General features: G+C 37.9%; 1 protein-coding gene and 2 pseudogenes across 1 annotated transcript; 2 read left to right on the top strand and 1 right to left on the bottom strand.

The window, feature by feature from the left end:
- Positions 1–7,777: 7,777 nt before the first annotated feature.
- LOC116146377 (8-hydroxygeraniol dehydrogenase-like) lies at positions 7,778–9,823 on the bottom strand. Its single transcript, XM_031431780.1, has 5 exons — positions 9,525–9,823; positions 9,279–9,392; positions 8,477–8,990; positions 8,202–8,355; positions 7,778–8,109 (listed from the first exon to the last, which is right to left on the bottom strand). Exons 1-5 carry the CDS (start codon positions 9,620–9,622, stop codon positions 7,901–7,903), a joined length of 1,089 nt encoding a protein of 362 aa, XP_031287640.1. The 5' UTR covers positions 9,623–9,823; the 3' UTR covers positions 7,778–7,900.
- On the top strand, positions 9,715–26,561 carry LOC116146364 (annotated as a pseudogene).
- A 23,489-nt stretch (positions 26,562–50,050) lies between these two features.
- Positions 50,051–51,559, top strand: LOC116146355 (annotated as a pseudogene).
- Positions 51,560–68,048: the final 16,489 nt, after the last annotated feature.

The raw sequence follows: 68,048 nt of genomic DNA, 5'->3' as shown, positions 1-68,048 counted from the left end.
TATGGGCTAGCCTTGAATTGGCTCTTAGCTCTTTGACATGATTCACACCTTCTAATGAGAGCTTGAATGTCCCCTAACATCTTGGGCCAATAGAAATATTCTTTGATGGTTTCTAAAGTCTTGGTAACCCCAAAGTGACCTGCCAACCCACAACTGTGTGCTTTCCTCATGATTAATTCTCTAGAACTACCCCTAGGGACACATAATTTTCTACCCTTGAACAAATACTCATCATGCATAATATAATCTTCAAAACCAGGTTTCCCACATTCAGTTATTCATGTTTTCATCTCCAAATCTACCTCATAACACAACTTCATTAATTCAAAGCCTAAAACTCTAGAATCAAGTAAAGAAAGTAAGGCATATCTTCTAGAAAGTGCATCGGCTACAACATTATGTGCTCCTTAGTTTTAATTCAGCACAAATGAGAAAGATTGGATGAACTCAACCCATTTAGCATGTCTTGTATTGAGTTTGTGCTGCCCATTGATGAACCTTAAAGCTTGGTGGTTCGAATAGAGGAAAAATTGTCTTAGCCGAAGGTAGCGACTCCAATGGTCAAGTGCTTTCACTATAACATAAAACTCCTTATCATATGTGCTATATTTCCTCCTTGAATCACTAAGCTTCTCACTAAAGTATGCTATTGACCTTTTTGATTGATTCAAAATTGCCCAATGCCAACACCACTCGCATCACACTTTATTTCAAACACTTGGTTGAAATCCGGCAAGACAAGGATGAAAGCTTCACACAATTCTTCTTAATCTAGTCAAAGGCCTCATTTGTTGCCTTAGTCCACTCAAAAGATCCATTCTTCAAACATTCAGTTATGGGAGCCATGATGGAACTAAAATTAGGTACAAACCTTTGGTAGAAAGAGGCTAAACCATGAAAACTCCTAACTTCCGTAATTGAACTAGGTTTAGGCCAACTAAGAATAGATTCTACCTTAGATTGATCTACCTTAATGCCTTCTCCCGAAACCACATAACTTAAAAACACCAATTGCTTCATAAATAATTCACATTTTTCAAGCTTAACATACAACTTTTTCTGCCTCAACAATTCAAGCACTAAGCTAAGGTGTTCTACATGGCTTTCCTCACATGTACTATATATCAATATGTCATCAAACTATACAACCACAAATTTTCTAATAAAAGGCTTGAGTACCTCCTTCATTAACCTCATGAAGGTGTTTGGTGCCTTAGAAAGGCCGAAAGGCATCACCATCCATTCATACCATCCTCCCTTAGTCTTGAATGCCGTTTTCCACTCATCTCATTCTTTCATTCTAATATGATGGTAACCACTTCTTAGATCAATCTTTGAGAAGATGGTTGCACCATGAAGCTCATCTAATATGTCATTCAATCGGGGTATGTGATACCTATATTTGATAGTTATTTGGTTGATGGCCCGACTATCAATACACATTCGGTAAGTGCCATCCTTCTTGGGCACAAGCAAGGCTGGAACCAAACAAGGACTCATGCTCTCTCTCACAAATCCCATGGAAATCAACTCCTCAACTTGTCTTTGAAGCTCTCTTGATTCTTTGGGATTATACCTATATGCTGACCTATTGGGAAGAGAAGCACTGAGATCCAAATCAATGTGGTGCTTTATCCATTTAAGTGGTGGCAAACCCCTTGGTAACTCTTGAGGAAAAACCTCAGCAAATTCATCCAAAAGATGGTAAACTTTCAGGTGAAATTCATGTTATTTTCTCTCTTGGTTTGTCTTGAATATAAGGAGTGCAATGATAGACTTGTGTTTTTGGAAGACTTTCTCTAATTGGGTGCTATTTAGGAAAAAGTTTTTTTGGATTGGTTCCTTGGATGGTGTTTGGGAAGTTGTTTGTGTGGGGCTTGGACAATAGCTTGGGTGGGGGCTAATAGTGCATGGGTAATGGTTTTCTTGTTGAGCTTGAATGAGGTGTTCTTGCGGCCATTATGTATCACCTCTCGGTCATATTGTCATGGTCTTCCAAGTAAAAGATTATAAGCATCCATGAGGATGATGTCACAAAGCACTTCATCTGAATAGTTCTTGCCAATGGAGAATTGTACTACTACTTGCTTGACTACTTGGATGGTGTCTCCATTGCTCAACCATTGTAGCTTGTATGGATGAGAATGATTTACAATCGGCAACCCCAATTTCTCCACAACTGTGATAGAGGCAACATTGGTATAACTCCTACTATCTATGATCATTGAACAAACTTTCCTCTTGATGGTGCACTTTGTATGAAACAAGTTCTCCCTTTGGTTACCTTGAGAGTTTACTTGAGTATGCAACAATCTCTTGAGCATAAGCATCTCTCCACTATCAGCTTCCTCAATTACCTCATTCTCACTCTCATCTACTTCATTTTCTTCACTAGAATTCCTCTGACATGCATAATCAATCTCATTAATCTCTCTAAGGTCATAATCCTTCGGTTTGGGCAATTGGCTTAGAAGTGTCCATAACCTTGACACTTGAAACACTTCTTGTTCTTCAAATCTGGTCGTGGAGTATCATTCTTCACAAAACCTGTTTTCTCCTTTTGTGCTTCATTGGCTTTGTTCTTATCATAAGCTGTAGGTGCCATATATGGTTTGGTGTAGGAAGGTGAACCCCTTTGGTTGTTATTTTCCTTAAAGAGCGTTTTGGGGGCCAAGGATTTCATGCTCTTCAATTGCTTCTCAATCTTTGTGGATAGCTCGCAAACATTTTCAAAAGAATGGTAAGTTTGCAACTCAATCTTATATGCAATGTCTTTACTCAAACCGTCAATGAATCTTGCAATTGTATGCTCTTTCTCTTCGGGAATATCACTTCTCAACATTAACACTTCAAACTCTCGAATATACTCTTTAACTTTTCTATCTCCTTACTTCAAATTATGGATCTTAAGATAAAGGTCTTGCTTGTGATTGTCGGGCAAGAACCTTTTCTTCAACACTCTCTTCAACTTCTCCCATGATCTATCCTAGTCTTCCCTTCCCTTTCTCTCTTCTTCTTTGTATTTTCCCACCACAAGGAGGTATACTCCTTGAACTTCAATATGGCTACTTTACACCTCTTCTCATCATTGTAATTCTTAAACTCAAATACCCGTTCAATCTCATGCAACCATCAATGAAGTCATTTGGGTCAAGACTTCCATTGAATTCGGGTAAGTCTATCTTAATACCCCTATCATCATCAAAGTTTCTTCTTCTCCTCCTAGGTGCCTCAGTTTCACTAGAGGAAACACTACTATCTTTTATCTCTTCCACCCATGGTGGTGTTTTTATGGTGGTTCTTTGATGATAGTGTGGTTGTCCTTCTCGGTGGGGTTAGTGTGGGGTTTCTACATGGACGGGTTTGGTTAGGATAAGTTGACTATGTTCTTAGACATGTTAACCATCATGACCATCATTGTATTAATTTTTTGCTCAATCTAATCAATTTCACCTTGTAACTTTAGGTTAGCAAACTCCCATGGGGATGGAGGTGAAGGTGGGAAGGTTGGGGTTTTGTTTCCCATGAACTTTGGTGAGTTTTAGGTGAATTTTTGGTTCTGTAAACAGTAGCCTCAAATGAACAGTAACTTTTTTGAATATGGGAAAAGTGAAAAATGGGAGGGAAAGGTCAAGTGTATAAGTTTTGGCGATTTTGGTTGAAGTGAATAATAATCTATGAATACTGTTTATGAATAGTAAGGATTAGTCTAATTAATTGTGTTTAGGGTTCGGTTAAGGGTTAAAGTTGGTTTGGTTGGGAAGGAATGAGTTTAGTTGAATTTGGAGGGAATTGGTTAGGACTGGGTGATGTGGCAATAGACTTGGTTAGAAGGGAACAAGATGTAAGGGAGTTGGTTAGGGTAACAGTGTTTGAGGAAAGAGAAAAAGTTCAATGATATGCAAATGAGAGGGAAAAACAACTCAAGCCAAAAAACACTTCCAAATCCGGCAACTCCAACTCAATTTTCGGCCAAACTACACAAATTCAACCCTAAAACAATTCTACTCCAATTCACAACCTATGCTCTGACACCAAATGATCTATTTCCAACCAATACAACACAATAACATACCGCAAATCCAAGCAAATTCGGCCAACACAAATATTAGAGTTCAAAACACTTGTAATTTTCGGACTAAGAGAAGTAATAACATTTCAAGTATAAAGGATTGTTTCACCAACTTGACTTAATTCACCAGCAAATCCCTTACCAAGACTTGGATAAAGAATTCACACTCAAGAATACAAAAATTCTCCCAAATGGATAAACCACTTTCATATATTTTAAAAGCTAATTGTTACAATGAAATAGTTGCCCTTATATAGGCAAATACAAGGATAAACAAGCAATTGACAAAGACAATAAAATGAAATAAATTTAACTAATATTACAAGCCATTTATTCGAAAAGCAAGGCCATGCCTATTTAATGTAAAAAGACATAATTTCCTGATTCTAGGATCTATGTCTTTAACCACCCCATTAGTTGAAATAAACTTACTTCCATTAGATCAAAACTTGATCAATGATCCTAATTAAGTCTACTAATAAGAGTGTAAGAATTTGGGCCTTGAGAATCATACAAATGGATCCAATAAGGGTTCATGTGGATCTTCCCCTTTGGAATGAGACTTGGGCCGGATTGGATCTTTTCAACACTTGGACTTCTTTCTTGGTGGGCTTGAGCTTCCCTTGTTGAGCTTGGACTTGGAGTGGCTTGGGCCGAAATGTTTGAACTCTCTCCTTCCTTGGAACTTGCTTGGGCCGAATATCCCCCATTGCTTTCGACATTCCACAATCCAAGTGTTTTAGGACTTAGAGTGAAATTCTTCAATTCAACCGAATTAGCAAGTGTTTTTAGGACTTGCAGTTCCTTGTCTACTCATGTTTACAAGTGTTTTAGGACTTGTAAATGTATCACAAGAGAAATTATATTCTGTTTCAGATAAGGAATGTATCTAACATTAGTGAGTGTTTGATTAGACCATTATGCAAACTTAGTCTAACATTGCCGATACCCTTTATCTGACAAACAACATTGTTTCTCATCAAAACCTTACCACCATCTAGAGGCTAAAAAGAACAAAACCACTCTCTATTTGGTGTCATGTGATAGGTGCACCCTGTGTCAAGTATCCACTCCTCACTCAATTTACCCTAAAAAATAACCAAAACTTCTGAACTATCATAACCCTCTATGGCTACATCTACACTCCCTCCCTCACTCTTCTTATCTAATTTCTTCTTCTTTTTCCTCTCAAGACAATCTCTTTTAAAGTGTCATTCCTTATGACAATATAAACACTTTCGAGAACAAGATTTAGATTTAGACCTATTTCTACCCGATTATGACCTCCCTTTTTCCACTTTTTCTTTTATGATCTTCCCCTAACACTAAGACCTTTTCCTATGCCTATCCTTCATTCTGTTTTCACTATCCTTAGCCGAAATTGCTTCTATTACCTCTTCTAACTTTAGTGTTTGCCTCCCATATTTCAAAGTCTCCACAAAGTTAGAATAAGATTTAGGATTTATCTTTCAACGCCAAAACCAAGCCTTCTTTCACCAGTACAACCTCCATCTTCATTTTCCAAAGCCCAAAATCGTTGGTACCTATAAATTTCCTCAACTCAAATTTGGTAGACATGTTTAATAATGCAACCAGGCTTTGATACCAATTTGTTAGAGTTTTTTTTTTTTTTTTTTTTTTAATCAAATATAATAAAACTATGCTCTCAGATGAACAATCCCAACAAGATTAAAAAACAATCGACCATAGGACAATCAATAGGCATCAAGATATAAAGAGAAAAAACAAGAAAAAATAAAGGAGACAGTCGATTATAGTGGGTCAGCACTCAAGGCCTACATCCACTCTCCAAGGTAAGAGAGTATTTCATTGAATCAACAACATTCTTAGATTTACAGATCATATTAACCTCTAAACCCAATAACAAGAAAGAATCACACCTGATTAATTGATAAACGCTAGCCCCCTTTGAATCCAATTAACTCTCTCTCACTCTCTATTAACCAAGGGTGAGTTTTTAAATAATCATAGGGTTTCAGCATCAGCTTCCACCTGGAATCAAGATTCCTTCCAGTCGTAGGATGAAGATCAAGAAGAATCTTAACTGAATGGTGCGACATTGCAAGAGAGAGAGCAACTAAATTTGTTTTTGCTGTATGTGAATTAATGCCACGAAGACTAGAGCTAAAAGTGGTATTCTATTCTCCAAAACGGCAGCATTTCAACAAGCTAGAATATTTGACTTTTCAAACATTAAAAACAAATTGCTGACTTGGCTAGTGACATGGCAAAGAAGTGCTAAACTTGTCACATTTACCAATTTTTTGTTTTTTGTTTTAATTTATTTGGGAAAGTCTATTTTGCCCTATTTCAGTTACCTATTTTAACCTTTTCATTATTTACTAATTCTCTTTTTAAAGAAATTCATATTCTCTTTCATCTTCTTTCCTTCTATCTCATTTTTGTCTTCTGTTTTCTACGGAAAATTCTCACCCTTCATAATTTTACACTGAAGATTTGCAGCAAAACAGGATGCAAAGGTTCCATGGGAGTGGACCATCCATATCGTGATAATTCTTAAACACCCAGCACCAACTATCCAAACACCTAACACATTTTATCCAAAAAAAAAATTTCTTAAACCCGGTAGCTAACAGTCTTGAATCAATTGGAACAAAACCACTAAGCGACACCACCATTCCAACACTTTTCTTCGACAAATTTACCGCCACAATATTCAGTAATCACTCTCAACGAAAATCAAACTTTCAAATTTATCCAACCTTCCACTCAAAAAGGAAATAATAATAATAATAATAAAAACCACAAGCAGCTGACGACAGTGAGGTTGATGGATTCAACAACTGCAAATTTTACCATTTTGCAAAAAAATAATGATAGGTTGATAAACATTTCTCACAAACTTCTTTCACTAAAACTGACATGATAGCTTACAATTGGTTAGCTCACATTTTGTCAGATGGGACCTATTGCGACTTGACCAATTACGAGCTGACACGTCGTGTTTGTGAGAAAAAATTAGCGAAAAGAGTTTGTGAATATAGTATTACTGAGACTGCCAAGGTTGAATTGAATAGAGAGATGGAAGAGAGGAAAACTTTTTGTTTTTTTTTAATTTTGCAAGCAGACCAAAGTGCCCATTGATTTAGGGCATTTGACATTTGCTTTGGTAAATGACTAAATTACCATTGTTTTATCTGACTTCAATTGACTTTTTTAAACGTTGTTTTAATGTCAAGGGGTTATTTAATCCTTCGATAAAATTATACTTATAATTTTTTCATACAACTTTTTTATACAATTTTGAGGTGTTAACTCTCGATTTTTCAATTTGTATTTTGGCAGACAATACCTACTGCTAATTGATTAATTTCAATCTGTCATATCATTGTTGTATTAAAGAGTTGTAAGTGTATTTTTGCTCTCAATCATTTTCCAAACCTTGGGTGTGCTGATCTCTTAGGGGTGGTGGATAATACAAACCCTCAGAACAGTTAATTACGTTAGAACATTAGTGTATTCTTCACTTAATTAGAGTTTGTAAATTATATGGAGGAAAATCTATTGACATGTTTGATATAGAACTTAAATATAATTTTTTGTTCGTGAAAATGTGTGTGATACAAATGAGTGGATTTTATAACATTGTGTTAAAGTGACTGAACAAAGAATAAAAAACATCTGTTATTGTTTTATACTTTTATTGGCAACTTAGAATATGTTGTAATACATGATGCCATGTAGTGATATTCTATAACATAAATTTTTGCGGAAACTTGGTGCATTTTAGCACTCAAAAAAATTCAAAGCAATGTGAAAAAACTTAGAAATACGCCAATCTAGTCATCAAGGCTTGGTAGCTGCCAAGGTGTTCCCAATATCAATGACAAATCGGTATCTAACATCAGCCTTACCAAGTCTCTCCATAGCAGTGTTCACATAATCCATTGAAATAACTTCAATATCAGCTGTTATGTTGTGTTTTGCTGCAAAATCAACCATCTCTTGCGTCTCTTTCATTCCTCCAATTATACTCCCAGCCACGGTCTTCCTTCCTGTCGTCACATTAGTTATTAATCAACTCTGCAGTGCAGTTTCAGATAATATAACCTAAAAGATTGTGCTATACTCTTAATCTTAAACTTACCCATAAGTAAAGGAAAGATAGGCAACTCTAGTGGTTTTTCTGGGGCACCAACCATAATAAGCTTTCCATTGGACTTCAATAGACTGAGCAATGGCAAAAGTGGATGGACTGCAGACACCGTATCGATAAGACCATCCAATGTACCCATGGCAGCCTACAATTTTTTTATTTATTTATTTAAAAAAAATACTAAAAATCTAAAATTTAATTTGTTTCAAGTACGGGAATGTACCCATGTGAACCAATCATTTCGCATCTTTAAAGTACCTAATTACCTGCATTTGTTCAGGCACACGGCTAGCCAAAAATGAATCAGCACCAAGATGTTCAAAAGCTTCTTTCATCTTACTTGGGGAGGTACTAATTACTGTCACTTTAGCTCCAAAAGCCTTGGCAAATTTAACAGCCACATGACCAAGCCCACCAAGGCCGACCACGCCAATGTGCTTTCCTGCTTTGGCTAATCCATAATATTTCAAGGGGCTATAAACTGTAATCCCGGCACAGAGAAGAGGAGCACCAGCATCAAGTGGCATGTTATCAGGGAACCGAACAATGTAGCGTTGATTGGCGACCATATGATCGGAATAGCCTCCATATGTGATTGTTCCATCAGTGTTAATGGAGTTGTAAGTGAGTGTCCATTTGGGACAGTAATTTTCAAGATCATTTACACAGTTATCACAGGAGTGGCATGCACCAACCAAGCATCCAACACCAACTTTATCTCCAACTTTAACCTTCGTTACTTTGCCACCCACTTCTGTCACTTCTCCTACGATTTCATGCCTGCAAATCATGTTTTTTATGGTTAGGGTTAAGTTGAATTAGGAATCCAATTTAACGTGTATGGAATGGATTGAACTAGGGAATACATTAAAAAGGATCAAGATAAGAGACAACCAATGAAGTTAATCTTTTGATGGCCACATATGTAACAAGCATCTTTCGACTAGAAATAAAGTGGCTCTTTTCTTGTCCTAAGCCATAATAGTATTTCACCAATTGCTCGTTTTGTGCAAAAATAGAAGAAGATCATATTAAATGTTAGGAAAAATGAGAAAGGAGGATACATACCCAGGAACCATAGGGTAGATAGAGTTGCCCCATTCATTTTTGATACTGTGAAGATCAGAGTGGCACATCCCGCAATATAACACCTTAAATCTCACGTCCTCATCACCTGTTTCCCTGCAAATTTATTTATTGTTATGATGTTTTTCCTTTTAGAGCTTTGTGATCTGATTAACGCTAAAAAGTTGCTGAAACTCAATGCAATATTAAAAACAAAAATACATATAGTGTTGTTTAATTATTGATTACCTCCTGGAGAATTTGAAGGGGGAGAGATGACCAGAAGGGTCAGTGGCTGCCCACCCAAAAGCCTTTACAGGGTGTTGTTCTTCCGGTGACTTGGCCATTTTTTGGGAGGAAAAAATGTGGTAGCCTAGTGCTTAAAATGAAGAATTATAAGAGAGAAGGTAGTGAAATGTAGTCACAAGCTTTAGGATTGATGGTGAGGTAATTTGTGAGTGAGAAATATTTATAGTAGTGTTGGTGAGGTAATATATTACGGTGGGGTGACATACTTGGTGACCGAATGAGCTAATATAGTTAAGTCAATGGCATTTAATTTTCTTCATTGACCAAGCTAAGCGGACATTATACACGTGGTTATTTTCTCTGAGGTTTAAAGAAAAAGTCATTTAGACTTAACACCTTTAAAAAATTATCATGAAGGAAAATATATTTATACTAAGGGGTTATAGAACTTTTCCCGTAACAGATACCTCACGTCACCTCACTCCTATTATTATTGATATTCGCCTCCCTATATAAATTACCTTAAGACTACTTCACTATTTCACTTCCTTCTCTCTTATTATTGTTACTTTTCAGCACTACACCGCCACATTTTTTCCTCCTGCTATCAAATGGCGTAGTCACCGAAGATCAACACCCTGTAAAGGCTTTTGGGTGGGCAGCCACTGACTCTTCAGGTCATCTCTCTCCCTTCAAATTCTCCAGGAGGTAATTCAATTTCAATATTACATTTGAGTTTCACAAACTTTTAGCAAAAGAAAAGACATCATAACAATTAATTAACATATGCAGGGAAACACGTGACGTGAGGTTTAAGGTGTTATATTGTGGGATATGCCACTCTGTAGGCATGGCAATGGGGAGGGGCGAGGCGGGGATCTCATTCACCATAGCTATCCCTGCCCTCAAAATCACTCCCCACCCCCGCTCCATCCCCTTTACGGGGATGACCAGAATTCCCCTTCCCCGTCCTAAAGGGGAATGTTGGAGGCCCGTCCCCGTCTCGTTAATTTTATATAAACATAAATTAATTTGAATATTACTAAACATAATAGTTAATTCTCGTCCACATGACAAACACTTAAATTAATCGTTTAAACATAATTAATTATACATAAATATGGGTCAAGGTTTGTTCTTGTTCAATTGTTTAGGGTGAGGGAAATTGGGAAAATATGGGTTTATATAGGTAGGATAAATGTGTAATTAGGTGAAATATAGGAGTATTAGTGAAAAGTATATATATATATATATATTTTTTAATTTTATATATTATATACGGGGCGAGGCAGGGGAAAGGCATCACCCACCCCCGCCCCATCCCCGAGGATGGGGATTAAAACACCCCCACCCCTGCCCCTATCCCCAAAAATACAGGGGCTTCCCCGCCCCATATGGAGCGGGATGAGACGGGTCCCCGAAATCCCGGGGAACATTGCCATGCCTACCACTCTGATCTTCACAGTATAAAAAATGAATGGGGCTTCTCTACCTACCCTTTGCTTCTTGGGTATGTATTAGAGCCGGTCAAGGACCAGTACCAAGCGGGCCCGTTTGGGACCAGTCGCTCATGGCCCAGGGACTGGTCCTAGGCCCATGAGCAATTTCAGGATCCGGACCGATCTTATGGGCCTACAAAATTTTATTTTCCCCCTATCTTTTTTTTTTTATATTTTAGGGGCAAAATGAAATTTTGTTGGTAGGTTTAGTAATTTTTAGGGGTAAATTAGTAATTTTTTAAAAGTTTAATTAATTTAAAAAAATAAAAAATAAATTAATGGTTAATTTCAACATAAATGTAATATTCACACAATCACACATTCACGCTTCACAAATAAACAATTAAATAATTTTTTTATATTAAATTATTCATCTTCATCGTCAACAATATTTAAATCATTAAAATCTGTGTTCCTAAAGAGTTCGAGTAGTTCAGGATCTTTAGGGTGCTGTTGTAGTCTTCTCTCTGCATGAGTCCAATCCCGTAAACACGTTATCACTTCAATCATCTCATCAGTTAAAGAGCATCTTCTATCTTCAACAATCCGACTATTTGTTGAAAATGCTGACTTGGATGCAATTGTAGAAACTGGCACAGATAAAATATCACGTGCCATTTGGGCTACAATGGGGAATTGGCTTTGATGTTGGTTCCACCATTGAAGCAAATCCATCTCACGCTTCTCCTTCTTCATCATGTAGGACAGGTCCATTTGTAGGTAGCGATTCAGCTCATTTGGTCCATGTATATACGAGTTGGAGCTACTACTTTCGCCATGTTCCATATATGTCCACATGCTCGATCCTTGATGGAGGTTTTCATCAGGGTGCTGATCGTCTCTTCTGGACGTTCCACTCCCACTTCTATTGTACCTGTTCTGATATAAAGAAAAAAGACTTTCCAATTTTTGCTTAAACTCAGTCAAATAAGACGTATAATCATGTCCTAAATGCTGGCCTATCTCAGTAATTATACAGTTAACTACGTGTAATTTAAACCTAGGATCTACAACAAGGCCTAATCCATATAAGAATGGAATATCTAACCAATATTTCTCATATTTTTCTTCCATCTTTAAAACAATTTCTATTAAAACGTCATTATATCTATATTTAGTAAAAGTTTTAGAAATTTGAAGTAAAGTATCTAACGCTAAATTAGTAGTCGGATAATATATACCACTTAATGTATTAGTGGAATCATAATTTTTTTTAAGAAATGAATAAAAAAGTTCACAAACCGCCCAATCATCATAGTTGACAACTTCCTCTGGATGGTTCTTTTGATTGACGAAATCTGTAATTTGTCTTGTGATTGGCAAAGCTTTTTCGAACATCAAGTAGGTGGAGTTTCAACGGATAGACATGTTCGTAAATAACCTCAAAAGTCGAACTGGTGGGTCCTCTTGCCTACAATATTTGACGTACTCTTGCCATCTTTTATTGCTTTCGTCGACGACAAATCCAATAGCCACGCGCACCCTCTCCATCTTCGAATGTATAGCATCTAAACCTACTTTAACAATCAAATTGATCATGTGGCAAGCACATCTCTGGTGAAAAAATTTGCCTTCACCACGCGGATCCAATCTCTTTTCAAATAAAGAGATTGTCGCGGTGTTAGTAGCTGCATTATCAAGCGTCAGCGCTACAACTCTATCAGTTAATACATAGTCTTGCAAAACTTCAAGAATTGTACAATAAATAGTGTCAGCACTATGTTTTTCATATAATGGTTTAAAACCCATCAATTTTTAATGTAAACCGCAACTATGATCTAAGAAATGTATTGTGATAGTTAAAAAATCTGTTTTTGATCTACAAGTCCATATGTCTGATGTAAGTGCAATAAATATATTCCCAAAATTTTGAAATTCATTTTTAAGTTTATTATTTATTTTGTTATAAAGTTTTAGTATATCTCTTCTACTTGTACTTCTACTAACAGGGGTATATGCTGGACAAAATGCAGTTTTAATCATGTGAATAAAATAAGAATTTTCAAATAAGGAGAGTCTGTAACAACTATGAATCTTGCTATTTCCTCTTGTGCAACATGTGCATTGTATTGCTATGTTGAGAGAGTTGAGGATTGCAGATTAAAATTAAGTTGAGTTTGAATTTGCCTACCTGATCCGATTGAAGATGTATCAGACAACTGCATTATTTGAGGGTGCTTCTTCTCCAAGTGTCGTCGTGTAAAACCCCTCCCTAGCGGTGTATTTCTCAAGTATTCCTAGGTCATTGAGAACCTAGAAAACGCACGTCTAGGAAAGAAGTTTATTTTAAAATCCTATTTAAAGAATAAACTTGTAGTTTAAAAACATTTTTTCTTTTTAATTTCTAAACTATAATAAGTTTATTGTACAAGTCAAATAATATAGTTTCCTTTCTTGGAGTAAATTATGAAATCCATAGTAATAATTACTAGAACATACACACTTTTACAAAATTTACTAGCAATTTGTTTTCCTTTATTAACACAAACATATTTACTCCATTATAGAATGTGGATATATTTATTGCATTATGAAATATGAACATAATTACTACACTAAATACTAGCAAAACCATTCAATAGTCATCATTAAAACATCTCTTCATGCTCATAGCGTCCCTCGAAATCCTCTCCCAACTTCATGCCTTAATCCTTACATGCAAAACATTTTAAAACATTTCGTGGGGTGAGTGGTAATCGCTCAGTAAGGGAATATGGCCATTTATAAACTATTCAAATTCATTATACAAGTATATTACTTAGGACCTTACCTACCTCCAAGACATGGCTGTCATTCATTGACATTAACAAGTTTATAAAACATATCATACACTTTGGACTTTTCTCATAAACATAAGTCATAACATAACCATACATAAACATAAGTCATAACATAACCATGCATAATATAACATAGAACATATATGACTTTGCAATATTCATAAACATGGCTTGCCTATTTCTTTTGTCTTTGTGCTTGATGTTTTCATTAGTTTTTATTATCCGATCAGATTCATTTGAACCATTACCTTGTTCTTGGTCGTCACCTCAAAGGACTCATGGTTCCCACAAAGATTCCATTCCTCTAATCTTGGTTTATACCTCAAGAGACTCATGGAATTCATTCTTTAACATTTCATAAATGTTTTCATAAGTCAACTAAATAAGCTATATGCATTACCATTATGAATGCAAACATATGGGATAACATCTCCCATGCGCAATCATACTATTCATTCATTTAACATTGAACCTTGACCAATTGCACAACTCATCAATCAATTTAACAAAACTCCATGACATGAATATTCTCCTACTAAATTCATTAATTCAAGTCATTCAATTTCTCATACTACATAAGGAATTTAAACAGTAAGATTACTCAGTGGATTATTAGAATTTATAAAAAAAGTTGGGAATTTTATTTAGGAGGTGGATGCCATACAGTTCATCACTATTCAATCAATTTTTTCCTCATCTTCCAATTCGAATTAATTTTTGGCTAAAACACAAAAGTTTTAGGTCTATTTCTTAAATTTTTAATACTTTAATAATCAACTCAATCAGACTTTTATAACTTCAGTTATGATTGATTCAGTGAAGCACGTACAATATAAGTCTTAAAAAGCCAAATCCAAATTTAATTCATTTTTAACCATGTCACCTTCATTTGCACATTCATAGTATTTGCCATATCATTATAAGTATAAAAGGCCATAAAAACCTCCCTTTTTACAGAAGCAAAAAGTGCCAAAATATCGTCCAACTACAAATCTCTTAATTGGCATAATCATCCTCCATATGCACACATACATCAATCAACACACCCATTTACACAATCCATAACCAAAACATGACATCACACTCAAATTAACATAAATAAATGTAAGTTTCATCGATCCTAGGTGTTATAAATTGTAGTCATAAGGGAGATTTTTTCCTTACCTTAGTATTCAAAGCATAAAGACATTCCTCCTAAGCTCCAAAGGTTCACCCTTTCGACCTTACACACATAACCCTTATGAATTTCTCTTTTAGCTAAAAATCAGAACAACTAGGGTTTTGAAGCTCACCTTAAACCCTGAAATTGAAGTTCTTAAAGTGTAGATGGTAATCTCCTTTGAAATTTAATTTGAAATCCTATGAAAATTTGAGAAGAAAATGCTTGGATTTGTGGTTTTTATGGTGAATTTGAGAGATGAAGAAGAAGATGATGCATTTGGGGTGTACAAGGCTGACTTCTCTTTCTTAAAACCTTGTAGATATTTATTTCATTACTACTCTATTATGATTGGTCAATAAAAGTTAGATATAAGGGTCATTTGGCATAAATTTTTCATATAAGGGCATTTTGGTCATTTCCACCACAACATAATAATTAGCACTCATTTAACGCCATTTGACTTCTTTTAAACACGTGGTAATTAACCAATCTCATTAGGTAAATGACTAATTTACCCTTGGTGCACTTTTATGGATACTTAATTCTTATGGATTTGTAGGAAAAGACCATTATACCCTTGGTTACCGTTTACGCCATTTAACCATATCAATCAACTTTATGACCATTCTACCCTCATTTCTCTTAAATGAAATCATCCCTTACACTTTATAATGGCCACATCTCAAAATGCATGCAAATTGACCATTTTACCCTTCCATTCAAAAAAAAAAAAAATTACATGAAAAGGTAAAATTATACCTTAGGTTATCAGAATAATAACACAGGGTTTACATGTCACCTCGTCGAATTCCCTTCTCAACGCCAATAATGGTTCCACAGAAATTACATACCCTACACGATTCTTCCCCCTCCCCATTTGTCTTTGGCCATTTTGATTTGGTGCAGTGTCGCTATACATCGTACTATTAGACCGATCGTCACGGTTTAAAAATTAAACCTAAATACCGTAGTAGCGGTAGCAGGATCGAATCCACAGGGAGCAAGACTAACAACCTAATGTATTTTAAGCAGCGGAAATGAAATTGGCAATGGATTAATGAAACTAAATAGACTAAATGCAAATAATGAAATAGTGAAATTAAAACAAATAAAGACTTTATAATAAAAATGTTGCCGTTACGGTTTTGGTTCGACACGAGACCGACTCACACAATTCTCCTCCACCCTCTACGATCCCCTAAACCTACAAGGCAAGGTAAATCAATGAAATGGCTTCCCGACACTCTGGGTATAATCTATCCTGTGTCACCCGATCACTCAAGTTCGATTGGTTAAAGACTATCATTGAATGTCGATAAACGCTACAAGACAATACCACTAGTTGGTACGTGATTAACAAATACAATTTGTCAACAGTAATATCCAATCAACTAACTTCACAATAAACGCAACAATAGTAGAAATTAAATTAAATCCGAACACAACTCAATTACAATTGATGCGAAGTAATGAAAAGCAATGTTCATCATTTAATTATTCCAAACCAACGTTTATCATTCAGCAAGTTCTATGAAAACATTAAATCATAATGGACACAACATTCATCACAAATTATGCTCAAATCATATTAAAGTATCGAAATCAATCATGAAACGAAAACAAATATAATCCGAAGCACAATACTACCAAATGTCCTATAATCGGGCTCATCCAACTAGTCGAGAGCTGATGAGGAGAGTCGTGGAGTCAATCCCGATCTTGCCTATGCCGTAACAGACAACCGGGAGCTTAACCACTCATGGTGGTGATGATGGAGGCCGAAACGTGGAAACGGAGCTGACCATGGCGGAGAGGAGGTAACCGACAGCGATATGATGTTAAGAAGGGGCGAAAACGACTAACGGACAGCCCGGAATACGAACAGCCGCACTTCGCTGGAAAACGTTAATTTTTCGATGGGTCTTCCGGAAAACGGTGGCAGAAATGGGATCCGAAGGTACCGATGGAAAGCTTTGGTGATGGGGAGTTCAGATCAGGTCCTGGGGAGGTGAGAAGTCGCCGGAAATGAGCAGGATCTGGCCTAGAAGATGAAAAGGTGCAGCGGCAAAATCGCGGATTTCGACGATTTTTGCAGTGGCTGAAGCTAGAGAAGTGTAGATCTGGCCGTGGGGAAGGGAGATCGACCCTTGGGGAGCTGAGACGTCACCGGAAAATGGCAAAATCTGGCTGGGAAGATGAAACGTCGCAGTGGTTGGAAGACAAAACGTCGTGACAGCCCTTGGTTCGCGGTGGTGGCTTGCAGTGGAGGCTCGCCAGCGGAAGGTGAAGGGTCGCCGGCCTGGAAGATGAAACGTCGCCGGCCGGCGACCAAATTCCGATGGGAGGCTAGGGTTTTTGGGTTTGGGTTTGCACGCCTCTTTTCATGATGGTCACCTGGAAATTTATACCCATTGCGGCAAATATTCATTTGGTCCCTGCATATTAAAGCATAACAAAATCAGCCCCTTGAAACATGGCATTTTACCCCCTAAACAACATGAATGAGACAAAATCACCCTTAATCCATACACCACAACCTAATATCAACTCATATACTTTCCAAAATCATTTCAAACACGTTAAATTCATAAGAAAAATATTAGGAAGCGATTTTCGTGAATAAATTCATAAATTCTTTAATTGTCTCAATATACTTCAATTTAATCACACATGGGGTATTTTTATCACCAAAATAGAGTCACTTTCATGACTCTAACACGGACACGACCCTTTTTGATGGTCGGGGGGTTGGGCCATGCTCGTGCCTATTGAGTCGCAACTCGCTTGTGTTTGACTGCACCTCGTCCCGGCCGAATGTGGTTGTTGAATTGCAGTTGCTGTCTCTAGAGGAAAGGGTGAAAATGGATTGAACCCTTCCATTTCTTCGGTGGATGGAATGTAAAACTCATTTGGGGATGATCCTTCGAATGCATCATTTCGGGAATTCATTATGAATTTATGATAAAATAATAAATAATTAAAATGAAATAAATAAATAAATAATAATATGAATAAGAGATGATATTTAAAAATAGAAAAAATTGAATAATATAAATAAATAAATAATAATATGAATAAATTATAAATATAAAAATGAGGGCATTATGGTAATTGACTAAGGGGCATAGATGAAATTTTAAAGAAAGTGCAAGGGCAAAATGGGAAACTATATAAATATTTTATTTATATCAAAGATTGAAGAGTGAAACCCTAGCCACTCTTCAACCCATTTTCACGCCACTTCTCCTCCAAATCCTCTCAATTTCTTCACTTCGTTTTCAAAAGAAAGTCATAGATTTTGGGTATTTTTGAGTGGATTTTCAATCCCAAGCAACTTTGGTAAGATCTTTGCACTAAGAAGTGATTTTTTATTTTTAAAGTGTTGAATTTTGATGGTTTGTGCTCATAGGATTTAAGAAGAAGAGAGTTTGATCAAAGAAGATTCTAAAAGGGGTTGGATTGCTCATATCAAAGGTAAGTAAATCCCACCCAAGTTATGATTTGAGAAATCAAGAGTGTAGAGATTTTACATACATGTATATGCTTATGATTTGAAAATTGTTGATAAAATTGATGAATGATTGATGAGTTTGATGATTATTGATGAGTAGAATTTAGCCATGAGAAGTGGTTTTGGTTGTATGATGATTAATTGAAGTTTGGTTGAAGTGAGAAACAGTTGAGTAGAATTTTTGGGAGTGTGTTGTTTTGGACAGGTTTAGTAATTGTTTATGGGGGTTTTACTCCAAATATTAGTGGCTTGAGAAAGAGATAGAATTGTAGTCAAATTAGAGTTTGATTATGCATGCAATATGTTTGATGAAATGTCTAAGAGAAGTGTATGCATGAGTTTTATTCATTTATGAATTGATATGAGTTTGTAGATGGTAGAGAGAAACTTTTTTTTTTATGCTAAATGGCATCCTTGCATTTAAACATTTGCATACATGCATACATCTTCATAAGAGCATGAAAAAACACTAAAATATGTTAAAGAGAAAATAGAAAGAAATGGGAATATTAAAGATATTCAAATATGAAATTTTAGTTAAAGAAGTGTAAAAAGATAAAAAGAAGAGAATGTTGTTGCGATGGGGAGCCCGTGTCTGACAGAGTCTCACATGCACGCCGCCTTTAGTGAGCGGCCTCAGAATTCAGAAAGAAGAATTGTACAGTCCGTTAGAAGTGCGTGTGGATGAGGACTGTACCCAGAATTAGAGAATTCACTCACACGGCCAAAGCTCCAAATCCATGCCTCAACCGAGTCCGATCGGTAAGAAAAGAAAGAATAGAAAGAAAGAAAGAAAGAAAAGAAAAGAAAGAAAGAAAGAAAAGAAAGAATAGAAAGAAAGACTAGAAAAGAAAATGCATAATCTATGCATTTGTGCATTTGCATCATAAATATGCACAATACCATGCTCATTATCGTGAGTAGTGAAAAAATTAGAAAATTGAGAGAAAAACAGTGAGCAAACAGAGAAAGGATGAGAAAGAATAGAGAAAGAGCAGAGAAAGAACATAGAGAAGAACAGAGAAAGAATAAAGAATACTTGGGAAATGAGTTGTAAGGAAAGAAAATTCAGGATTTAATCAACGGAGAGAGAAGGGTAGCATAGCGGGTTTACTTACTGAGCAATTAGTGCTCACTCCGTTGTTTTAAATGTTTTTGCAGGTAATAGGTGAGTTGCAGTCACTCGGAATGTCACGCAGTGGAAGGGATTGGGCTACATTGTCAAGTTGCTATTTTGAGTATATTTTGAGTATATTTGTATATAAAGAAAAATTAAATATTGGCCCATACTTTATTACTCGTTTATATGTGTACTTTCTTATATATATTTTTAATGAGTTTTTTGATTATTTTACAAGTATCCTAGCTAGAAAGAAAGTATTACATTTTTGGTATCAAAGCAAATGTTTTGGGATTTGACAGTGTGCCTCTCCTGCCACATTGATGTTCCGTAGCCGACCGTTGTAAGTTATTTCTTTTCTTACTTGTAGTAGATGAGTTGATTGAGTTGACTAAAAGTGTTGGTTTATGTACGTAGAACCCAAGGAAGCAGTAGGAAGGCAATGAGCACGGGTGAACCTACTAACCCTCCAGAATCTACTCCCCCTATCCTCGATGAAGCGAGGATTCGTAATATTATGTAGCAAGTCTTGGCAGAAAATCAGGGAGGCTCCATACCGGAGAGAATTGAGACCCCGGTTATTGTACCGACCCCTAGAGAAGAGAGAGAGAGGCTGGTACCCCCAGTAGTGCAGAATCATATTGAGCCGATATATGGGTTGCCTAGTCAACACCAACCATTAGAATTTAGGGGTACTGTTGACCCAATAGTGGCAGATGAGTGGTTTAGATCAGTGGAGTGTACGACGACACTTTTCCCTATGATAGACTTGGTGAAGATTCAGTATGCCAGTTTCTTATTTAGGGGTGATGCCCGTATATGGTGGGAATTGATGGAGGATACTCATGATACAACTTTGATGACCTAAGGAGACTTCAGAAGATTGTTTGAGGTAGAATATAGAATAGTTGATCGAGTCCATGAGAAGATTCATGAGTTTATTAGTTTGCAACAGGGGGCTAATTCAGTGAAAGAATATTAAGTGAAATACAATTCCCTTGCGCTAGGTGTAGTGAGTACACTAGAATTGAGGAGAGATAAGTTCGTGCATGGGCTGAAACCAGAAATAGCCCGAGATGTAATGGCCGGTGCCTATCCCCCTCAAACATATAGTGAAGCTTTGGAATGAGCTTTACGGGCAGAAATATTTGTGAATAAGCTAACTCCGGCAACTCCATCAGTAGTAGCCTCCAATGTTCCATCTTCTGCTCCACAAAGAGATAGAGTTGATGCCCCCACTAATAAAGAGGTGAGAAATAAGAAAAAGTTTCAACCCAAGAAGAACAGGAGGGATTGGCAGAATAAAAAGCCGAGAACCAGTGAAGTTCCCCAGTGCTAGAAGTGTGGAAGAAATCATTATAGGGAGTGTCTTAGAGATTTGGGCGAAATGTATGCTGTAGATGCCGGCAGCTAAGGCATATGATGAAAGATTGTAAAGCCCCTCCTACACCTGCAGCGGAGATATCTAGAGGTACCAATGCTCGAGTGTTTACAGTAGCCCAGAGTGAAGCTGAATCTAGCCCATCCGCAGTTACTGGTCAGTTATTATTTCATTCAGTTCCTCTCTATGCATTAATTGATTTTGGTGCTACACACTCATTTATTGCAAATGGGATTTTAGAGAGATTAGGTTTAAAACCTATTAGAGTGGATTGTCCCATTAAGATAGAGTTACCAGATGGTGTTAGTGTAGTAACTCAAGAGATGCTTCCAGGGGAGTCCGTAGTGATCCATGGAAGGGAGTTGCCAGTGGATTTGATAGTGTTTGATATGCCTGATTTTGATGTTATTTTAGGCATGGATTTCCTGGGGAGGTTTGGAGTAGAGATTGATTGTCGAAAAAAGAAAGCAAGATTTAATCTTGATGATGGAGATAAGTTTAATTTTGGTGAGGGTCACTAGCTTAGTATGTTAATCAGTAGTGTAAATGCTAGAAAGATGTTAAGAAAAGGGTGCTCGGGGTATATTGCTCATGTAGTGCACAGTAGCAATGTCCCACAACCAGAGATTCAGAATGTGCCAGTAGTTCGGGAGTTTTTAGATATATTTCTGGAAGAGTTGCCAGGTTTACCTCCGGAAAGAGAAGTAGAATTTAGTATTGAACTGGCACCAGGGATTACACCAATTTCTAAAGCCCCTTATCGGATGGCCCCAACCGAGCTTCAGGAATTGAAAAAAGCAGCTTCAGGAACTCTTAGACAAGGGTTTTATTCGACCTAGCCATTCTCCCTGAGGTGCTCCAATTTCGTTCGTGAAAAAGCAAGATGAATCTCTACGGTTGTGTATAGATTATAGGGATTTAAATAAAGTGACAGTGAAGAATAAATACCCGTTACCTCGCATAGATGATTTGTTTGATCAATTGAAAGGAGCATTAGTGTTTTCAAAGATTGAATTGAGGTCGGGTTATCACCAAGTAAGGGTTGTAGAGTAGGATATTGACAATACTGCTTTTTGGACCAGATATGGACATTATGAATTTGTGGTGATGCCTTTTGGATTAACCAATGCCCCATCAATCTTTATGGATTTAATGAACAGGGTGTTTCAGGATTGTCTTGATCGATTCATAGTGGTGTTTATTGATGATATCTTGATTTATTCTAAGACAGAAAAGGAACATGAACAACACCTAAGATTTGTGCTACAGCGATTGCGAGATAAAAAGCTGTTCGCCAAATTTTCTAAGTGTGAGTTTTGGCTAGATCAAGTTATCTTTCTGGGCCATACCGTCTCAAAGGAAGGTGTATTAGTGGATCCAAGTAAGGTAAAAGCAATTCTGGAATGGCAACAGTCGAAGACAGTAAAGGAAGTTAGAAGTTTCTTTGGGCTAGTAGGCTATTATAGGCGGTTTGTAGCAGGGTTTGCTTAGTTGGCTAAACCGCTTACAGCTATCACTAAACAGAGAACTCTTTTCATTTGGTCGAATGACTATGAAGAAAGTTTTCAAGAGTTAAAAAGAAGATTGACCACAACTCCTATTCTCGTGTTACCATATGAGGGTGTAGATTATGACATTTATACAGATGCCTCATTTCAGGAACTTGGTGCAGTATTGATGCAGTTGGGTAGAGTAATAGCCTATGCTTCTCGTAAGTTAAAAGAGTATGAGATGAGATAACCTACACATGATCTAGAGTTGGCTGCTGTAGTTTTTGCACTGAAAATATGGAGGCATTATTTGTATGGAGCAAAGAGTAACATTTATATAGATCATAAAAGCTTGAAGTATTTCTTCACCCAAAAAGAGTTGAATATGAGACAGAGGAGATGGTTAGAGCTGGTTAAAGATTATGACTGTGAAATTAAGTATCAGTCGGGGAAAGCCAATGTAGTAGCCGATGCCTTGAGTAGAAAAGCTTACTTGTCTCGACTCACAAGGCAGAAAGAATTAATAGAAGAATTGTGTAAAGAACAGATTGAGGTCATAGCAAGAAGGATTGCCCTGTTAGAGGTTCAGTCTACTTTACTGGAAGAAATAAGAGAAAAGCAAGCTGCCGATGAGTGGTGTCAGAAAATAAGTCAACAAGTGCTTGAGGGTAAGATACTAGAGTTCCATCTGTTAGATGGCGTCTTCCGTTTCAGGAGTCGTTTGTGCATTCCTCAAGATGATGAGTTAAAGAAGAGAATTCTTACGGAGGCTCATGACACACCATACACTGTTCATCCTGGAGCAACCAAGATGTATCAAGACTTAAAGAAAGGCTATTGGTGGCCAAGTATGAAGAAGGATATTGGAGATTTTGTAGCTAAGTGCCTGGTTTACAAGTGAAAGCAGAACACAAATGTCTTCAGGGTTGCTTCAGCCGCTTAGTATTCCTGAATGGAAATGGGAGAGTATTTCGATGGATTTTATTACAAGTCTCCCTAGAGTGCAGAAAGGGTTTAATGCTATATGGGTGATAATAGACAGATTGACCAAGTCAACCCATTTTCTTCCAGTAAAGAAGAACACTACCTCAGATCAGTTGGCCCAGATCTATGTCAAGGAGATAGTTAGACTCCATGGTGTACCCAAGACAATGTATCAGATAGAGATTCTAGATGTCTCAGCTTTCTGGACTAGTTTACAGGGGAACTTGAGTACCAGATTGACTTTTAGTCTACCATCCTCGAATAGATGGCCAGACAGAGAGAACAAATCAGATACTTGAGGCTATGTTGAGGACTTGTTGCATGGATTACAGAATGTCCTGGCATGAGATGTTACCCTTGGTCGAGTTTGCTTATAATAATAGCTATCAGTCTACAATTAAGATGGCTCTTTACGAGGCCTTGTATGGTAGATGTTATAGATCTCCACTACATTGGGATGAGATAGGTGAGAAAGATGAGTTGAATACAGCTCTTGGGCCAAAACTAACTTAGAAAATGATAGAAGATGTCAAGTTAATCAAAAGTAGAATGAAATAAGCCCAAGACAGGCAGAAAAGCTATACAGATTTGAAGAGGAAAGATGTTGAATTCAAAGTGGGTGATAAAGTGTTTCTACGAGTTGCCCCCTACAAACGGGTGATGCGTTTCGGTAGCAAGGGAAAGTTAGCACCGAGATACATTGGTCTATTTGAAGTATTACAGCGAGTGGGAAAGGTAGCCTATAGGTTGGCTCTACCACCCAGCATGGACAGAGTACACAATGTATTTCATGTCTCAATGCTTTGGAAAGTGACCCCTCCCATATATTAAGTATAGAAGATGTGGACTTAGAAGAAAACCTTGTGTATGAGGAGCGTCTAGTTCAAATATTGGACAAAAAGATTAAAGAGCTCCGAAACAAGAGTATCCCTTTAGTGAAAGTCTTCTGGAGAAATCATAAAGTTGAAGAAGCTACATGGGAGGTGGAGCAAGATATGCAGAACCGTTACCTGGAGTTGTTTGTTTGAATTTCGGGAGGGGGAGAATTGTAACACCCACATGGAGGTACGTAATTTAATTTATGCACTTATACCTTTAGTTGATTTTTGCTTAAGTTATTTTGAGAAAATGTGAAGAAAATGCCTTAAACTTGCATTAAGGGTAAAATGGTCTTTTCACTCAAAATTAGTTGAAAAAGTGGGGAGTGAAAAGAGATAGAATTTCATGGAGAATGCAATAAAAATGAGGGCATTATGGTAATTGACTAAGGGACATAGATGGAATTTTAAAGAAAGTGCAAGGGCAAAATGAGAAACTACATATATTTTTATGTTATATCAAGGATTGAAGAGTGAAACCCTAGCCACTCTTCAACCCATTTTCACGCCACTTCTCCTCCAAATCCTCTCAATTTCTTCACTTCGTTTTCAAAAGAAAGTCATAGATTTTGGTATTTTTGAGTGGATTTTCAGTCCCAAGCAACTTTAGGTAAGATCCTTGCACTAAGAAGTGATTTTTCATTTTTAAAGTGTTGAATTTTGATGGTTTGTGCTCATAGGATTTAAGAAGAAGAGAGTTTGATCAAAGAAGATTCTAAAAGGGGTTGGATTGCTCATATCAAAGGTAAGTAAATCTCACCCAAGTTATGATTTGAGAAATCAAGTGTATAGAGATTTTACATACATGTATATGCGATTTGAGAATTGTTGATAAAATTGATGAGTGATTGATGAGTTTGATGATTATTGATGAGTAGAAATTAGCCATGAGATGTGGTTTTGGTTGTATGCTGATTAATTGAAGTTTGGTTGAAGTTAGAAGGAGTTGAGTAGTATTTTTATTAATTTTTTTTATTTTGTAAAATTTTATTTTAACCCCTACAATTTCCATTTATTTTATAATTTATAAGGGGTTTTATATAATTGTTCAAGGGCTAAAATAAATAAACCAAAATGGTTTGGACCCAGGCCTGGGACCGGGCTTTGGAGGAGGGCCTAGTGGAGGGACCAAGCCCCCCTCCTTAGGCTTGATCCGGTTTTGGGACCAAACCTACTAGGACTGGTCCTAGGACTGGGTTTTTGGATGGGGTTTTCGGACCCGATCTCAAATGCCTAGCTCTAGTATGTACTATAATCCTTCTTCTATTTTTCGAAGACATACTATTATGGCTTTGGACTACGAAAGAACCACTTTATTTCTAGTTAAAAGCTGCTTGTTATATATGTGGCCATCAAAAGATTAACTTTGTTGGTCATGTCTTATCTTGATCCATTTAATGTATTTGTGTTCCCCAGCTTTATCCATTCCTAATTCAACTTCAACGTTATTATCCTAACTATCTAAAACGTACTGCAGGCATGAAATCGTGGGAGAAGTGACAGAAGTAAGTGGCAAAGTAACGAAGGTTAAAGTGGGAGATAAAGTTGGTGTTGGAGGCTTAGTTGGTTCATGTCACTCCTGCGATAATTGTTTAAATGATCTGGAAAATTACTGTCCCAAAATTGATACTCACGTACAACTCCATTGACATCGATGGAACAATCACATATTGGGGCTATTATGATCGTATGGTCGCCAATCAACGCTACATTGTCTGGTTCCCTGATAACTTGCCACTTGATGCTGGTGCTCATCTACTTTGTGCTGGAATTACAGTTTAGAGCCCCTTGAAATATTTTGGATTAGCTGAAGCTGGGAAGCACATAGGCGTTGTTGGCCTTGGTGGGCTTGATCATGTGGCTGTTAAATTTGCCAAGGCTTTTGGAGCTAAAGTGACAGTAATCAGTAAAAATGCAGGTATTTAGGTTACTTTAAAGATGCGAAATGATTTGTTCTCATGGGTACATTCCCGTACTTGAAACAAATTAAATTTTAGATTTTTAGTACTTAAAAAAAAAAAATTGTAGGCTGCTCTGTGTACGTTGGATGGTATTATCGATATGGTGTCTGCAGTCCATCCCCTTTTGCCATTGCTCAGTCTATTGAAGTCCAATGGAAAGCTTATTATTGTTGGTGTCCCAGCAAAACCACTAGAGTTGTCTATCTTTCCTTTACTTATGGGTAAGTTTAAGATTAAGAGAATAGCACAATCTTTTAGGTTATATATCTGAACTGAAGAGTTGATTAATAACTAATTACTGTCACTTTAGCTCCAAAAGCCTTGGCAAATTTAACAGCCACATGACCAAGCCCAACAAGGCTGACCACGCCAATGTGCTTTCCTACTTCGGTTAACCCATAATATTTCAAGGGGCTAAAAATTGTAATCCCAGCACAAAGTAGGTGAGCACCAGCATCAAGTGGCAAGTTATCAGGGAACCAGACAATGTAGCGTTGATTGGCGACCATATGATCATAATAGCCCCCATATGTGATTGTTCCATCAATGTCAATGGAGTTGTACGTGAGTATCAATTTGGGGACAGTAATTTTCAAGATCATTTAAACAATTATCGCAGGAGTGACGTGAACCAACTAAGCCTCCAACACCAACTTTATCTCCCACTTTTAACCTTCGTGACTTTGCCACTTACTTCTGTCACTTCTCCCACGATTTCATGCCTGCAGTACGTTTTAGATAGTTAGGATAATGACGTTGAAGTTGAATTAGGAATGGATAAAACTGGGGAACACAAATACATTAAATGGATCAAGATAAGACATGACCAACAAAGTTAATCTTTTGATGGCCACATATATAACAAGCAGCTTTTAACTAGAAATTGACCCATAATATTTCAAGGAGCAAAGTTAATCTTTTGCTTTCCCACTTCGGCTAACCCATAATATTTCAAGGGGCTAAAAATTGTAATCCCGGCACAGAGGAGAGGAGAACCGGCATCAAGTAGCATGTTATCAGGGAACAGAACAATGTAGAGTTGATTGGTGACCATATGATCGGAGTAGCCTCCATGTGTGATAGTTCCATCAGTGTTAATGGACTTGATTAGTGATAAAAGGAAAAGATTCCTGAAAATGCTTTGGCCACGACCACTGCCTAGCTTTTACGATATCACTAACCTTTGCCTCTCAACTCAGACCCGAACAAACAAACATTATTGAGGGCACTTGAAAAGCCAAAGGACCAAGGGGGTGCCAATTGTCATGCCACAAAGAGGTAGAATCGCCATCCCTAATATTAATCACAATATGTCTTCTTACCTTATCTCTTATCATGAGCAACTTTCGCCAACACCAATTGGCATCTGAAGGTATATGGACATCCCAAAAGCACGACCTCGGAGGCGATAGGTATGAATCCATCTGACCCATAGAAAATCTGTCCCAGAAACAATTTTCCAAATGTGATAAACCATTGGAGACATATTAAGGGGGCGAATACCCAAACCCCTATTCTCCTTAGGGTCGCAAATGTCCTTCCAGGCAATTAACCTTTACTTTTCCTCGAACCATGCCACTCCCAACCCAAAGGAAGGATCTCATTAGTTTTTCCATAGCTTTAAGGACTGATGTGGGAAGCATGACGACGAAAGCCTAATAAATCTGTAAGGAAGATAGGACTGAAACCACTAATTGAAGTCAAGCCGCATAGGATAGACGACGATTTTTCCAAGAGGACAATTTGCTCTCCATCTTATCAATCAGCGGGAGGTAGTCTTCATGGCTGAGGCGAGTGGAAACTAGGGGAACTCCCAAGTAACGGACCTGAAGTTGAAATTTTTAATATTATTTTTTTAATTGTTTTTTAAACCCTTATATTTGAAATTTTGCTAAAACGCCACAATCATATAAAACTTTAATTTATAACAAAATCACCCCCACCTCCCAAGCCACTGCCGGCAGCTAGACACCACCGTCGACACTGTCAGCAGTCGTCAAAATAGTGCACGACTAGTCAGATCTCGTTTCATGGCCACAGATGTAGCCGTGAAAAGAATAGATCTTTGGCCGTGATCTGGCTATTTCTGGCCAGATCGAAGGCTGGAAACAGCCAGATCGTTGTGGAACTAGTCGGAAACAACCAGATCTATTCTAGCCATTTTTGGCCTTCAATTGTTGGAAACAGCCAGATCGGCGCACGACCGGCTAGATCCTATCAGTTGTGTGCTGGTATGGTGACTGTCGTTGACGGCCGACGGTGGTGGCCGATAGTGGTCTTGGGTGGTTGCATATTTTGTTAAAATTTCAACTTGTTTTTTTTTTTTTGTTTTTTTTTTTTTTTTGTGGTTGGAATGTTTTAGCTAAATTTTCAAATGTAGCAGGTCTGGGTAATGGTTATTTGATAAACACTTGAGGGCAATTGTCTTCGAAATGGTATTTAATTAAAGGCAAAATAGGTATAAAAATAAGATTACCTCGATAATCTTTTAATAACACCCCTTGACAAGGTAATCTAATTACGTCATATATTACCAAAAGTAAACACTATTTGCAATAAAAGATTACTGTAATATTTTATTACTTGCAAACCAAACAAAAGAATCTTAAAAATTAAACAAAGATTACCGGAGTAATCGACCCCGAACCAGACGCACCCATATATTGTTGTTTAATTATTGATTACCTCCAGGAGAATTTGAAGGAGAGATGACCAGAAGGGTCAGTAGCTGCCCACCCAAAAGCCTTTGACACGGTGTTGTTCGTCTGGTGACTTGGCCAATTTTTGGAAGTAAAAAATGTGGTAGCGTAGTGCTAAATATGAATAATTATAACAGAGACGGTAGTGAAATGTAGTCACCGTTTTTGTTGACACCCCTCAATTTTAAAATAGCTTCCTCACCTCCCCTCAGATTTCAATAATTCTCTCAAACCTTCCTCCTCTACCATTTGCTAACATAATCTGTTAGGTTTACTATATTTTTCTTTAAAAAATTACTCTAAACCCCTCTACATATATCTATATTAAAAAGGCCCCTTAGATATTTGAAATTATTCTCAACCCCATGTTAACAAAAAAACAAGTTGCTCTCAACTCCAAAACCAATTAAATACCTTATTTACCCCTAATTCCACTAAAATAAAAAAATTAACAAATACAATTATACTCTAAGGGGTTTTTTGAAATATATATACTCAGGGGGTATAGAGTATTTTTCCTTTAGCAGATTTTGTTAGCAAACAGTAGATAAGGAAGGTTTGAGAGAATTATTGAAATCTGAGGAAAGATGAGGAAGCTATTTTAAACTTGAGGAGTGTCAAGGAGGAAAAATGCAAACCTTAGGGAAGGTGAGAGATAATAACCCAAAAATTTATCTGAGAAGGGCTAATATGTATCATTTTATAAGGTTTGATATTTAGATAAAAAAAATAAGAGTTGTGTTGTTGGCACCCAAATTTTATTTTTCTAAACCCTAATTCTAATAACCTGTTAAAATTTTTAAGCATATAAAAATGTCTATACAAACACCATCTACTTCTACAAATACCATTTAGTTATATTTTTCACTCTCTACATACTTCCCATCCATATTTTTTGTATACTCTTTACCTTTTATTCAATCACTAAAAGAGATTTTTAGTCACCTTGCACCATAATTAATCAATTGATCCACAAATCTTATAAAAATGTGTGTGATACAAATGAGTGGATTGTTTTTGAAAACAATTATTTAATATAATCCTAATAATTAATGCAAAATTAGAAACAATTAACAGTTGTTTTCATATTTTTCTATAATATTTAACTTAAAAATTAGGTTGTCAAGATTCAAATTAAAAATTCATTTCGTATTTTAGTTTTTTTAAATTCCCAAATCAATTAGATGCTTATTTTTCTTTTACAAGGTTTGAATTGATAATAAACTATAAAGTTTTCGTATTGAATAGAAACACCACCTGTTAGATTATGGCATGAAGTCTGAAAGTTGCTCTTAATAATTTAAAAATACGCTGATTCTTCTCTTCTGAACTTATCCAATTATATTTTCTGAGGGAATCTAATCCAACTATTTGCATGGAACCTGTGCCTGTGCCATTTGCGTATACTAAGTAATGGCAGTTTGGATAAGTACTACAATTTAGTGATGGCAATGGGCCGGGCCAGGACCGGGTAACCCTCAGCCCAGGCCCAAGCCTGACCTCATGACACAGGCCCAAGTCCGACCCGAGCCCGCCACGGGTATGATAGGCAAAGCCCAGGCCCGACTCGATGGGCTTTTTATACCCGCAGGCCCGACCCAAGCCCGTATTTTTTTATAATGTCAATTTTTAAAATATTAATAAATTTCAAATTATTTTTATATTTTAAATTTTACAAATAGTTTTTAAATATTAATTTTTTTTTTTTTGAATACTTACCAAATATATAAATAACATTCAACAAAGTGCATTCATCCATTTTTAGAGTATAACATAATTATAAGAGCAACAACCAAATTGAGACAGTAAAATCTGAACAAATACAAAACATTAAACTCTATCACAAATTTCTAAGTTTGTTGTCTCTTTAAGTTTTGCAAGCCCAGTCGGGTAAGTCCACATCTCTGCAATTAAAAATACATTAGAAGCATTAACACATGAAATACAAATATCTAACCATTCCATACCTATTCTTTGTCATCATAATTCCTGTTCTTCTCATCAGTGTCATCAAAAAATGTCGAGCATGATTGTTGACCTAATAAGAATGCAAAATACATTAAAGATAATAAGACAATACGTTAAAGAATAAAAAATATATATAAGACAATTAGACTATGTTGAAGAAATAAAATTTTGATATAATCACCTTTTATGTCCGCCCATAACCAATTTTGAACACACATCAAGCTTCAATGTATCTGAATGAAGTTTGTTGCGATGTGGCTTACTACCTTCCCACCCGTGCTAAAATAGACTCAGAAGCGACGTGGAGACAGGAATAGCAAGGATGTCTCGGACAATAGAAGAGAGGATTGGAATTTAGGCCCAGTTGCCTTCCACCAAACCAATATATCAAAGTTAGGAGTCCCAGGCAACAGTTTCTCCTCTAAATAAAAATCCAGTTATGACTTTCCTTCAACAACATTTGATTCTTGGGCAATGTATATCTCAAAGTCACTAACGGACCCATCGTCCTCACTACAAGAATATTAGTCTGAAAAGAAGGTGCTGCATTGGGAGGAGGCTGACTACTTCCTTGCTTATTGGTACTGATTAAATAAATCTGATAATAATCCATGAATTCTCATAATAGTATTTTACCTCAACTCCATAGATCCGAGGAAAAAAATCTAACATTTCATATTGTATCTGATCTAAAAGACTCACTACCCCCAAGATACCGTGAATCATATCCCAATACTTGCTAAATTTTTCAAGCATTTTTGTTGCCATATTCCTTATCAAATCATTCCCACATCTAAGTGTTTAGACCGATCGTCACAGTCTAAAAATTAAACCTAAATACCGTATAGCGGTAAGCAGGATCGAATTGTAACGCCCTACTTGAGTACGTAGTTATTGTTTCCTCTTTCGCCCTCATTTGAGTTGTTTTTGGTAATATTGTTTGATAGTTATTAGTATGATGTTGTGTGGATTAATTGCCTTGAAATGGGTTAAAAATAGAAGAAGTGAATATGTCGAGCTTCGCCGGGGCGAAGAATCTTCGCCGCGGCGAAGATGTGTTGAAACCACCGGAAACTCTCGGACGGTTTCGCCGCGGCGACAGAAGTTTCTTCGCCGCGGCGACAGGCCGATTAAAATTTTGCTCAAGTTTTAGATATTTTTTCCCTAAGGAAATTTGACCATTCTACCCCTAATTAGCAGAAAAGTGGGGGATTAATGTAAGGATTTTTCATGGGAATAGGTTGATATGGGGTGAGTTTGTAATGAATCAAAGGATATGGATGGAATTTCCAAGAAGAGTAAGGGCAAAATGGGAATGATTGTGTATATATTTCATTAAAAGGAATTAGAATCAGAAAACCCCTCATTCTCTTCTTCCAAAAACGCAACTCACCATCTTTACTCCTCTCAACTTCTCTTTTCTTTTGATCAAGGATTTCCAAGGGGTTTTTGAAGTGATTTGGGGTAGAAAAAGCAACCTAAGGCTTCCTAAGGTAGGGATTTCTTTAAGTTGAGTGTTTGGAGTTTTAACCCATATTGAAGTTTGAGAGTTTTTATTCTTTTGGTTAAAGTAGAGAAAATCAAGCAAACCAAGTGAAGAAGATTTGGTGAAGTCTCTCTATAACAAGGTAAGTAAAACCCAACCCAAGTTGGATTTATGAATTTTCTTGATTAGGGTTTTGATAGAAGATGTGTGTATGTGATATGCCATGAATGAGGCTTAAATAGAGAATTTGATGCCTTGTGATTGCTATTTCTTGCATAAGAGAAATGAGTTGTTGGGTTGGCAAGGTATTTGAGATGGAATTGAAGGGGTGTTATGGAACCCTATTTGGAAGTGCTTTCTTTGACAGGTTTTATGACTTTGTGAAGGGTTTTTTCCCATTTTGGATGGTGAGAAAAATTTTTAGAATCATTGCTATAATAGAGTTTTATAGTGCACATGAGTTGTTTGATGAAATGCCTAACAGAGGTTTGAGTGTGAGTGTAAACCTTAATTCTTGCAACATTGCATGTTGGCATTTCATAAGTGCATTGGTAGATGAACCATCCATAGCACTATGTGCATTGAAAAGTGACCTAAGAAAGTGAAGAAAATTGTGTATGCAATTACCCTAGAGTAGAGAGCTTGGTGGTATAACTACTCTAAGGGTAGAGCATTGAAAAATGCTACAATAGATGAATTAGAAGAGTAGTATAGTTGGGATGATGCTTTGTGATCATCACCCGACCGTTATGGGAATCGGATTGATGCTTTGTGATCATCACCCGAATAGCCCTTAGAGATGGGTTGATGCTTTGTGATCGTCACCCAATGAGTAATAGAAATGGGTAATGCTTTGTGATCACTACCCGATTAGTTATTAGATAAGTGGTTTGATGTTTTGTGATCATCATCCAATAGTTAGTAGAAGCGGGTTGTGCTTTGTGATCATCCCCCGACAGTGACTAGAGCGGTTAATGCTTGGTGATCATTACCCAAAAGTCATGAGAAACGGGTAGGTGCTAAGTGGTCTCCACCCGATAGTTAGGAAAACCGAGTACGTGCTTTGTGATCCCCACTTGGTAGTCCCTAAGAATGGGTGGTACTATGTGAGTTCCACCCGATAGTCATGGAGAGTGAGATGGTGCTGTGTGAACGCCATCCGGCCGTACCTCCGTTAAGATGAGGCCATGGTATTTAGTGAAACAGAAACAGAACAAAACAGAATTAGAAAAGGAAAGAATTAAGAGTTATATACGGGGACAGACAGTTAGAGGGTTTACTTACGAGAATTATTTTGTGCTCACCCGTTATTTTCCTTTGTGGATGCAGGTCTAGTTGATGAAGCAGTCGGAGGGGCGTCGGCAAGCGAGAGAAATAGCTACCACTGTTTCCCCTGTTTTGTCTTTTAAAATACATTTTGTAAACAGCACTCTTATGTAAAAGACACATGAATTATAATGAAAAGAAAACTTTGGGCCCAATTTTACATTGTTATTATGCATGCATTGTACTAGTTTTCAGTAGATGTTACACGAATCCAGGGAGCAACTAACAACCTAATGTATTAAGTAGCGGAAATGAAATTGGCAATGGATTAATGAAACTAAATAGACTAAATGCAAATAATGAAATAGTGCAATTAAAACTAATAAAAACTTTATAATAAAAATGTTGCCGTACGGTTTTGGTTCCACGAAACTGACTCACACAATTCTCCTCCCCCCTCTACGTCCCCTAAACCACAAGGCAAGGTAAATCATGAAATTGTCCCGACACTCTAGGTATAACTATCTTGTCTCCACCGATCACTCAAGTTCGATTGGTTAAAGACTATCATTGACGTCGATAAACGCTACAAGGCAATACCACTAGTTGGTACCAATTAACAAATACAATTTGTCAACACGAATATCCAATCAACCAACTTCACAATAAACTAACAATAGTAGAAATTAAATTAAATCCGAACACAACTCAATTACAATCGATGTGAAGTAATGAAAAGCAATATCATCATTTAATTATTCCAAACCAACGTTTACATTCAGCAAGTTCTATGAAAACATTAAATCATAATGGACACAACATTCATCACAAATTATGCTCAAATCATATAAAGTATCGAAATCAATCATGAAACGAAAACAAATACAATCCGAAGCACATACTACCAAATGTCCTATAATCGGGCTCACCAACTAGTCGAAGCTGATGAGAGAGTCGTGGAGTCAATCCCATCTCGTATGCCGTAACAGACAACCAGGAGCTTAGCCGCTCATGGTGTGATGACGAGGCCGAAACGTGGAAACAGAACTGACCATGGCGAAGGAGGTAACCGACAGCGATATGTGCGAAAAGGACGAAAACGACCAACGGATACCGATACGAACAGCTGCGGTTCGCCGGAACAGTTATTTTCCGGCGGGTCTCCGGAAAACGATGGCGGAAATGGGATCCGAAGTACCAATGGAAAGCTCTGGTTATGGGGAGTTCAGATTAGGTCCTGGGGATGAGAAGTCGTCGAAATGAGCAGGATCTGCCTGGAATGAAGAGTCGCGGCGGCAAATCACGGATTCCGCGGTTTTCGCGCGGCTGAAGCTAGGAAGTGTAGATCCGGCCGTGGGGAAGTGAGATCTACCCTGGAGCTGGAACTCGCCGGAAAAGCGCCAAAATTGGCCGGGAAGACGAAACGACCGATGAAGATGAAACGCCGCGGTGGTGCTTGGTTCACGGTGGTGATGGAGGGATGATGGTGACCGGAGCAAGGGGGAGGTGAATCGTCGCCGGAAAAGGAGACCACTTGTCGCCGGAGCTTGATAGGAGAAGGTGAAGGGTCGCCGAAAATGAAGATGAACAGCCCCCTGGCGCGATTTGCATTTTTTCTTTTATAGCATATATTGCAAAATTTCAGTTTAGTCCCTGCGCAATTAAAAGTGACAAAATCAGCCCCTTAAAACATGACATTTTACCCCCTAAACAGCATAAATGAGACAAAACACCCTTAATCCATAAACCACAACCTAATATCAACTCTATATTTTCCAAAATCATTCCAAACACGTTAAATTCATAGAAAAATATTAGAAGCGATTTTCATGAATAAATTCAAATTCTTAATTGTCTCAATAACTTCAATTTAATCACAAATGGTATTTTTATCACCAAATAGAGTCACTTTCATGACTCTAACACACTCCCCAACTTACTCTTTGCTCGTCCTCGAGATAAGTTAAAGGAACTCTTTCAACATTCTCACAAAACATACACAACCATATTCATCAACAACCAAGACATTCATCAAAAGGTAAAGTGAAAATTGAACATACAAGTAAATAACACAATCCTAAATAAGAACTAAAGTTTCTGTCAAGATTTGCCTATCTCCATTCAAGCTTCTCAAACACCATTTCATATTCATCACAATGTTAAAATGTCATGCAAAACTCCCCAACTTATACACGCAACACAATGCTCATTTTCCACACAAGATTTTGACATATTTTCTTTTTCATTCATCACCTTTTTTTTTTTTTTTTTTTTTTCTTGTCTTAACTTCTTAAGCTTTCTAGAAGTCCGTGTGACGGGCTTTAGGTCAATGATTCCCAAACCAGATGCTAGGGCACTAAGTGGATACTCCTCGAACTTACTCACCCCAACCAACTAGGCTACAAGTCAAGACTTTATTTCTTTATTTCTTATAAAGCTCATGATTTATATAGACTTATGAAGCATTAAAGCTTTCAAGAGACCCATGTACGAGCTTTAGGCCAACCGCTCCCAAGCTAGATAGCTTTAGGGGATTAGGTTAGAACACCCCTCGGGCGTACTCACTCGGTCAACTAGGCTAACAATCAAAACCACATCATAGCAACATTTAGCCTTTAACACACGCAAGATATAAATGAAAATTTGCTCCTGGGCATGTAAAGTATTGGGAGACTTGCATAAACACTAAAACACATGACATTACACAAAGTGTCTAACCACAATTATGGACAAACCTAGCACAAAACAACCAATAGTTCAATGTTTAAAACCATGTTCACAAAATTTTTACAAAACCTCACAAAACCTTTCAACTAGCACTTTAATTGCTTCTAAAATGGTAATTATGCATGAATTCATGAATAATTTAAAAAACTCACTTTAGTTCACTTTAACCACTTTTGGACTTACAAGAATAAATTCAACATATTTTCAACAAAAACATCATCTGCCACAAAAATTTAAGACCACTGTTCAAACCACAATCTCCACAAAAGCATCATCAACAATACTTCACAAAAAATATCACAATCTCCACAAAAGCCATCAACAACACTTCCTAAATATGTATCACACATACTCCCAAAAATAAAAATCAATCAACACTCCCCAACTTAAATGTCATTGTCCTCAATGACCCACAACTACAAACATCCTCCCCAACTTAGCATCAAATGATCTCAAATGGCAATATGATTAAAAACATTAAATCGTCCAACAGATTTAGAAACAAGAAATCTAACAATAATAGTATGTAAGTGAGAGATACAACCGAGGAACAATGGTGGGGCTCATCAATAGAGTTTGTGGAGCATGCATAGGCTAGCCTGGACTAGTTAATGATTTCCAAACATGACAATCCTGCAAGACAAAAACACACAAACATAACAATAAAAACATAGTTACAAAGGTGGGTTGCCTCCCACAAGCGCTAAGTTTAAATCTTCAGCCAGACTCAGTGCACTGACATGGCTAATGTGGTTCTAATAAAGAACACTCCTCAATCACCTCTCCATCATTAATGCCACGACATAAGGTTTAAGTCTTTGGCCATTCACCTTAAAACTGTCCCGTTTTTGGTTTCGGATTTCAACAGCTTCGTGAGGGAAAACATTAAACAATAAAAGGGCCATCCCATCGTGACCGAAGCTTCCCGAAAGAGACGAAGCTTAGAGTTAAAGAGCCACACTTTTGATTAGGAGAGAATGACTTCCTAACAATGTGTTTATCGTGAAAAGCTTTAGTTTCTCTTTAGAGATGCGAGAGTTCTCAAACTTCGTGTCTTAGCTCATCTAACCCGAAAGTTGGAGTTTCCTATGGTCACCGCCGTGGTCATATCAAAATTGAATTTCCTTGTGCCCAATATGCTCTATGTTCAGTTCTCGGGTAAATGGCATGCTTTCCCAAAACTAACCGATAAGGGGACATGCCAATAGGGGTCGTATGCGTTTTCGATAAGCCCAAGGTGCATCATTCAGACGCATTGACCAATCCTTACGATCGGGCCGTACCATTTTCTCTAAGATAGTCTTAATTTCCCTATTAGCACGTTCCACTTGTCCACTAGTTTGAGGTGATAAGGTGTGGCAACTCGATGGGTGATTGAGTACTTTTTCAATAATGAGCCAATGTCTATTGGTGAAATGTGAGCCACATCACTGATGATGGCGCGCGGATGACCGAAATGGCTAAAGATGTGCGATTGAACAAATGTGACGACCACCTTATGATCATCGGTCCTAGTGGCAATGGCTTCTACCACATTTAGACACATAATCAACTGCAAGCAAGATATATTCAAAGCCAAAAGATGAGGGAAATGGACCCATGAAATCAATACCCCACACATCAAACACTTCCACAATCAAATAGGATTCAGGGCATCATATCTCGTCTACCAAATTCCCTACTTTTTGACATGAAGTACAAGCACGACAATAAAAGAATGCATCACGAAAAAGAGAGGGCCAAGAAACCAACTGGAGGACCTTAAAGCGGTCCTCTTCCACTATAATGACCACCACAAGCATAAGAATGACAAAATGCAAGTACACTACTAAACTCATGGTCGGGAACACATCTCCTAACTATCTAGTTCTACACACACCCTGAAAAGGTCCGGGTCTTCCAAAATAATGCTTGATGGTTGCAAAGAATGATCTTTCTGAGTTTTGGTCCACCCTAATGGTAATTGTCCTACGGCAAGTAATTGACTATATGGGCATAACAAGGTGCTTTGATTGGGATATCGCAAACAATTGCTCATCCGGGAAAGATCATTCAAACATTGACCAGGGACAAACTCTGTAAAGAGTCTAGACAAGTGTCGGCGACCACATTATCACTACCCTTTTTATCTTTGATTTCTAGATCGAACTCTTGCAACAACAAAATCCATCGAATTAGTCTAGGCTTAGTGTCTTTCTTGGCTAACAAATACCTAACTGCACTTGGTCTGTTAAAGACACCTACCTAGACCCAAGAAGATAAGACCGGAACTTATCAAGAAAACACTACTGCAAGCAACTCTTTCTCCGTGGTGTTGTATTACATTGAGCATCGGAGAGGGTCTTGCTTGCATAGTAATCACACGGGCTTTTTATTCCCCCGTTTGCCAAGGACTGCACCAATGGCATAGTCCACGCGTCACACATCACTTCAAAGGTAGGTTCCAATCAGGAGGTTGCATAATAGTGGCTGTGGTCAACGCTTCCTTCAAAATGGTAAAGGCAATCATACAAGAGTCATCAAAAACAAATGGCACATCTTTAGCAAGCAAATCACACAAAGGCTTGGAGATCTTACTAAAATTCTGGATGAAACGCCTATAAAATCCTGCATGGCCTAGGAAAGATCTATTTGTTTGACCGACGAAGGCGGGGTGAGTTAGAAATCAACCTCTACCTTTGCCTTATCCACGATATCCCCTCCTTGGAAACTACATGACCTAAGACAATTCCCTCTTGAACCAAATGAATGGCTTTTTTCCCAACTAAGAACAAGATTTGTCTATTTGCAACGTTTTAACACAAACTCAAGTTTTTCGAGACAACTCATCAAAGAGTTTACCAACACAGAAAAAATCATCCATGAGACTTCAAGGAATTGACCCACCTGTCAGAAAATATCGATAACATGCACCTTTGAAACGTTGCCGGTGCATTACACAACCCGAAGGGCATGCGATGAAGGCAAACGTGCCAAAGACATGTAAACGTGGTCTTTTCCTGGTCTTCGGGGCCAACTGGTACTTGGTATATCCGAATAGCCATCCAGAAAACATAGAAAGCTTGCCCTGCGAGTTTTTCTAGGATTTGGTCAATAAATGGGAGCGGGAAATGATCTTTCCTAGTGGCTAGGTTGACTTCCTATAGTCAATGCAACTCTCCATCCTGTGGGAGTACGGTAGGATTCGCTCACTTTTTTTCATTTTCAACAACAATGAGCCACTCTTCTAGGTACAACATGGGTTGGACTCACCCATTGGCTGTCGATATAGGGTAAATGATACCCGCATCAAGCCATTTGATCACCTCTTTCTTCCACTACCCCCTCATGTTCGGGTTTAACCTTCTTTGAGCTTCATGCACTGGTTTAGCATTCTCCTCACAAATATGCGATCATGCACAAAAGAAGGCTAATCCCTCGCAAATCGGCTACCGACCAACCGATTCTTCCTTATGTGCTATCAAGACCCCACTACTCTCCTCTTGCTCACTATCTAAGTTGCGCAATGATCACGGGTAAGGTCTTGTTTGGGTCCTAGGAAAACATACTTTAGAGTATCAAGCAAGGCTTTCAACTCTAACTGGTAGACTCAATGGATCTCGGTTGTGTCGTCTTAGACAAAGGTGGTAAGGTTTCATACTGTGTGTTCCAGGTCACGCTCTAAAGTGGCGACCTAGCTATATACGCACTAACCTCCTAATCTCAGACACGACACTCAGCTAGATATCTCTCAATAATGGATTCATAAGAGTGTAAATTGCATCATCACATAACATCTGTGGGGCATGAGCCTCCACTAGACTGTCAATAGCATCAACCTGAAACACTCGTTATCGTCCTCACGCATTGGTCCTAACCCAGCATTAAACACATTAAGTCCCAATTTCCTATTCCCAAAAGACACTTCCATCTCTCCAGATCTACAGTTAATGCAAGCATTTGCCGTAGCTAGAAAAGGTCTCCCAAAATAATCGGTGGCATACTTCCACTGCTCGTATACTCCATGTCTAAGACAAGAAAATCCACCGGAAAATATAGTTCCTCAACCTTAACTAACACGTCCTCAATTAGGCCCCTAGGCATTTTGACCGATCGGTCGCTAACTGTAGTATGACTTCAGTCGACTTGAGCTCACCTAAGTTAAACTGTCATACACGGAAGTGGGTATAAGTTCACGCTCGCCCCTAAGTCTAAGATGCTCTATCAATCGTGACATTACCTATCACACAAGAAATAATAGGAGCTCCTGGATCCTTAACTTCGGGGGAATGCGGTTTGAGACAACCGCACTTACATTTTTGGTAAATGTACAGTCTTAGGTGTGTGAGATTTCATTTTCCTCTTTGCTTGCACAAGTCTTTGAGGAATTTGGCATAAGCTCTTGCTTAATGGCATTAAGAGTGGAATATTATCTGCACCTGCTTAAACACTCAATCATTCATCCATCCTAGCGCTTTTCCTAGTAGTGGGAACATTTGGGGGCTCTAAGCACGAGGAAAGGGTGCTCTTGGTATGTACGATGCGGGGATGGTTCATTCTCCCAAACTTTTCCTTACCCGGTCTTTGAACACTTACTCAACAAGAGGCTCACTCTCACTCTCTTTGGCTTGGTCTCTACCAAGACTTTCCTCTTCTCTACCCTGGACTTTTCCTTCCCTCTCAGGCCTAATTAGCTCTCGGCCGCTCCGAAGAGTCATCACGGCCTTAGCTTGTTCGGAAAACCCTCTCTGCTGAGAAGAACCACTAGGGTTACCTATGACTTGACTAGGCAATTGGCCTTGTTCCCCTATTGACTGCTTCGGCTATTGACCAATCTGGGTCTCTAGCTTACTATGGATTGGAATGGGAATGTAGAAGTTGGTATTCTGCTCTAATCCTGGAACCTAGCATTCATGTCGGCTTTCTGTTCCTGCATGGTTTGAAGCATTTGAGCATCATGATTCTAGTGAACTAGACACTGGAGTAGGCTGCTGAACGGGAGGTGAAACCTAGGTTGGATGGGTGTGGATTGAAGGTTGCCCTATAATTGCCTTGCGATTGGAAGGATTGTTCCTGTATGGCATGTTATTAGGGACTTCTGAGTGTGTTGTGGCTTCCATGAAAATTAGGGTGGTTACGCCACCTAGGATTGTATGTGTCGAGTACGGATCGCTCCGTCTCTGGAAGCCTGTGCAACTTGCACTTGCTCCTCAAAAGGTCAGGGCAGGTTCCTCAACCGGATGGTCAAGAGTGGAGTGCATGGCAAAAACATCATGGTTCGCCTTCTGAGATGATTGTGTAGAGGGTTCCCTTGTATAGATACACAACTGGTCAAATCGGTGGGCCAACACCTCTAACTTGGAACTAATGTCATCTAACCGTGACACCTCATACACGCCACCCTTCTTGGATGGCTGCCCTGATAGTGCATTCTAGACGCAGAAATGTGGTGCATTGAATTTTCACTTAGGTCTCGAAGAGTTGCCATAACTCATTCTCGTCCTTGTGCATAATGTTCCTCCACAAAGGCGTCTACCATATTCCTATGCCTCTCGGTTAGTCCGTCATAGAAACTACGAACTAATTGCCACCTAGGGACTGCAGTATGGGGCACTTCCTAGCATTTCCTTCAAACGTTCCCAACTCTCATAATTTCTCGCCATCAAGTTGAGCGAAACTAGTAATGGCTCGTCGTATGCTGTTGGTTTTACCAATGGGATAATACTTTTTTAGGAATCTTCTTGCTTTGGTACCAAGAGATAATGGACCCTGCTGCCAAAGAATTGAGCCACGTTTGGCTCGATCCTTAAGTGAAAATGGGAACAAAATTAAGCGCACGACATCTTCATTCACATGTTGAAGTCTAACTGTGGAGCAAACCTCTAAAAATTCATCTAAGTGTTTGTATGGCTCCTCATTTAAATTCCCATAATAATTTGGCAAAATTGGATGACACTAGTTTTGATCTCATAGTGCTGTGTCTGGACATTGGGGATAGGATACACGAGGCTGAAGTGTAGGTGGTGGTGCAAAATGTTGGCTAAGGGCGCATGTGCGGGTTCATCCTGGTCAGCCATCCTACGTGCTTGTTTTCTATCTTCTTACAAGTGCGTTCAATTTCAAGATTCAAAGGTAATACTCTTCGTTAAAAGACCTTCTAGTTTGCATTCACCAACCAACACACAAAAGGCTCAACAAGCAATGCAGCAACAATGTCAAGCAAAGAAAATTACTAAATGCAAAACCTAAGAAACAAATTATACTAAGCACACAAACAAAACTAAACAAATCTAAAATCTAACGAAACTATACTCAATGAATTTCACAACACAAATGTTTATCAAAATTAATTTATCAATGCAACCTAAAAGAATTTAATACTAAGGACAAAAATCAAAGGTTAAGAGAATTTCACAATCGGGACGTGCAGGATCTTCAATGCTCACGACATGCTGAAGCGTTTTCCCAATTGCAATTTTCCTGCAAAACAAAAACAACACAAATGAAACTATTCCAATGAAAATAATGAGACAAATGAAATGAAATTACGCAAACAACCTAAAAAGAAAATAATTAACTAAAAATGCAAAGAGACAAACTAAACGGGACACAAATATTAAACAATTCACCCAAACAAATAACACAAGAAAGAAAAACACAAACAAAACAACGAAACCACAAAGACTAAAATACCTAGAATAAAAACTAATAACCACCCAAACATACAAAGTCAAAAGCACGTTGTTCCCGGCAACGGCGCTAAAATTTTGTTAGACTGATCGTCACAGTCTAAAAATTAAACCTAAATACCGTAGTAGCGGTAAGCAGGATCGAATCCCAGGGAGCAGACTAAACAACCTAATGTATTTTAAGTAGTGGAAATGAAATTGGCAATGGATTAATGAAACTAAATAGACTAAATGCAAATAATGAAATAGTGCAATTAAAACTAATAAAACTTTATAATAAAAATGTTGCCGTTACGGTTTTGGTTCGACCACGAGACCGACTCACAACTTCTCCTCCACCCCTACGATCCCGTAAACCTACAAGGCAAGGTAAATCAATGAAATGGGTTCCCGACACTCTAGGTATAATCTATCCTGTCTCACCCGATCACTCAAGTTCGATTGGTTAAAGACTATCATTGAACGTCAATAAACGCTACAAGGCAATACCACTAGTTGGTACGCAATTAACAAATACAATTTGTCAACACGTAATATCCAATCAACCAACTTCACAATAAACGTAACAATAGTAGAAATTAAATTAAATCTGAACACAACTCAATTACAATCGATGTGAAGTAATGAAAGCAATATCATCATTTAATTATTCCAAACCAACGTTATCATTCAGCAAGTTCTATGAAAACATTAAATCATAATGGACACAACATTCATCACAAATATGCTCAAATCATATTAAAGTATCGAAATCAATCATGAAACGAAAACAAATATAATCCGAAGCACAATACTACCAAATGTCCTTAATCGGGCTCATCCAACTAGTCGAGAGCTGATGAGGAGAGTCGTGGAGTCAATCCCGATCTCGCCTATGCCGTAACAGACAACTGGGAGCTTAGCCGCTCATGTGGTGATGACGGAGGCCGAAACGGTGGAAACGGAACTGACCATGGCGGGAGGGAGGTAACCGACAGCGATATGGTGCAAAAAAGGGGCGAAAACGACCAACGGACAGCCCGGAATACGAACAGCCGCGGTTCACCAGAAAACGTTAATTTTCCGCGAGTCTCCAAAACGGTGGCGGAAATGGGATCCAAAGGTACCAATGGAAAGCTCTGGTTATGGGGAGTTCAGATCAGGTCCTAGGGAGGTGAGAAGTCGCCGGAAATGAGCAGGATCTGGCCTGGAAGATGAAGAGTCACGGCGGCTAAATCACGATTCCGGCGTTTTTCGCGCGGCTGAAGCTAGGGAAGTGTAGTATCCCTCCGCCGTGGGGAAGTGAGATCTACCCTTGGGGAGCTGGAACGTCGCCGAAAAACGGCCAAAATTGGCCGGGCAGACGAAACGACGCGATGGAAGATGAAACGCCGCGGTGGTGCTTGGTTCACGTTGGTGATGGAGGGATGATGGTGACCGGAGCAAGGGGGAGGTGAATCGTCGCCGGAAAAGGAGACCACTCGTCACCGGAGCTTGATAGGAGAAGGTGAAGGGTCGCCGGAAAAATGAAGATGAACAGCCCCCCTGGCGCGATCTGCATTTTTTCTTTTATAGCACATATTGCAAAATTTAGTTTAGTCCCTGCACAATTAAAAAGTGACAAAATCAGCCCCTTAAAACATGACATTTTACCCCCTAAACAGCATAAATGAGACAAAATCACCCTTAATCCATAAACCGCAACCTAATATCAACTCATATATTTTCCAAAATCATTCCAAACATGTTAAATTCATAAGAAAAATATTAGGAAGCGATTTTCATGAATAAATTCATAAATTCTTTAATTGTCTCAATATACTTCAATTTAATCACAAATGGGGTATTTTTATCACCAAAATAGAGTCACTTTATGACTCTAACACTCAGCCAGTTAGACAATGCAATTCTAATTTCACAAATTTTTGGGAAATAAATATTAGATGTCGGATATTTTGCTCCAGAGAACAAGTTTGTGGCAACATAAGATATTTTCAACTTTGAACAAACTTGTTCTGCCAACTCCCATTCCTCCTCAGTTGGCAAACATCTATATTGTGGCTCACGAAGCTTTAAACCAAAAAACACATCTTTGTAAATGAAAGCAATTTCAAGCATTTAATAAGTTGAGTTCCAGCGAGTCTTACAGTCAAGAGCCAACTTCTTTGTACTTTCAATGCCTTCTTGACGTGTTGCTTCAACAAATTTTTGCTCTCTTTTAGGAGATGCTGACCAATAAGCAACACTCTCACGGATTCTTGCAATTGCTTGTCCAATCACCGCTAATCCATCTTGAACAATTAGATTCAGAATATGCGCACAACAACGCATATGAAACAATGAACCACGTAGCATAAGTGAGGCACTTGGAAGTTCATTCAAGATATCTTCAACAACTGCATCATTGGTGGAGCAGTTATCAAGCGTCAATGTCGACAACTTTCTATCAATATTCCACTCATAAAAGCAGTCCATCAATGCCGCAGCAAGCACATCTCTAGTATGTGGGCAAGGCACATATACAAATCTGCAACATTAATTATACATAAAAAATATTATTAATATAGCTACAAAAATTGTATTAAAAAATAAGAATGATAAAACCTTAAAAGATAATAGCTTATGAGTCGACTTTGTAAGACCTAGTTGTTGTCGATAAAGTGCGTTGTGATTGTCATATATCCTTTGTTTTGATTGCTGACAGTCCACAAATCTGAAGTGATAGCAATCCTACTCCGGTTTTTGTTTAACAATTTCATTGTCTTCTCTTTTTCTACATCATACATCTTGAATATGTCTTTCTTAATAGTTTTTCTACTCACAACCTTAAACAACGGTTGCATGTTGTTACAAAATTTTCTAAACCCGTAATGATCAACCATGCTCAAAGGATATTCATGTAGAACAATCATCATTGCTAGGTCCTTCCTCACCGACTCTTAATCAAGCTGATGCGAAGTTAAGGTCATTTGTGACTTTGAACTTGAATCCTCTCCCGGGGTCATCGACAGAATCTTCTGTGATACATCTCCATACTTTCGCCTTGGACAAATTTTAATATGTGCATGCAAGTGCCTTGTCCCGTTTTTGGAACCACCAGCAAGTTGTTTATAACAATAGTTACACTCTGCTTTATCCTTGCCATCAACTTTAACTTTCTTGAAATGTTGCCATACAACTGATTTTGTCCTTACAGTATTGCTGCAACTGTCAACATCATTAAGGGGGGCATTTTCTTCATGTGTTTCTTCCTTAGTATCAGCAATTGGGGATTGACTTTGATTACTTCCAATCAGATCCGGAGTCGACAATTTTTTCGATGAGTCAGAAGGTAGATTCATCTCCTCCTCTAAGCTTTTTCATTTACTAAGTAAAAAAGTTTGAATTGACATGTTGAAACCTAAAAAAATGAACAAAAAGTATGAATATCAAATAACATTACAAAATAAAATTAAAAGAGGTGATATGTCATATTAATTTGTTAAAAAATAATATTTATCAGTAAAGTGGTTAGCTTTAGACTTTAACGAATTGCATGGCCTACAATGTCCCAATTGTCAATTATTTAAAGTATGGACAATTTTAATAATCAAATAACATTGGAATTTATATAAGTCAGATAATATGTTTAGCCAACAACGCATATGAAATTGCACCAAAATTTCTCCCCATTAAGGAAGTTTTCTAATAAACTTTATAGCTAGAGAAAGATCATGACAACTTTTCAATATTAAAATACAATCAAAGGCCGATATTTGGGGACACAAGCAACAAATTCTTTGTCAGAGATTGAACTGCCCGAAAAAGAATAACAAGAAAACCAAGCAGAGAATTCAAACTCAAACAAACAAAACAGAATCTGATTTATTTCTTTAATAATTGTAAGCGACGAAATTCACGACAAGATAAAATTAAAAGAATGAAATTATTAATCTGAGAATCAAAGTAATTCAGCAAAAGAATCAACAAAAGTTAAAGGAGGTCTTACACGTTGAAACCATGGGAAACTGAAGAAAGAAAGGATGATTTTGTGAAAAAACATCAATCAAAGATAGAAATTGGCGAGTCTGTTAATTAGATGTTTGTTCATATTATTGACCACCAACTAAAGAGTCTAACATCATAAGCTGAATCAAAGAATTACATAACCTTGTCGCCAGAAAGAATGCATTATATTTTGACAGCAATATTTTAAATCTAATTCAAGGGTTCAAGGAAATTTAATAAAAGAAGAAAAAGAGAATCTCACTTTTATAAGACCCCTAGTCTTGTCCAAGTTCATATTTCACTTTACTCCCCTTGCCAATCTCTACAACCTGCAATAGAGATTTACATTATGATATGGAAGCACGAATTATTTTTGGAGAAAAATCTGCCTATCACTGACAAGAACAACTTTATATGAAACAACTTCAAAGCTAAGAATCACCATTCAGCAAGCTACTTCAAGTGAAAATTTGGGGAAATATAACTTCAAGTTAACAAAAGAGCTAAAACTTGAGAAATATAAAGAAATTGAGTAACTTTAAGCTCATTTAATGCAAAGTACAAAGTGTACAAGATATCAAACAAAATATCAGCAATGATAAATATTTGAAGCGTATTTTAATTCCTTGTAAACCTCAGAAGAGCAAAATGGAACGACTTCTTAGTTACTCAGAGTTACACAGAATTTGCTTCTTCTTTATTATTCACATCAGATGCACACTATAGTAAACATGATATAATCAAAACTGTCCATTCTTTGAGCTTAAAATAGCAAAATACACAACAGATTCATTACAAAATGCAGCCGCATTGGGATACTACCTTGAAAAAAGTACTTTCTCTTCCACCAATTTATATGTAAATAAAAGCAGTCAAACTTCAATATTTTCCCCTAGATTGAAACTCTACAGAAGCCACATTTGATGGCTCCTCGGTCCCAAATTAATATATTATTTTTTATTTTAATGCTCATCCAAAAGTTCAGAGGAACAATGATTAAAAAAAGAAAAAGAAAGAGTCAAGAGTCTTACTTATCTAAGCAGGCAGCGGTGACGGAGATGCAAATTGCAGAACGGAAAACGGAGAGAGAGATATGTTAGCTGTTAGGAAGGGCAGCAGGTGGAGAGAGTTTAGGGAATGGGATGAGAATTGAGGTTAGGGTTTGGGAAAAATGGTTATATATACTTAGGATAATACTGTAATTAAATATATAGTATAAGGGTATATTAGTAAAATTGATACTAAAGTTTGCGGGCCGGGCCGGGACTGAAGATATACCCTTGCCCAGCCAGTACCCGTGGTCGGGCCTTAAAATCAAGCCCGGGCCCAAGCCCAAGCCCGTCACCCACGGGTAAAGCCCACCCTTTTCGGGCTGGGTACCCAAAAATCTCGGGCCCATTGCCATCTCTATACTACATAAACCATCTTTCATTGCTTCTCTCTTGATGTTCATATTTTTCTTACATTACTTCATGATTTTTTAAATATCAAGTTTTGTATAATAAATAATGCATGAGAATTATTTCTGCGTGGTCGAGTGGTTCGATAGAGATTCTTGGATGTCTTATTCAAGAGACTTTAAGTTCGAGTCTCTCTTTGGTTGCTAATAGGAGTAGTCACCCGAGTTTTAATTAGATCGGTAGTTTCAAGGTCCTGAGAGATTAGTTAAAGTGAGCATAAACTAACCCGAACGCCTTTGTTCATTAAAAAAAAAAAAAAAAATGCATTTGACATTATTATTTTGGTGGAACTTATAAATTAGGTAATCTATATCTTGTAATTATAAAACAATATCACACAACTTGTAATACAAAACTTGATATGTGTAACATTTTTTTTTTTAAATTTTTATCCCCCATTTTTTGAGTAATTTTTTTAGCCCCTGTGCTTTCACTTTAGTATTTTAAGGACAATTGTTTTAAATACTGTTTTGGAACTTATCATTTCAAAATACTTATGTATTAGTCCTTTGACTCAAAGGTTAATTGATTACTAAAATTATATTAAAATGACAAAAATACCCTCTTTTAAAACCCAAACCGTTGAATTGTTTTGTCAGTTGTCACCATCAAAGTCCAGACCTAGAATCCTATTCCAAACTACTTGCACACTTTACATCCTCAGAAGATTTGAGCTTTAGAATAAAATTTTAATATGAAAGTAGACCTAAAAATTTACATTAAAGTATACCATCACTTTTGAGTACTCTGGAATCTGGATATATACTCCGGGTATATATATAGTATATATAATATAATAATACAAAGGGGCTATTTAGTTTGTTTTGATAATAATTTGAGTATAGCATGCCACCTTCTCTATAGTATGCATGATTTAAGAGAGATAACTCCAATAAATATATTTGAATTTCTATAAACAGAATCGGCTTTTTTTCGAAGAGATATCTGCCAATGTCTCTTCTTTTGGAACGATATCAGAATGATTGTTCTCAGAGATATGGCAAATTGTAGAGTTCTCTGTCAACCCGTGATTTATGTAGTATTTGATTTGATATTTTCCATTCGATTGTTTTAAACGTTAATTTAACTTGACAATAATAGGTCAATTTAAATATTTTTATTTAAGCATATCTTAATATTAATGTTTATGTCAATAATTACAGAATATATATATCCTTTCACTTACTATTAAAATTATTTATAGATACTTAAAAAATACTAGAAGTATGTTCGAAAAGAACATTTTATTTCAAAATTTCAAAAACTGTTTCTGAAAACCAGCGATCAAATACATTATTGGAGAGCGTTTAGAAAAACATTTGGTATCATAATGTTATCCATTTATGTGACTTTCAAAAAGAGTATGTAGCGAGATCCGTCCTCCAACCTAGTGATTACCCAGATTTGACAAAGAAAATTATGTCACTTGTCGAATTCGTAGTCAATAATTGACAATTTTTGGCGGTGAAATTTATTTATATAAATTAGACAATTATACTGTGTTTAGTAGAAAAGCTCTCTTGCAGGTCTAAAATGGCTGACAATACCAAGCTTCGGATAGCAATGTTTCCATGGCTAGCTTTTGGTCACATGATTCCTTGGCTCCAGCTCGCTAAGCTCATAGCTCAAAAAGGTCATGAAATCATCTTCATTTCCACCTCTAGAAATATTGATCGCTTACCAAAACTCTCTCCAACTTTAGCTTCTTTCATTCATTTTGTTAAACTCCCCTTACCCCAAGTAGAAAATCTCCCTGAAAACGCAGAAGCCACCATGGATTTACACTACGACGACGTTTGGTACCTAAAACAGGCATACGATCGTCTCCAAGAACCCATGAAACACTTACTCCAATCTCTTTCTCCCGACTGGATTTTTTACGATTTTACAGCTTACTGGCTACCAACTATAGCCCGTCAACTCGGTATCCCGCACGGGTTCTTCAGTATATTTACTGCGGCAGTTCTCGGTTACCTTGGGCCACCGTCCGCCTTGATCAACCGTGCTGATCATGATCTCAACACGCCTGAAGATTACATGAGACAACCCAAGTGGGTCCCTTTCCCAACAACCGTGGCGTTTCGCCTCTTTGAGGCAAGAAGGGTCTTCCATGTAATAACTGGAGACGAATCAAATGTCTCCGATTTTTATCGTATTGGTGAAACACTTAGAAGCTGTGACATTATCGCTATAAGAAGCTGTGTGGATTTCGGACCTGAATGGTTGAAAGTTTTAGAAGATATTCACCGGAAACCTGTTATTCCTATCGGCCAACTCCCCACAACGGCGGATGATGGTGGGGAGGAAACCGGTACGTGGAGGTGGATTAAAGAATGGTTAGACAAGCAAGAAAAAGGTTCAGTAGTGTATGTTGCTTTCGGTAGTGAAGCAAAACCGAGTCAAGAAGAACTCACTGAGATAGCTTTTGGGTTAGAGCTCTCAGGATTACCCTTCTTTTGGGTGCTTAAGAAGCGACTCGGACCAGCTGATTCTAAGTTGATCTAGTTACCAGATGGGTTCGAGGAACGAACAAAAGGGCGTGGAGTGGTTTGCACGAGTTGGGCACCCCAAGTCAAGATTTTGGCTCATGACTCAGTGGGGGGGTTCTTGTCTCACTCTGGGTGGAGCTCAGTAGTTGAAGCGCTTCAGTTTGGAAGAGCTCTTGTGCTGTTAACTTGCTTTGCTGATCAAGGGTTAATCGCTAAGCAATTAGCGGAGAAAAAGATTGGGTACGTTGTTCCCAGGGAGGAGGGAGACGGTTCGTTTACAAGGGACTCAGTGGCGGAATCATTGAGGCTTGTTGTTGTAGAGGAAGAGGGTAAATTTTACAGGGAGAAAGCCATGGAGATGAAAGGTTTGTTTGGGGACAGGGATAGACAGGATCAGTACGTGGATAATTTCCTGAATTATCTTGAATCGCACAGATGTTTAAAGTAAGAATAGGTGATTTATGCCAATTATGTGTCAAGCTTGTTGTTTGTATTGTACTTGTGTTTGAGTTTGATTGGGGGCAAAGTTAATCATCAAGAATCGCAGATTGTGTAGTTTCATATAATTATGTTTTGAATCAAATGTATTTTTGCGTTGCCTGCGCTTACTCTTAGCTAGTAAACTCATCTTATGGAATTTGACTATTAATTTTATTAAGGCACATTTTTGGTAATCATGTAGTTGGACAAACGTTTTATTTTTCAAAAAAAAAAAAATGTTAAACATTATTAAAGATTTTAAAATAATGTGTATATATATATATACACTGTTCAGTCCGTCGAAAGAGGGACACTGTGTCTGTCATTGAATCCATTATATCGCACTATTCGTCGAATTCACTACAAGGAAGGTACTCAACCAGAGAGAAAGGTAGAACGAAAGGAAGGCTTCTTTGATTCAATTAAATGGTGTGAACGCGTTATCTAATCAGTTCTCGTGGGAGAGCCAGTTGCTTCCAAAGGTCAGGGAAAGGTCTCGAAAGAGACTTTGGCTGAGAAAGGGACTGTTCACGGAGTAGCTCTAGTTGTGGTTGTTTAGGTTGAAGTGAGACTATTAGCTGCGTGCTATATATATATATATAAAGTAAAACCTCTCTATAGTGATACTTTATATAGAAATAAACTCTACATAATTATAAAAAATTCTAGTTCCAATTTGGGATAGTTATAAATAAGAATAAATATATATAAAGTAAAACCTCTCTATAGTGATACTTTATATAGAAATAAACTCTACATAGTTATAAAAAATTCTAGTCCCAATTTGGGATAGTTATAAATAAGAATAAACTCTACATTGTAATAAGTTAGAATTTTTCTAATTCCCGCCTTAAGGAAAGTGGCATATACATAGTAATAATTATCTGTATATTACAAAAAAAAAATATGTTATGTAAAATTAAAGGTTTAAAATGAAATAAAATATTTATTTAAAATTGTTTGGGACAATGATTTATACTTTAAATTTGTTATCACATCTTTTACCTTACGAGTACGTAATAACTTATTAGCATGGATACATTCTTGTTAAAGTCAAAATATTTTTAGTTTCTCAAGTATGTTTAGAGCTTTATGACATAAGACTTTTTGTATTTCCGTACTATTATCCTTAGGATTATTTCCTTTTTTTTCTTGGCTAATTGCAACAATGATTTCTCCTTTAGTTAAAGCATACATGATTTGTTGCTCATTTGGATAATTGAAGGAGACATTAATATTCATTCGATTAGTGTAGTGAAGTTGTTGAATCTGATCACTCAATTTTATAGTGACTCTTTTATTCTCCTCATCCACTTCATTTGTAACTTAGAATTCATTGACATTAGTGGTCCTAATTTTGCAGCGCTTAAAACCATTAACAATTGTCTGTGGCTTCACATCAATTNCTATATATATATATATATATATATATAAGAAGTTGCAAGCATTCCACAACTTATTGCCCTCAGCAGCCAAATCCTTCTTGGGGCAAAAGATTAAAACACCATATTCGGTTTGAATTTAATTAAAAGGTTATCAATTTTCAAAGTCTTTACTAAATGACCTTATTTTTTATTAAGAGTAATTAATGATAATTAATCGTTAATTATGTTTTAATTAAGATTAATGAAGCATTGACTAATCTTTTAAAAATTATCTTTGTCCCCAAAAACCCGAAATTGTTTCAAAGAAACCCAAACCCAAAATAAAGAATTTGCCTCCTCCCTCCCATTATTAATGTCGAAACTCCCCTCCCTATTGTTGTTTCTTCTCTTAGCAAAGCCAAAGCCCACCTCCTCCTCCTCCTCCTCCTCCTCCTCCTGCTTTTCCTCTAAATCTTCTTCTTCCTCCGCCATTAACATCTTCTGCTAGAAGATCAGGCTCCTCCTCCTTCTGAAATTTCATCAATGTTTGTGTTACTCCTCTTTGTATTTTAGATTTCTATCCACAAAAATTTAATGGATTGGATTTGGGTTATGATTTCGATTTAGTGGTTTAGGTTCTTGGGTTGTGTTTGGTGTAATACAAGTTGAAAGTCATGAAATTTGTTGATGATTTTCTTGCATTGTGGGTAGTTGGGGGTGGTACCAATTGCCACAACCGATTATAGGTGCAGATGATGAAAAAAGGATTCCAAAGCTGATGGATCGCTTAAGCGATCTGGTATATGGCAGTAGATCACTTAAGCGATACACTAGATCGTTTAAGCTACTCTGCAGATGCTCTTTAAAATCTGACAACCCTTAATATATCAGTTAATATTTTTTTTCTAAGTACTTGGCTATTATTATACATGGGACAAGTTGTTTTAGGTGTTGAATATTTTGGTGAATTGGTGGAGGACGAAGGTTGTTGGAAGTGGACTGGGAAGAGCAAAGAAGTTATAGCAATTGTTATGAGTACATATGTCAATTTTGATGAGTTGATTGATGAAATCATTAGAAGAGGTGGGTTGAGTTGCTCACATAGTGACATAGTTGTGAAGTATGTTTTAAGCAGAATTTCTAAACATTATAAGATACCCCATGTTATATTAAAGTCGGATGAAGATGTGAAGTTATATATGCTTGATGTGGTCAATAATGGTTCGAGGCCGATTTTAAGGGTTTCTATTGTAGATAAACCTTTGGAAGTTGGTTCAAAGGAAGGGAACGAGGAAGTTGGTGTGGAGAATGCTAGTTTTAATTTTAACTACGGGGACATTGATTTCTTTGTTGAAAAAACAAGAGTAGACGGTGATTGGGGTACTGAAGTGGACACTATAGAAGAAGTTGGTCATGAGGGGTAGAATGAAACTGTGGATGAAAAGGACACCAAACATGTTCCCGTAGATGTAGAGATTCCTATAAATACAGATGATGCAGAAAGTGTAGTTGGTGAGGAAGAGAACACTATAGTCCTTTATACAGATTCAGAGGCAACAATTGCAAGTAGTAGTGAATGATCTCATGTTTTTACTGATGGATTGGACTTGCAAGTAGGGTATTTTTTTGACAACAAGGAGGAAGTGGTGAGGAAGCTAAAACTTGTTGCTGCGAGAGGTAATTTTGAGTTCATCACCAAAAAGTCTAATTCATCGATAGTGACGGTTGCATGTTGTGACCAAAATTGCAAGTGGTGGGTTTATTGTAGAAGTTATATGGGATCTAAAAAATTTATTATTAGCACATATACTCGTGAGCACACATGTGGGTTGGGACATATTTCAGGCCAACATCGACAAGTCTCCGCTGATGTTATTGGACAATTTGTGAAAAGTTAGTTTGTTAAAGGGAAATGTCCATTTTCTAATGATATCCAGAGATATGTGTGCACAGAGTTGGGATACGATGTCAGTTATTGGAAATGTTGGAAAGGGAGACAACATGCACACAATTTTGTGAGGGGCACATTAGAGCACGAGTATGCAGTACTAGAAACGTATCGTTATATGCTTGAGTTGACAAACCAAAGCAGCAAGACAGCTTTAAAGTGGGACAAGAATATGAGGTTTAAATATTTTTTATTGCATATGGAGCTGCTATAAGGGGTTATCAAAACATGAGAAAGGTGTTAGTTATTGATGGTTGCTTTTTGACGAGAAAGTTTGAAGGTACATTGTTGGTAGCCACTGCACAAGACTATGAGAATCACACATATCTCGTTGCATGGATTGTGGTTGACTATGAGAACGATAAGTTGTGGACTTGGTTTTTTAAGCAATTATGTACAATAGTGTCTGATAGTGACGAGTTGTGTATAATATCTTATAGGCATAACTCTATAAAGAAGGGGATTGATACTATTTACCCTCTAGCACATCACAGATTCTATATGAGGCACTTTGGCGAGAACATAAAACAAAACTTTAAGTGTGCTAGCATTCTTCAAACATATTACATGGCAGAAAAAGCTTATTGAGTTAATGAGTTCGAGGAGCACCTCTGGAAAATCCAAATGAAGGATGATAAGATTACTAAGTATCTTGAGGATGAAATTGGTTTTGAGTGATGGAGTAGAGCTTATTTCCTTGGAAAAAGGTTCGATGTCATGACTACGAACATAATGGAGTCCATAAATTTGAAGTTGTTAACAGAAAGGGAGTTTCCAATTGTTGCCATTTTTGATGCAATACAGAGGGCATTGTCATGTTGGTCCCATGAGTGTCGTACGGAGTCAAATAATTTTACCATAATCCTAGTTCCGTCGGCTGAAAAATTATTGCGAAAACGTATCAAACTTTCAAATGCACTGTTTTTCTATCCTGTTAATGCTCAAGAGTTCACCATGCATAACTATGGTTTGGATGCCCTAGCTAACGTGCTTAGTAAAACTTACAACTGTAAAGTGCTTGACATTCAACGTTTACCATGTCCTCATGCACTGGTAGCACTTAAACAACAATGTAAGCTAGATTATGGTTCAAGAATTTACATGGAACTTTGGTCCACTCTCTATACGACAAGCCATTACATGCTAGCTTATTCAAAAATGATATATCCAGTTTTTCAAGAAGAGCAGTGTGTGGTGCTGTAAGAGTTGCTTGACATTATCATTCATTCACCATTCAAGAAGATAGAAAAAAAGGAGAAAAAGAGTTAAGTGTATTCCATCAGCCTGTGAGGTTCCTCGAAGGATGAATAAGTGCTCAATTTGCAAGCAACCTAGCCACAAAAAAAGCAGTTGCCAGAATCGATCAGGTGTAGGTCAAGAAAATTAGCTTCACAGACAGAAGCAAGCAAGGCAGAATCGATCAAGCCACAAGTATAATCGATCAGGCCACAAGCAAGCAAGCAAGCTAGTGTTATCAGATCGCTTAAGCGATCTGCTGTTATCTGCAGATTTGAAAATTAGATTGCTTAAGCAAACACCAAATTGCTTAAGCGATATGCTTTTATTTGCAGATTTGAACATTAGATTGCTTAAGCAAAGACCACATTGCTTAAGCAAGTTAAGCGATCTGCTGCTCATGCTCTTTTACATCCCATCATGTTAATGTAATTTGTGGGTTTATTTATTGTAAGGCTATTAGAGTGTATGTAATCTGTATGGAAAGACTTGTGATTGTATAATTTTTAATGCAATTTGGTTGTCAAATTGAAGAGAAAGATGAAATTAATATGTGTTGATGCAATCAGGTTGTCAAATTGAGGAGAAAAGATGGAATTAATATGTGTTGATGCAATTAGGTTGTCAAGTTAAGGAGAAAATATGGAATTAGTATGTGGTGATGCAATTAGGTTGTCAAATTGAGGAGAAAAGAAGCAAATTGGCCTTGATCGCTTAAGCGACATCAGCCATCGCTTAAGTGATCAAGGGTTATCTATACTGGATTGCTTAAGCGATTGTGGACTTGAGGATGATTTTGACACAAATTGGCCTTGGTCGCTTAAGCGATTTCGGCTATCGCTTAAGTGACGAAGGCTTATCTATATTGGATCACTTAAGCAAGAGCTGACATCGCTTAAGTGATCGTGCACTTGAGGATGATCTTGACACTGCCTTGGCCTTGGTCGCTTAAGTGATGAAGGCTTATCTATATTGGATTGCTTGAACGAGATTTGACATCGCTTAAGCAATCACGCACTTGAGAATGATCTTGACACTGTCTTGGCCTTGGTCGCTTAAGCAATTTCAGCTATTGCTTAAGTGACGAAGGCTTATCTATATTGGATCACTTAAGCGAGAGTTGACATCGCTTAAGTGATCGTGCACTTGAGGATGATCTTGACACTGCCTTGGCCTTGGTCGCTTAAGTGATGAAGGCTTATCTATATTGGATTGCTTGAACGAGATCTGACATCGCTTAAACCATCATGCACTTGAGAATGATCTTGACACTGTCTTGGCCTTGGTCGCTTAAGCGATGAAGACTTATCTACACTGGATCGCTTAAGTGATCATGGACTTGAGGATGATGTTGACACAAATTAGCTTTGGTCACTTAAGCAATTTTGGCTATCGCTTAATCAATCAAGGATTATCTATACTGGATTGCTTAAGCGAGAACTGACATTGCTTAAGCGATCGTGCACTTAAGGATGATTTTGACACTATCTTGGCCTTCGTCGCTTAAGCAATTTCAGCTATCGCTTAAGCCATGAAGGCTTATATGTATAGAATCGCTTAAGCGAGAGCTGACATCACTTAAGTGATCATGTACTTGATAAGAATGATTTTGACACAAATTGGCCTTGGTCGCTTAAGCGATTTCGGCTATTGCTTGAGTGATGAAGGGTTATCTATATTGGATCGCTTAAGCGAGTGCTAACATCGCTTAAGCGATCGTGTACTTGATAAGGATGGTTTTTATAGAACTTGGCCTTTGTCGCTTAAGCGATTTCGGCTTCGTTTAAGCGATGAAGGCTTATCTATACTAGATCGCTTAAGCAAGAGTTGACATTGCTTGAGCTGCTTGGGCGATCGTGTCTAATTTGATTTTTTACTTAGAATAATTCTTCTTAAATACACAATTGCTTAAGCTATGTCAACGATCGCTTAAGCAATCTTGTATACATAAGCCGTGATTGCTTAAGTGATAGTCAAAATCGCTTAAGCGTTCCAAGCCAATTTGCTTCCTTTCTCCTCAATCTTGTTATATTGTGAACGTTTTTCGTGAGAAATTATATTCCATAATGTTAGTCAGCTGTCTATTTAATCATAACCATCCATATTTGTGAAATAAGGTACGTTTCTACTAATGTATCACACTTGTGTGCTATGTCATTCCTCCATGTATCATAGGGTTGTTAGTCACATATTTTAGCTATTATATTTTGATGTTGTGAACTTCCAAGGTTTAAATTAACGCTAGTAATCTCCTTAAATGGCCTTAATTGTGTTGATGCAATTGAGTTGTCCAATAATCCTTCTAAAATACAGGATTGCTTAAACGATGTAATTGATCGCTTAAGCAATCCAATATAGATAAGCCTTGATTGCTTAAGCAATAGCATAAATCGCTTAAGCGACGAAGGCTAAGGCAGTGTCAAGATCATCCTCAAGTGCACGATTGCTTAAGCGATGTAAGCTCTCAGTTAAGCGATCCAATATAGATAAGCCTTCGTCGCTTAAGCAATAGCCGAAATCGCTTAAGCGACGAAGGTCAAGGCAGTGTCAAAATCATCCTCAAGTGCACGATTGCTTAAGCGATGTCAAATCTCGCTTAAGTGATCCATTATAGATAAGCCTTTATTGCATAAGCGTTAGCTGAAATCGCTTAAGCGACCAAGGCCAAGGCAGTGTCAAGATCATCCTCAAGTGCACAATCACTTAAGCGATGTCATGTCTCCCGTAAGCGATCTAATATAGAGAAGCCTTCGTTGCTTAAGTGATAGCCGAAATCACTTAAGTGACTAAGGCCAAGGCAGTGTCAAGATCATCCTCAAGTGCACGATCACTTAAACAATGTCAGCTCGCTTAAGCGATCCAGTATAGATAACCCTTGATCGCTTAAGCGGTAGTTGACGTCGCTTAAGTGATCAAGACCAATTTGTTGCTTTTCTCCTCAATTTGGCAACCTAATTGCATCAACACATATTAATTCCATCTTTTCTCCTCAATTTGACAACTTAATTGCATTAGTACATATTAATTCCATAGTTTCTCCTCAATTTGACAACCTAATTGCATCAACACATATTAATTTCATTTAACAAGAATACTAATTAAACTCAAAGTCCAAAGGGAAAGAAATAATAAATTGCTCTTTTATAAATATGAAATGCCTCAAGTAAATGAAAATACAACATTCATCTTTTTTATAGTAAGAGATAATTAAACTAAGAAAGTGTATTCCTAATTAAACTCAAAGTAAAAAGGAAAACAAATCATTATAAACAAGAAATAAATGTCCTAAAGCAACCCAAAATAACAGCAGCCTCGGGTGTGTCTGAAGGCTTCAGGTGGAAGCTCCAAATGTTCAAGATCCCATCCTCCCTCTTCATCATTTTCTTCAGCCCCTTCCCTATTCTCCAAAACTATTGCAACATCCCTGTTTTGTAATACATCAATATCTACCACATCTAGTTCCTCACCCCAATCAGCATCAGTAGTAGTAACCTCTTCGTCTTCTTCTACAGTACCCCTTCCAACATTATCCAGCCTTGGCCTTGGAAACAGAGCAGTCATAACTTCAGTTTAATGCACCACAAAATATTGTTTTCTGATTCACTAATAAGGTAATCTCATAAAGTACTCATCAAAACCATTAAAATTGTTCTATGATTCACTAATAAGTCTTCAACGGTTGGCCTTGGCAAGTCTCTCAATTTCATCCTTCTTCTTGGTGGCATAGTTGGAAATACATAAAATCAGTTTAATGCACCACAAAAGATTGACATACAGGCAAGAGAAACTAGTGAACAAGTAAACAGAACAACATCTAGGCCTTGATTATGTAATAACTGCTTGATACTACTATACTCATAAAAAATACGTATAATAAAATACGAGTACATTAATAAAAATAGTTGGGCCCAAATTTTCTTTTATTTAATATACATATTCTTTTACAAAAGTCAATATCCTTTACAAAAGTTCACAAAAGTGTGGTGGATAGTGTAACTACTCCTCCTCGCCCGCCGACATCCATCCGACTGCATCCTCATCTAGAACCTGCAAAAACATAGAAAAACAACGGGGTGAGCAAAATAATGCTCAGTAAGTAAATCCTCTACTCGTCTATCCCCGTAACTCTTTCTCTTAATTCTTTCCTTACTCTCTTCTCTTCTCATTTCTGTTCTCTTTCTGTTTCTGTTTCTCATACTCTTTTCTATATACTCTCTGGTGTATGTCACGGCCTCATCTTACCGGAGGCACGACTGGGGACTCAACCCACTCTTCGTGACTCTACTCATTTTCTCTTTCTGTTCTTTCTCTTTCTCTGTTTTCCTATTCTACTCATGGGAATGTCACAGCCTCATCTTATCGGAGGCACGGCCGGGAACTCTCCCACTCTACGTGACTTCTACTCATTTCTGTACTGATCGGATTCGGTTATGCATGGATTCGAAACCTTTGGCCATGTGAGTGTACATTCTTTCTCCCTATCTCTCGAATGTCACAACCCCTCGACTCCTTCTTACCAGAGGCACGGCTAGAACCTCATGTTCCACTCTTCGTGACGGTCATGGCCTCATCTGATCGGAGGCACGGTTGGGGATCACAAAGCACCCACTCTCGTGACTTTACTCATCACTCACGAGTTCCCCATCACACAACCTACTCTATTCTCTTCTTTAGCTCTTAGAGTAGTTTAAGCACAAAGGTCTCTACTCTTTCTTAAGCTAATACTCATAGTGTAGAAATTCTCTACTCTTTCTCAAGTTACTTCTTAATGCACAATTAATGCATATGGATGGTTCATACTCATTAATGCACTTAGGAAATGCCAACATGCAATGTTGAAAGAATTAAGGTTCATAACTCATTCTCATACTTCTCTTAGACATTTCATCAAACAACTCATGTGCATACAAAAACTCTTCTCTAACTACAATTCTCTTGCTTTTTGTAACCATCCAAAATGGGAAGAAATTTCCTTCTATGGACATAACTCCTATCATAGAAGAACACTTCCAAATATATACTCAATCTCCTCCAACATCATCTCAACTCATCACACATTAACACTTCCCATAAAGAGAGCATATCCAATACCACAACATAAATACTCATCTCAACTTAATTTCTCAACACACAAACATCATTTATACATGCATAAAGAAATCTCTACTCAAGGATTTCTTAAACTTTAGCTTGAGTTGGATTTACTTACCTTGTGATGGTGTGATTCCACTAGCACTTCTCTTTTCCTTTGGTAGATGTCTTTTCTCTATTTTTTTTTATTATAACACAATAAGACCTTTACACTTTTATAGCTAAATTTTACATCTAGAATAAAGGTCCTTACCTTAGGATGCCTTAAATCACCTCTCTACCCAAAAGCTACTCAAAAGCCCTTTAAAATCCTTAAAGGATTGGATGGAAAGTAGAGAGAAAATGGTGAATGAGTATGGCGGTGGAAGAAGAAGAATGAAAGGGTTTTTAAGACTTAACCCTTATTTACTCATATTTTACACCTTCTTTCCCAATTTACCCTTACTCTTTCTCAGGAATTCCACCTTTGCCCTTTTAATTCTTTGCAAATGCACCCCCATTTAAACTATTCTTTATGAAATTTCCTTGCATTTCACTCCCCACTTTTCTTGCTAATTAGGGGTAGATTGGTCATTGTGCCCCAAAGGAAGAATTCTCTAGAAACTTAATAAACATTTTTGTCAGGCCCTTCGCCGCAGCGAAGAATCTTTCTTCGCCCCGACGAAAACTTGCAGAACCTACACCATAGGTTGCAGGACTTCCTCGCCGCGGCGAAGCTTCTTCTTCGCCCCGGCGAAGTTTGTAACATAAAAATTTGCCAAGTCTTTACAAATTTCAGGGCAACCACTCAACCAACTCACAATATCAATTCAACCAAGGACCAACCAAACTATAACAACAACAAACCAACTCAAATGAGGACAAAACAATAAGCATTCAAGTAATACAACACAATTAAACTACGTACCTCAAGTGGGGCATTATAGATTACTTGTTAGAGGAACCCTTTTTAGCATTAGTAAGTTCATCAGCTAGGCATTCTGCAATAGTCTTGATGTTCTTCGATGCTGATTCACGAGCACCAGTAGTAAGAAGATAGATGGCCTGGTTCACATGTCTCAATGGAGAAATATCAATAGCATGACGTCTAACAACACCAACTAATCCAATTCAAGACAACCCAATGATCCATATAAGAAATGCAATTCAGATAAACTACAAAACTGTAAGTTCAACTTCTATACCTGTTGATGACAACATTAACAATGACTTGGGTTGGGTTCTAGTCAGTCAAAATGTGGATAATTTCCATGGCGTGCTTCACAATCCTAACAACATCCAAGAAATAACATCTTAGTCTCACAAACAAAATTCACCAAATCAATGTTGTAAAGAAAAAACAATTCCCAAATAAAAGTCTCAATTCAATGAGTGAACAAAGATTAAAAAAACTTACCATCAGTGCTTGCAACTCCTTGCAAATGATAAACAAGATAAAAATAAGTGAAATTTCATGAGAATTTACATAAATTAAACAAAGAATTAGAGCCTCAAAATCCTGTACCTTTTGCCAACGTTCATTATCAGTCAAAATAGTCTTGCTTTTCAATGTAGTTTTTTTTTGTAGCCTGAAATAGATTCCCCATCTCATATTTATCAGTTTCAGTAAGTATGAATGGCAAGTATCAAACTTTAGCGTTGTTGCTCACAACCAATAGTATACAAGAAACAAACCACCTACAACCTAAGCAGAGTCTGTAGCAACTAGGGGATCCATCTGACCGTGAAAGCACTCAATAGCCAAGCGCTCTCGAAAGTTGCTCATGGCATCGTCATTTAGGTTGTCCATTGGGGTGTTAGTCATGTCGAACTCAAGAAGTTTGAGTGCATATACCCCACAATCAGCACTATAATATGAGGAAGACATTACTATTAGAATCAGATTATAAAACAATTGCAATATGTAAGTTTTATACACAATTTACCTTGCGTCATTAGTCGGGATGGGAACGCGCTTGTGTGGCCACTGTCCCGTTAGTAGTGAATTACCTAAGTGTTCAAATAGGCGGCTGTCTCGCAACAACTGCGGGAATAACTGACACAGCGACTGCATCTCCATCTCTAGCTCTCTCTCCCGACAAATAGTCAGGTTGCAATCAAGGATCTTCAGCAAGCCCTCCTCTAGTTGCTAGACTATGATTATCCAATGCATCTGCTTGATGTTCACGATGCAGTATACCCTTTTCACATTTGCCCAACTATTGCCATATTTGGGCCTTTCCCCTCTTGTGAATTGCATCATCCTCTTATCAAATTGATACTCAGCAAGGACACCGTCAAACTCTTATGCAGCCATTCTTTTTCGCTTGCCTCCCCTTGTTGTACCTCCATTATTGGCCTTTGTCATTAACATTTGATAGATACTTACTAAGCTTTGGCCAAAGGACATATCCATGTAGGCACAGTGTTGATAAAAAATATAACCATTGGTGCTCTGTCGCACCCTCATCAATGTCAGTGCCTCATTGATGTGCTACGTCAAATCAAAACAACATGATAAGTGCCTTGCCAAACACAACAGATCTGTTTTTTGTACACAGATCGCTTAAGCGATTGATGAGAATGCAAAATGTCATATATTCATGATTGTTTCATTTAATTACTAGGAGGCCTACTAGTGTATTATTTGTTGCAATCTACTGCTAAGTTAGATTTCAAATCCGTAATTGTTTGATCCCTCTAACTTGTGAGTAATTAAGGTTTAAGAATTTGCTACGTTAGTAATTATTAAATCTTAAGAAGAACATTTAACTAAATTAAATACAACCGCTTGTGTTTGTGTTGTTCAGTTTCATCGATTTCTCTAGCCCTTAAGGCTGATACTAGATTAGACCTTTTGCACTTGTCTAGGGTTGTTTAGTAGTAAGATTAATTAGATCACTTGTTTTCTAATTAACTACAACTAAGGAGAGATAGGAAAATAGTTCCAACGGTGAATATTCAAAGTATGAATTGATTTATTTTGCATCGATGATTAGTTGTAAAATTCCGATGGTGGATGTTGACGTAGACCAAGGTTTGTTATTTTGATTGATAATTTGATTTGAATTGTTTTTTTCCTGAAATTGTTTCTGTTTTACTCAAACCACCCCAACCTTGTTCACGTAACATAAAACTCGGCTAGACACTCTCTGTGGGAATGATCCTTACTCACACTAATACATGTGTTTTTAGGTTTTAATCTTGGTTGCCTACGACAGCACACCAGCGATAACAGAAATACCTTGTGGGAAACATTTGTTGATAAAAATTATATATATTTCACCAATACATTTATCAAATTTTAACCCTCCCATAAGAATGTGATGATAGAAAATATAGATATGATTATTGTTAGGGCCAAAAAAATGCCCTCGACCTCAATAGGGATAAAGATGAAGACACCTTCAACAAAGCTTGGAGCCGTGGCCTAATATCGATTGGGCCCACCACAAAGTTCGCATATTGGGTCCGCTCATTACACCTACAATGCTGCTCATTGCCTGAGCCCAATCAATAAAGGCCTCGATTCATTTAGGCCTCATCATCAGCTTGTCTGGGCCTATGCCCATTGATCCAATATCACCTACTAGACTTAGGGTTTACTTAGACCCCAAGGTTGCCTACTTCCTATTTCGATACAATTCAGATTCTACCGAAAAGATCCATTACCATCTTAATCGATTTGAGATCCACATCTTAGACCAACTAGGATTCCCTCTCCTACCAAGGTATGGGAATCAAAGGCTTTCCCATTCACTAAACCTCAACCATCAAGGACTCATAGTCCTACTAGGACTTGAAGATCCTATAGCTACTATATAAACAAAGGCCAACCCTCTCATGAAGCAGGACATTACACCTTCCAACCCTATAGTTCCCACTCTCGAGAGCTTTACATCACAGTTGTAGTTATAGTCTTCGACTAAACTTTTGGTAACCTTCTCTTCCCTAAACCTCACTAAATTAGCCTCATTCAGCCTCGCTGACTTGAGTGTCAGAGTGCCTACGGCAAACACCACCCCGATGTTTTCCATTCACTTCATGCTTGTTTTCTTTCGTGTGCAGGTACAACGGATTGTTGGTGGCCTTAACCTCACAGGATCATACCCCACATTCCATATCCGTAGATTTTACCATCTACAGTTTGGCACCCACCATGGGGCCTCTGGCAATCATTCATTCTTCAAACCCTGCTTCACAAGGAAACTTTCCATAGTTAAAAATTCAGACAACACCAATCCTCGTCTCGAGGCTAGGCTCGAAGCTCTAACCGCTCTTATGAAACAACACTCAGACAAAGTGGCTGCATTGGAAGCCAAGAACGGCACCATCCTGACCAAAAACACATCCATCCGAGACAAAAATCAATCTCTGAACGAAAAGGTGAGCCAATTTTATAACCTTGGGTTTTAGCTTAGCCAGGTACCGCCCAATCCTGCACACCAGTTTCGTCCATGTAGCCTCTCCAGACTCCAGATCACAGACTGACCGTCTCGGATACTAGATCACGTCAACTCCATTCAACGCTTGTGGATAATTCAGCTTAGAATCCGATTGAGCGAGGACTGCCAACAGAGCCACTTTTGGTCGACCCACTCCAGGCACGAGATCAAGACATCCAAATAACAGAAAGCCCACCGCAATAAGAGCCACCCATCTTTACTATCCCGCCTCATCTCCAATCAACCATTCCTACCCAAACCCCACTCAGCTCGACTCACCCCTGCGGGTTGAGCAGGCTCCCTTACCTTCAATCCACTCCGCTCGAGTCCATCCATCCACCCCCACGAACCGAGTGACCTTCTAACAATCGCACTCACTATCTATGCAGGCCAAAACACTCGATTAGTCACAAATGGAGCCATCCAACTTGGAGGAATGAATGGAAATCTGAATTACCAAGTGGCACATGATGGAACGATTCACAAATCTGCTCCACATGACTTGACTCAACCAAACATGCCGAGTGCGAGTCATACGTCGAGCCAAGCCAACCAAGCCGACCTAATGGCCTCCGCCTCACCCATATAACAGATTTTGGCCAAGAGATTGGCTGACATGGAGGCAATGATGAGGCGTGTACCTAGAGTACCGATCCCAACCAAGAAGAGCCAACCCCACAATTATGCCGATTCACCCTTTGTGGATGAAATTGCTCTAGTTGAGATGCCACACAAATTCACCATCCCCAACATGAAGCCTTATGATGGCACAACCAACCCGGATGACCATATAACCTTATACAAGCAGCGGATGTTCGCCGCCTCAATACCCCGAACGTTGAGGGAAGCCTGCATGTGTAAAAGCTTTGGCTCCAGCCTTTCTAAACCAGCCCTTCAATGGTACACTAACCTTCCAAACAACTAAATCAGCTCATTCACCCAACTTACCAACACCTTCGTTGAGCAATTCGCCAGCAGCAAGAAACTCGAGAAGCTGTCAGCCGACCTATACAAAGTCTACCAGAAGAAGGGGAACCGTTGAGAGAGTACGTCAACAGATTCAATAAAGAAAAAATCTCCATCCCATCTTGTAATCCAGAGACAACGGTAGATGCTTTCAGAAAGAGTCTCCTCCCAGATGGAGAACTATACAAAGACCTAACAAAACTTGCTTGCACCATAATGGAAGACGCCCTAGCCAAAGCAGTGATCCAAATCAGAATCGAATGAGGCATGCTAGATATGATGACCGTCACCAAAGATGGAGTGAAAAAAGGCTAGAGTTTAGATCGTTTGAGCCCCATTATCAACCTCTGCCCTGCAATCCAAGCAGAATAAAAAAAAACCATATGATTGCTAGCCAACTAGAGCCACAAATAGGCAATCCGGATTAAACAAATTCAAGATTCCAGAGTACAACCTCAACATTGAACCAACTTAGGTCGTGGCTATCATGAAACAGATGGGACCTATTGTGAAGTGGCCAGCCAAGCTCAATCCTGATGCAAAGAGGGACACAACCAAGTAGTGCAAATTTCACAGTGACCATGGTCATAACACCGCCGATTGCATTGCCCTAAGATTGGAAGTTGCAACATTATTGAAAAAGGGACATCTCCAAGACCTGTTGATAAATAAAAGGAAGAATACAATAAGCCAGAGAAGCTTGAAAGAAACATCTCTCGCTCCATGGGAATCGACATCAAAGGGGTTTTGCTCCATTATCTCTAGAGGGTCAGAAATAAGTGGGGTGAGTTATTCCTTAGCCAAGTGCTATGCTCGAGTCAGCCATCACCTAGAAGTTCGGTCCATCCATCCCCTCGGGTGCATATCAACTAGATCATTCAGTTTGAAGATGATGAGCTAGCAACCTTAGCCACCCCTCATCACGATGCTCTGGTCATCTCCATCTAGATCGCTAACATCCTGGTCAAGAGAGTGTTACTAGACAGGGGATCCTCAACAAACATCCTCTTCCTTGAAGCAATGAAAGCCATGATCTGGATGAATCAAACATCAATAAACGCCTAACCATCCTGGTCGGGTTTAGTTCTGAGCAAAAGTACACCATCGGTGAAATCGCCTTGCCTTTCTACCCCAGCGGAATCAATAAGCAAACTATCTTCCTAGTACTTGATTGCCTCTCACCTTACAATTTCACCTGGATCCATGACGTGCAAGCTATCCCATCCACCTTCCATCAAACTATCAAGTTTCCAACAAAGTGGGGACTAAGAGAAATCAATGGCGATTCTAAGGCCTCTAGAGACTACTAAAAGAATGCCTTCAATTGCAAGAGTCATGCTTCATAGCAACTCAAAGCCATCCAACCCTTCCAATTGAGCCAGATCAACCATCCATGGAAGAATTGGATGAAGTACAGATACATTTGGACCACCCCGACTAAAAGACCCAACTAGGCTGTCGCCTCAAGCCCGAGGTAAGAAAGCGACTTATAGACTTCCTCAAGCAGAATCAAGATTGCT

This window comes from Pistacia vera, unplaced genomic scaffold (assembly GCF_008641045.1).
Source record: "Pistacia vera cultivar Batoury unplaced genomic scaffold, PisVer_v2 Contig477, whole genome shotgun sequence".
Classification (NCBI taxonomy): domain Eukaryota; kingdom Viridiplantae; phylum Streptophyta; class Magnoliopsida; order Sapindales; family Anacardiaceae; genus Pistacia; species Pistacia vera.
The sequence above is the reverse complement of the archived record's forward strand: the minus strand, read 5'-3'. Positions and strand labels throughout refer to the sequence as shown.

What these genes read in the sequence shown, in the direction of transcription:
- LOC116146377 (XM_031431780.1), bottom strand. Translation starts at nt 9,622, where the DNA reads ATGGCCAAGTCACCGGAAGAACAACACCCTGTAAAGGCTTTTGGGTGG. An exon ending in ATCTACCCTATGGTTCCTGG is followed by an intron (nt 8,991 to 9,278) that starts GTATGTATCCTC and finishes CATGATTTGCAG; the next exon opens with GCATGAAATCGTAGGAGAAG. An exon ending in GTGTGCCTGAACAAATGCAG is followed by an intron (nt 8,356 to 8,476) that starts GTAATTAGGTAC and finishes AAAAAATTGTAG; the next exon opens with GCTGCCATGGGTACATTGGA.